This window comes from Harmonia axyridis, chromosome 7, assembly GCF_914767665.1.
Source record: "Harmonia axyridis chromosome 7, icHarAxyr1.1, whole genome shotgun sequence".
NCBI classification, from domain to species: domain Eukaryota; kingdom Metazoa; phylum Arthropoda; class Insecta; order Coleoptera; family Coccinellidae; genus Harmonia; species Harmonia axyridis.
The window spans coordinates 15,332,602-15,401,412 of NC_059507.1; the positions used below are offsets into that span (position 1 = coordinate 15,332,602).

At 35.0% G+C, this 68,811-nt stretch overlaps 3 protein-coding genes and 1 long non-coding RNA gene across 4 annotated transcripts; 2 read left to right on the plus strand and 2 right to left on the minus strand.

Annotated features, from left to right (window-relative positions):
* Positions 1 to 14,210: 14,210 nt before the first annotated feature.
* LOC123685024 (helix-loop-helix protein delilah-like) lies at positions 14,211 to 15,666 on the plus strand. Its single transcript, XM_045624579.1, has one exon. It carries the CDS (start codon positions 14,382 to 14,384, stop codon positions 15,060 to 15,062), a length of 681 nt encoding a protein of 226 aa, XP_045480535.1. The 5' UTR covers positions 14,211 to 14,381; the 3' UTR covers positions 15,063 to 15,666.
* A 39,401-nt stretch (positions 15,667 to 55,067) lies between these two features.
* Positions 55,068 to 55,448, minus strand: LOC123685025. The gene is made up of 2 exons (XR_006748226.1): positions 55,212 to 55,448; positions 55,068 to 55,149 (listed from the first exon to the last, which is right to left on the minus strand). It is a non-coding gene; the product is annotated as an uncharacterized LOC123685025 (long non-coding RNA).
* A 551-nt stretch (positions 55,449 to 55,999) lies between these two features.
* On the minus strand, positions 56,000 to 57,824 carry LOC123684573. Its single transcript, XM_045623867.1, has 2 exons — positions 56,175 to 57,824; positions 56,000 to 56,056 (listed from the first exon to the last, which is right to left on the minus strand). The coding sequence occupies exons 1-2, from the start codon at positions 57,822 to 57,824 to the stop codon at positions 56,000 to 56,002; spliced, it is 1,707 nt and encodes a 568-aa protein (XP_045479823.1).
* A 644-nt stretch (positions 57,825 to 58,468) lies between these two features.
* LOC123685026 lies at positions 58,469 to 60,552 on the plus strand. Its single transcript, XM_045624580.1, has 2 exons — positions 58,469 to 60,408; positions 60,471 to 60,552. The coding sequence occupies exon 1, from the start codon at positions 58,614 to 58,616 to the stop codon at positions 60,273 to 60,275; it is 1,662 nt and encodes a 553-aa protein (XP_045480536.1). The 5' UTR covers positions 58,469 to 58,613; the 3' UTR covers positions 60,276 to 60,408; positions 60,471 to 60,552.
* Positions 60,553 to 68,811: the final 8,259 nt, after the last annotated feature.

The window sequence follows — 68,811 nt, forward strand, 5'->3', positions numbered from 1 at the left end:
AATGATAGGATTTTCTTAACAGAAACAAAAGTTTCATTGAATTTGCATGAAAAAACGTGAAGGTCGCAAAGCGATAATTTCAGGCTTTCTGAAGTTATGGCCGAAAGAAGATATTCTTCAACTGATGCACTGCGAAAAAACAAACTGAGTCTTCAAGTTCTAACAGAAACAGAAATCCCATCAAATTTGTATGAAAAAACCAAAAGGTCGCAAAGCGATAGCTTCAGGCGTTCTGCAGTTATGGCCGAAAGATGACACAATTTAGTTTTTCAGTGCATCAGTTGAAGAATATCTTTTTTCGTCCATAACTAGAGAACCCCTGAAGCTATCGCTTTGCGACCTTTTGGTTTTTTCATACAAATTTGATGGGATTTCTGTTTCTGTTAGAACTTGAAGACTCAATTTGGTTTTTCGCAGTGCATCAGTTGAAGAATATCTTCTTTCGGCCATAACTTCAGAACGCCTGAAATTATCGTTTTGCGACCTTCACGTTTTTTCATGCAAATTCAATGAAATTTTTGTTTCTGTCAAGAAAATCCTATCATTACATTTGAAATTTCAGAGAAAAATGAACAAAACAATGAACTTCTGACTTAGTGCTCCCTATCGGAAGCAGCTGAATCAAATTCATCCTGATTATATTTTTTCCTTTATCAACAAGATGTTGTCTCTCAAATAAGATCTAATTTGCTCAAAAATGTTGAGCCAAACTGAAGTTACAGACATTTCAATCAGTCAGATTTCTATCTTTCCCCCACCCTTATTTGATGTCGCAAAATCGAAAGTGACAATTCAAACAGATAGATAATTTTCCAAGGTTTACAGTGATGATATTTTTTTTCTAACTTAATATGAAAATTTTTCGAGTAAAATGCATTTTTCTACTCGACGATAGCTATTACGCCCCCTAGCGGTGGAGGTTTGAACTTCAAAACAATTTCCAGTGTTTTCTTTTGTTTACTTTAGTAGTAAAATTTTTTACCGCAAGTCTCTACGATGAGTTGTTCCTGAGATATAGCCGCTTACCTCGCTTATTTGCCCACCCTGTACATCTATTTGTACATATGAAAAAGAAACAATAGACAAAATCATGGTTAATGTGAAACTTACTGTTGTTGTTTTCAACTAAAGGAATCTAAATTTGTTTAGGACATTTCCATAATCATCTAACATTCTTCCTCTGATCCAAGATCTTCACACACAATGGCCGACCAAGTTGCCTGTTCACAGACCAAATCATCACGACGAAGTCTCAACGGTTCCATTCGAATTCAAAAACTCCCAATCAATTGGGGATGAAAACATGTCAAATTTTTCGTTGAAAAACATCCGCGGACATTCACACAATACCAGATTCCAAGAGAACACGAAGGATTGATGCGCATTCCAAAGATGTATTTATCTTATAAACCATAAAGAGTAGCCTGTACAAGTCCAGGCTCTTCGAAAAACTGGCTTACCGAGAAAATCAACATTTTCTCTTCTGTACCAACAAAAGCTGGATCGGCTGATTGAGGGATTATAAATAAAACATGTAGGCGGCCCTCACACATTGCAGAAGATATGCGGAACCGCAAAAAATTGATATGTGACATTATTTGTATTGTAACAATGCGTGCCCGCTCCTAAATATGCATAGAGCAAATTTATTCCGTTCACGTTTTCTAGTTAGCTGCGCATCCTTATGGATAGCACCGCCACCGCTGATGCCGGGGACCTGACGATGCCGATGTTAACAATAGCCTGGGTAGCTTCGAAGCGCCGGTTATCATGTGCTGCCGCTTTTTGTGAGCCTTCGTTTGTGGCCGCCTCGACCGCCAGATATGTATGTGATCGGACAGAGTAATACGGTCCTCCGGTTTCGTATTACATAACTCTAATTGGACGTTTGAAATTACGGCGCTATTTATGGGTTTTCGGCTTTAGAATGGATGTTGGTTGATGGTTATCTTCGTATACTTACACACATCGTCAAAAGTCTTGGCCCCACCTATCAACTCTCAAATTGTTGAGTGTAACATGACAATTTTTTGTGTGTGGCATTTTCACTTATTACTTAAGTGAAAACAATAAACCGGCAAAAAATGTTTCTTTTTCGGTAGAATACAGGTGTATTTGAAGAAAATCAATTCGGATTCAGTTGTGGAATAACTATAATCAATCAAAATAAAGCATCGATAAATTTAGTTTTTCTTTTTTCATGTTTCCTATTTTGTTGCATCCTGCATTAAGCAAAGAGTAATAAAGATTTTCTATCAAATATACTTGAAATAAAGGAAAATATTCATCTCATTACCAGAACATATATTATTTATTTCTTGAGAAACCTAGAGGGGGCCAAGACTTTTGACGATGTGTGTAGATGATCTTACGCGAGAAAATGAAACAAAAAAAAGCTCTCCAAAACACCTATTGCATATATGAAATAATGTTTAAAAAAAAGAGAAAAGCTGATGCTTTCGGTTATTGTACTTTGGTGCTATTGATACTGATGATGCAATCATCATGAAATTTTACATAAAACTTAAAATTGTTACTTAATATTCACCTGAAAAATCTCAACTCAATAGGATCTGTTGCTAGTGAACAAACAAGACAAAAATAAACCAAATATATCATAATGATATTTTATTGTGAAGGAATAGAAGCAAAGTTGTCAATTTTTTGATGTTTATATTGAATCTGAAATCTGCCTGCCAAAGCTATACAGCATCGCATCAGGATTATGTTGTGTCCATCATCAATCTAAAGATGCTGTATCCTGATGTTATTATTTTAAGACCAATTAAAGAATATCCTTCATCAAGTAGACAGTAGACTCATTGAACCTTTATAATTTGAAGTAATCATTTATTGAGAGTCTTTACCTACCAAAGGATAATTATAATAAAAATAAATAATAATAATGAAATTCCTTAAATTGTTATTTCAATTGTAAATATCGATTTGTATACGTTTCATGAGAATTACAAGAAAGAAATCTATGACTACCTGAAGTAATTGGTTTCTCTGTGAGTACTCACTATACAGTTACGTTTAGTTAGTTTGAAGTTTCTCCATTGCAATTTTCGTGAAGTAGATATATAATTGGTGAGTTGGTAAATTCAGTAATTTTGTTGAACTATAAGGCACTGATGAGGAAAAATTGTATTATTAAATACAAAAATTCCGAAACGTACCTCTGTCTTTATGTTCATTTAGTTATTCAATTCATTAAACAAATAAATAAACATAAAGAAAGAGTTCTTTATGTTTATTTATTTATTCAATTTGTTTACTCAATTTGTACAGTTTTAGTTAATTTGAATTTTCTTTAGGTTGGTTATTAATTATGTCATTTATAGAATTGGAATTCTCGTATATTCCAAGACAAAAATAAACCGAATATATTATAAAGACATATAGAAATGTTTCATTATGTATCATCTCAGCCATATATATGAGCTTTTCCAACACGAATGATACAATTGATAATGAGTTTTTGGATGATAATTATTCTCTAATGAAAATGTTCATAGGCGTACAACTTTGCTTCCGCCGTTTTTTCCAGAATTTGAGGTTTTATTGTGAAAAACGGATTCAAAGTATTGTCATTCCTGTCATATTGTCAATTATGTCATTTATAGAATTGGAATTCTCGTATATTCCAAGACAAAAATTAACCGAATATATCATAAAGATATATTATTGTGAAGGAATAGATACAATGTTGTCAATTTTTTGATATTTATAAATAATATATGTAGGTTGATATTCTTCTTTCATCAAAAATAACACTTTGCAGTAATAGCGTAAAACACCTAACCTAACCACATCCTAACCTATCATGAAACCCAAAGTTGAAATAAAAAGAGTATTCGTAGAAAAATAATATTCCAAAGTCCTCTTATCATAATGATAACCTGCTTAATGAACATCAAGCATAACACTTTGCAGTAATAGCGTAAAACACCTAACCTAACCACATCCTAACCTATCATGAAACCCAAAGTTGAAATAAAAAGAGTATTCGTAGAAAAATAATATTCCAAAGTCCTCTTATCATAATGATAACCTGCTTAATGAACATCAAGCATAACACTTTGCAGTAATAGCGTAAAACACCCATCCCATAACGCAATCACGCTCACGATAATCACGAAACCGCAAATTAAGCTTAATTAATTCGTCGCGTATGTGTCGAACTACAGGGTGAACACTCGAAGCTTCGATTTTTCGTAAATCGTCAGGCGTTACGAATTCCTTCGTATGTTTAACAATTTTATGTTTCATATATCAGCGTGTTCGGTACCTAGATCGACTTCCTGCGAGTGGACGTAATGAACCTCCGTTTTCCAATATGGGGGCAACGTCTAATTTGCGAAAGAGAAAAAGTGGGAAAAAGTTATGGGCCACCGTGGTAGTCAATTAGTCAGGTTCGCCCAATAATTACCAATTAATGCAAATAAAACTAATGATTGCTTCTGACACCATGTATCCGCAATGAGCAGCAGCAGCAAGCGAGGCTGAAGGCCCAACAAGATGCCCTTGGCACCTTGATGAAGTATTACAGCGGTCCAGAGATAACCTGAAATGTACCTAGATGCTGATGAGAGAAGGAGACTCGATAGAGAGAACTTAAAAAACACTAGTAATTTTACTTTATGTTTTACCTTTTCCTCTCATCTAACAGAATATAATAACTCGTATGAAGTGAATAAATAGGTTGATGTATGGTTTGAACTCGATGTCATCCAAAATACGAATAAAATTGACAGGAACGAAAATTATTACCGCTATGACTTTGCAGTGTTCAATTTTCATTCTCTATCATCTCAGTCATAAATATGAGGTTTTCCAACACGAATGACAATATGACAATTCATAATGAGTTTTTGGATTATAATTATTTCAGTAAACTTCAATGAAAATGTTTAGTGCTTTCACTGCTTCTTCCGAAATTCGAGGCTTGATTGTAAAAAACTGATTATGCATTTATGATTCAAAGTATTGTCTATCGCTGGCCTCTACTTTCTTCCATCTTTCGGGCCTCGTACGAATCCCGGGTTGAAAAATTGGTTATCTTTTGAAGCGATCCACGAATAGATTAAATTTTTTACTTCTTCATAAAAACGGAAGTGCTAGTCAGCCAGGCCGAGTGCCATTAATCGAAACAAGTAATAGTCCGAAGGAGTAACATCTGAAGAATACGGCGGTTGGGGTAAGACTTCCCATTTCAACGTTTACAAATATGTTTTGACCACTTTCGCAACATAGGGTCGAGCATTGTCATGCTGTAAAATAACTTTTTTCGGCAACCGTCCGGGAAGTGCTCACTTCCCGGACGCTTTTTCTCTAAGGAAGTAGCATTTCCCGGCCTAGTCCGGAAAGTACGTACTTCCCGGACTAGGCCGGAAAAGCATCATAGAATCCATAGGAACCGAGATAACGGCTGACAGTTCATATGAAATTAGTTGTCAAAAATTTGTATGTTTTTTTATCGCAATCGTAATAAAATATGGAAATCAGCAGCGATAGTGTTATTTTACATTGTTGCCGAAAAAATATTGTACGCAACACGCCCGAAAATGGTTTTTTTGGACTCACAGACTTCCAGGACTCGCTTACGCTCGTCCTGGAATTTTGTCTATTCGTCCAAAAAAACCCTATTTTCCGGACTTGTTACGTAAATTACTATTTTCGGCAACCGTCCGGGAAGTGCTCACTTCCCGGACGCTTTTTCTCTGAGAAAGTAGCATTTCCCGGCCTAGTCCGGAAAGTACGTACTTCCCGGACTAGGCCGGAAAAGAATCATAGAATCCATAACAACCGAGATAACGGCTGACAGTTCATATGAAATTAGTTGTCAAAAATTTGCATGTTTTTTATCGCAATCGTAATAAAATATGGAAAGCAGCAGCGATAGTGTTATTTTACATGTTTGCCGAAAAAATATTGTACGCAACACGCCCGAAAATGGTTTTTTTGGACTCACAGACTTCCAGGACTCGCTTACGCTCGTCCTGGAATTTTGTCTATTCGTCCAAAAAAACCCTATTTTCCGGACTTGTTACGTAAATTACTATTTCGGCAACCGTCCGGGAAGTGCTCACTTCCCGGACGCTTTTTCTCTGAGAAAGTAGCATTTCCCGGCCTAGTCCGGAAAGTACGTACTTCCCGGACTAGGCCGGATATTTTATTGCGATTGCGATAAAAAAAACATGCAAATTTTTGACAACTAATTTCATATGAACTGTCAGCCGTTATCTCGGTTGCTATGGATTCTATGATTCTTTTCCGGCCTAGTCCGGGAAGTACGTACTTTCCGGACTAGGCCGGGAAAGAATCATAGAATCCATAGCAACCGAGATAACGGCTGACAGTTCATATGAAATTAGTTGTCCAAAATTTGCATGTTTTTTTTATCGCAATCGCAATAAAATATGGAAAGCAGCAGCGATAGTGTTATTTTACATGGTTGCCGAAAAAATATTGTACGCAACACGCCCGAAAATGGTTTTTTTGGACTCACAGACTTCCAGGACTCGCTTACGCTCGTCCTGGAATTTTGTCTATTCGTCCAAAAAAACCCTATTTTCCGGACTTGTTACGTAAATTACTATTATCATGTTTTTTGTTGTATTGCGGTCTTTTGTCTTTAACAATCGCCTGTGATTGTTTCAGTCGGTTTTTACCAACTCCTAATACATTACGCCGAACTAGTCCAACCAAATACTGCGCATCACCTTGAAACCGTAAATATTCTGTCTAGCCGTTGACATGGAAGCATGGCTGGGATATCCATATGATTTTCTGCGCTTGGAATTATCGTAATGAACCCCTTTTCCCTCTTCAGTCACAATGCGATGCAGAAATCCCTTCCGTCCCTGCCTTGCAAGCAGCTGGTCACAAGCAAACAAACGCCGTTCAATATCTATCGGTTTCTTATCGTACAGCACCAAATTTCCTTGTTTCTGAAAATCATTCCTATCACTTTGAGGCGTTTTGAAATGGCTTGTTGCGTCACTCCCAATGATCCTGCCAATTCTTGTTGCATTTGACACGAGTCTTGATTAGGTAATGCCTCTAATTCTGCATCTTCGAAAACCTTCTCTCTTTCACCGCCATGCTGGTCTTCGACGTCAAAATCATGGTTTTTGAAACGTTGAAACCACTTTCAGCACGTTCTTTCACTAATAACGGCCTCACCATAGGTATTTGAGAGCATTCGATGAGCCTCAAACGCATATTTCTAAATACCTAAATAAAAGCAGAAAATTAAAACCTCCCGCAAATGACGAGGATTCGACTCGTAAGCTCACATGTTTAATCGAGAAAAAATTTATGAAATAGACACAAATCGACTAATATTTCGACAGAGTTATGCTTACAAATACCTAAGCTTATTGTATGACATTTACTACCTATTCATTTCGACTAGCACTTACCGCTACAACCATCTATTGCAAAACGGCGGAACCAAAGTTGTACATACACTCAATAAAAATTAATGAAAAACACATTTTAGAATTTTTCGATTATCTCAAACAGAAATCAAGATATAGCGAATTATCTGAAACAGTAATTCTTCAGAAACGCCCTGTAACTCGAGAACGAATCAAGAGATCTATGATCTGCTTTCTGATATCTAATTTAAAAAAAAAAAAGATTTTTTCCAAAAGGATTCTTTCTCTAAGATTTATAGTTTTGGGACGTTCCTAATGAGCATCGAATTTGGGATACCTTGTTCACTACGTTGACAATTGTTGTTGAATTGGACAACTATTTTTAAGCGTGTACCAAAGTACCAATACAAGTTGCTGAGCAGTTATTGATTTTTTTAATTGGATAATGGAATAATTTGTTACCTCGATCAAAAACTAGTAATCAATTGTGTAAGTACACCTTACAACCGTCACCATCGAATTCGTTCTCTAAATGGCCCCACTATCACACCAAGAACTCCAAGAACCCACTCTAACTTCTTTCACTTTCTCCACGGATTGATCCATTGGTCGCGAATGCTTTTATGAAGAACGCCATTGGATGACCCATATTCAGACATTATTTTAGTGGGATTTATTGCTAGATTGTGTACGTCCATATGAATGAACCGACAATCCATCCAATGCTAATGCTCTGTCACTTCACAACACAAGATTTGAGTGATGTGTATTGGTTCTTCGATTTCACAGACGCTCATTTGGATGCCAGGCACGAGCGCTTGATTCATGTTCATATTTAAAGTATGCTGCGTGTGAAGGACAATGATGAAATTCAGTATCTTTTTTACTACCATATTCAAGAGGAATTGTTGGAATATTTTCGGTGAAAAATTCAACGATTTACCTTTTAGGTAGTTGGGAAATCTGAGCAGTGATTACAGGAATTCGAATTTTTTCTGTGAACCTGTGAAAGTATATGGAGTGGAATTCAAGAAATATAACAGAGATTCTGTAAAGGCTCTTACTTTAAGTATATCATGTAACTTTGCTTACGCCATTTTGCAGTAGATGGAGGTGGTGTTAAGTGGTAGTCGAAATAAATAGATTGTAGATGTCATACCATAAGCTCAAGTATTTGTTAACATTACGCCATCGAAATATAAGTCGATTTGTGTCTGCATTATAAAGTTATTCTCGATTAAACTTGTCAGCTTACGAGCCAAATTCCTGTCATTTGCGAGAGATTTTAATTTTCTGCTTCAATATAAAGAACACTGCGGCTGAGGCTCATCAAATGCTCTAATATACCAATGGTGAGGCTGCTTTTATTGAAAGAACGTGCCGAAAGTGGTTTCAACGCTTCAAGAACGGTGATTTCGACGTCAAAGACCAGCAAGGCGGTGAAAGAGAGGAGGTTTTCGAAGATGAAGAATTGGAGGCATTACTTGCTCAAGACTCGTGTCAAACGCAACAAGAATTGGCAGGATCATTGGGAGTGACACAACAAGCCATTTCGCAACGCCTGAAAGCCTTGGGAATGATTCAGAAACAATGAAATCGGTTGCCGTACAAGTTGAAGCTGAGAGATGTTGAACGGCGTTTTTTGCTTGTGAACAGCTGCTTGCACGGCAAAGACTGGAAGGATTTCTGCATCGCATTATGACTGGAGACGAAAATGGGTTAATTACGATAATACCAAGAGCAGAAAATTATGGGGATATCTCGGGCATGATTCCACGTTGATGGCCAAACCGAATATTCACGGTTCCAAGGCCATGCTCAGTATTGGGTGGGACCAGCGCAGCGTAGTGTATTATGAGTTGTTAAAACCGACTGAAATCCCTCGAACTATTACTTGTTTCAATTAATGGCACACGGCCTGTGTGACCAGTACTTCCGGTCTTATGAAGAAGTAAAAAATTAGATCGATTCAAAATATGACCAGTTTTTTCAACCCTGGATTCATACGCTGTCCGAAAGATGGAAGAAAGTAGTGGCCAGCAATGGGCAATACTATGAATCATAAAAGTATAAAAATTTTTTACAATAAAGCCTTGAATTTCTGAAAAGAACGGCGAAAGCAAAGTTGTACGCTTATGTATCTTATTTAAGCTTGTATGAATATGCCTTTCCTGTAGAAATGTACTTCTATGATCAATACAATATCATTCTTCAACATCTAGGTAGATTATAGATTAGGTCCCAGATTCAAGTTAGTGAAATGGAAATGAAATGGGTGAGTTTTTGAACTGAATCTCCCAAAAAGAAAAATTATATCGAATGTACAAAAATTCTGAAAGATACATCAGTCTTTATGTTAATTCATTCATTGGATTTATTAGATATTGAATTCAATAATTTCATTTTTCTTCTGGTCGACATTATAATTTTTTGGCTACATTTGAAATTATATTTCTGAGCAAATGAATACTTTTTCATAAACGTATACCTATATAGGTATACGTATATAAACGTATTCATTTGCTCAGAAATATAATATATACCTACGTATACCTATATCAAAAAACATATTGAAAATGCAGGCTTCACGTCGTTCTATAATGATTTAATATTTTTAACTACTCCTATTGAATTATATATTCATTATTCAACTGCTTTTGAGCAATTAATAGTATCTATTAACAAACATCGTGAGTTATAATAACTCACTGCTATAACTCACTATAACAAATCGGAAAAGATGGATCTGTGCTTCTATACTTCTCTACTTCTATTCGATTGGTCGAAAGGGAACATTCCATTATTGTTATCGAGGGGAGGAATGTCCGAGGGAATGTCACTTTAATAATTTTGACGTTTTCAAATTAAGTTGATATCTAATTATTGTGAATGATTTGCTGAAAACGATTAATTCAGTTAGTGAAGATGAAATATTATATAGGTATACATTTCCAAAAGACAAACAGCTAATGTTACCATACAGAATTACTTGCCTGAAAAAAATATAAAGGAGTTTGTAGCAGTAAGGTCATTAAGTCTTCGTTTACAGGGAATGTTTTTTGGTATATTTTAATGCATTTTTATAGGCAACTATTAAGGGTTTTCAATATAGTTCTATGTCTGTACTCTGTACTGGATTCGAGCTAGCCGAAGCTAGTTCGATTGTGATTGGTGACACTAAGTTTCCATCTCTCTTGTAGTCGGGATCGAGCACATATGTTTATTTCCCGTTCCTTCTGTCTATATTCTAAGTCTGTATTTTTTGATATAGTCGTAGATAAAGTATAGTATTCAACTTGCGGTAATGGTCATAACTCACTTTGCAGCACTCGCCTGCGGCTCGTGCTGCAAACTTCATCTGCGTGAGTTATGACCTACATTACCGCTCGTTGAATAATATACTATTATCTATCAATCTATGTAATGTAATGTAATAATTCAATATTTGTACCGATTAATCTATTAATTTGACCATATGTAACCTGATCAAGAAAACTAATTATGACTTAATATGATACAAAAATATAAATTAAGTATAGATTTCATGTATTTAGACCGTAATGAGATATCTACGATTTTTGTCTCGAATAATTCCAATCATTGATAATAATGAACCAAACTACATATTGCGATTCTCGGAAAATACCATAACAATGCGAATCTCGACATCAGACAGTTGATTCATGTCAACATAAATTATCGAAAACCTCGCCTTGTTCCTTTCGATATATCACATAAGTGAAATCAAAATAAGTCGTGAATATAGGCTCTGTTGTCCGCGTCAAAAACGAAGAAAAAAAAGTCAGATATTTATAACACATCCGTTGTGCAAGCCGTATAAAATAACTTTCATCAATCATTGCCAAATGAAACTGCAATTCGGCGAATATTTTCTTGATGTATCAACCAGCGATTTAATCATAATGAATCACTTATTTTTCAATGGCCGATTGACAGTTCAATACGTTTTTATTTGGACTCCGAGACGCGGCATAATATGCGAATTGAAAATGGAGATTTTACGATTTTTTGATGCGTTATCTCACGACGTCGGACGTGTATATGTCAACACAGTATGCTCGGACCAGATATCGCTGTGATCTCGAAAGAATTGAGCGAAATTCAAGAATGCCTAAAATTTTACATTATTTATATTTATATGTTTTAGCAATCTTTATGTGTCGAGATGTATAAAATTTTTAAATTGTTTATTCAGTCATATTCATGTGTTAATATGTCTTGTCTGTGTTGTGTTGTGATGATAAAGGTATTCATGAAACTGCTTAATGCACTTCTCAAACTGATGTTCACAAATTAGTGCTGGAATATATATATCACTAATTTTTCTCAAAAAATATACTTTTTGTGTTTCTTTGATTGCATAGTATATAAGGCTATCGAATTGTTTAATTTCCAACAGTTATTATTTTTTAAAGTGAATAAAATTTGAGCACTTTGCATGAACAATTATACAGGAAAAGTGTATGAACTTTTTATGTACAGTAAGAGGATGAATTAAAACAAAATTCATATCTGCGTTTTTTCTCATCAGAAAAACTATTGGACAGGTCAATTTTGGTTTTCAATTAATAACTTTACGGCATAAAAATTTTACTTATGGTGTTATTCATTCTTACAGAGTAATGTTATAATTTTTAATAATTTATAAGAACTCATCTAAATGATGGTGTAAAAAAATGGTAGCATGGTTCACATTTTTTTTGGGAAAAAACACATTTAGGTACTGTAAGAATTAAAAGTGGAATTTTCATGGAATAAAACCTTTATTCACCCAAAAAACTAACGAAATGTAACTCAAATGTTCTAATAGTTGTCCGATAATTATTTGGCACCGGCAAATATAGATTCAATTCTCATCGCAAAACGAGTTTAGATTCAAGACATCAGTATTTCTCTCAGTGTAATCATATGATTCTGAAATAATCTCAAGTTATGACCTCTTTATATACCTAACTAGAAATCTAATTGTACAAATTAGAGAATCCTCATTTGACTTATCTAGAAATTGAATTTTTGAAGTATAGATAGAACATGTATCTTACCAAGTTATGAACTGCTCTTTGTTGAATGCCTAAAATCTTTTTGAAATTCCTATTTTGACACCTGTAGTGCCACTGATTGCTCATCAAAATTCAAGCAAGAATATTGGCATATTTATAATACAAGGCGAGTCTTTGACTTGTACATCTATTTCAACCGAAGATTCCTGAGGTCGAAAGAAACACTTTTGAAAGATACAGGCTGTTGGAAATCCATAAAAAAAATATTTCTGATATATATCGTAAATAGTTCAATATACTCTTCTGAATTGCTTTTTCTTCATGTTATTAATCATCTCTGAACACAAAATTCCATACACAACTTCCAATTTCTTTATTATGACCACTATATTTCATAAAAATAGCAAAAATTCAAAGAATCCAACCCTTAAATGTGAGTTCAACGCTCATTAATGAATATTTGACCATTTTGAAAAATCAAAGTGTGCATGAAGATGAATATCAAAGCTAATTGGGGAGTTTATGATTGTTTTTCTAATATAGCAGTTTATTTCCAAGGTCAAAATAATATCTGTATCTATAATAACATCTTATTGAAAAAACTTCAATGTGCCGGTTTTCATGGGTTGACATAGCTCATTAAGAAAATTTAAAATGGCTTTATCCTTTCATCCAGGCCGAATCGAGAAAAATGATAAATGAAAATAGTGTTTCTCAAAGATCTACTGTTGAAATATTTGTACAAGTCAAAGACTCGCCTTGTATAAGTTTAGAAGACATTGATTCTTCTACGAGTTCAGAATTCAAAAACAGCCCCCAAATGGCGAATTTTTGAAAGAATGAGTGTTAGAATCAGCCTTCTGTACGAGTATCATATATTATTTTCTCTAATTCACCTCAATTTTCATTGAAATTAATGTAATATTTCCCTTAATATCGTTTAGTGATGTTGACATTGAAAAATGTTGATTGGCAGAACTGTTTTTTGTATCCATGGCAGAAGAATTCCCAGTACCAACATATAATAATAAAATATAACCATGATTGTATGAAACTCAGATATTCCTGGACGATTTTGTTCTACAAGGTATGGCAGATAACGGATTTGCCATAGAATTAGGGAAGAGGAATATCTAGCAATTCTGTGACAAAATTTCCGATCGAAATGATATTATGCGTTCATATTCAGAATAACAATTCTCAGAAATAACAATTTCAAGCTTCATGCAAAATTTTGTGTGGTTTGTTTGAATCATCGAAAATCCAGCAGATTATCAAAAAATAAACAAGGAAAGCATCAACGGAAATTCTGGGGCTTTTGGAACTATTTCATTCATGCGCCAATTGCACCCTTGGATATACCTTATGCACATTTGTGTGATCTCCAAGGGATCAATTAGCGCTTGAATGAAAGACCACCGAAAACTCCTTACTTCACGTGGTTTTCTTAATTTTTATTCAACAAATATCGTAATTACGAATGTCACTTCAAAATATTTGGTAATTTCTCTTCGGCACCCTTGATCTGTAATAATATTGAACTACTTAATCTTCACTTTAACCACAGCCAACCACAATTTCATAAAATAACATCTAGATAGAAGCGAAATCATAATTTCCACACATATAATTCGTTTTAATTCCATAGTGATGAGAAGAGAACACACTCAACCCATAATGAAACTGTTTGAAATTGAATCATTACATAATTACCACAGTAATTCTCTCCCACCTCCCAACACAGCCTCCCCACATTGACACAAATGGAACGCACATTGTACGATCCACAAGAACAGGTGGGGTCCCACCACAACCAGACACCACTATTCGTTAAGCAGCCTCCCAATTCTACAGATATAGTAATCATCGAGCACTCTTCGCGGTAGTTACACAGACGTCTTCGATCTACTCGCGTCCGTGAAAAGACCACAACATGAGATTTACCGTGGAATTTTCAGATGTTTGAGATTCCGACATGGATTCTTTGCTTCAGAAGTACAGTGATATATCGCAGCGTTTGACCATCGACTTCTCAAAGGAAAGCTACACTGACCCTAACAACAACAGTGATGAGGTCTTCCAGGAGCAAGTCCCAATCAAGGGGGACAAGTACTCCCTAAGGCCAAGGGTGTCCCGAAGGTGCCAAGGCTCAGAGGAAAACGTAGAAGTGGGTAAGAAGTCGAAGAAATCTTCTAAACAAAAATCAGCTCCACTCAGCAAGTACAGAAGAAAAACCGCGAATGCCAGGGAGAGAAACAGGATGAGGGAGATAAATCAAGCGTTCGAGACCTTAAGGTCCATCATACCTCATGGGCAGGTGCAGGAAATCAGTGGTGCCAACGAAAAACTCACGAAAATAACGACGTTGCGGCTGGCTATGCGGTATATTAACGCTTTGAGTGCCGCTTTGGAGACCAGTGAAAAAGAGGAGAACTTTTTTTTCGATTTCGATAGTTACAACGATCTGGATTTTTTGTTGGAGTCCGATGGTGAATCTTTATCGGTTTCGGAACATTCGTTGATGGCTTCCCCTGATTTTCAGGATTCGGCTTTGTGTCCTTTCGAATTGAGCAGTTCGTTCCCTTCGTTGCTTCAGTCGGAGTTTGTAGAACATTCACTACCTTCGCCTGAGTTGCAGGATTTTTTTTTTACGTGATAATGTTTTTTTGGGAACAAGATAAGTATCACACTGTATGATGTTCCGTGGCATTATAATCCTACACTTGTGCAATTGAGAAATACCTACAAATTAATATATTTATACTGATTTTATTAGCAATTTTGAAATCAATCATTCATTATGTATGTAAAAATGATATGTTCCAGTATTTTAGTGTATACATTCCGTGTAAAAATTAGAAATTAAAAAGAAGCCGCACCTAATTTCACAATATAGAAATCAGAAATTTGCAAAGATGCTGAAATGCAGAATCAGTATTTAGAATAACTACTCAATATGGATTTGAAAGAAAATGAACCGCTAGTATAAATTCCAGTTGATTTCATTTCAGATAAGTGATAAGACACCACATAAAATACTGAGTCACTGACTATTTTTCTATTCTTAAATAATGATTGTTGAATTCAATTATTCATATTAAACTATTGATTTGAGAGTAAAACTAGAAATTGATGAACTTTTATATTTATTTATACATTTCTTGTAAATATCTCTGTATATATTGAACATTTAAGCCATATGTATATTATCCTTGTTATGTTTGTCATCTTGTTATGAATTAAATCATATGAAAATGTTATTCACTGGAAATTTTAATTTCTGTATGCCTATTGCCTGAACTTTGGAATAATCAGACTGCTAAATTCTCATCAGATTTCGTTTCACCTGAAAATTTATTTTCCTTCTAATTTCTTTGGCTCAATTCAATAAAATCCCGTCTTGGTTTGAATGAATAAATACATTTGCTCGTTCATGTGTCCACAAAAAAAATTATCAATCTGTTCTTTTTAATTCTATAGTAAATGTTATTCCTTGTAAGCAAAAATCATTTGGAGATTTCAAAGAATCCCAAATCGTGAAACTTGATATTGAATACCTATAATTAAAATTATATAAATAATATTGTTATGTACCAAAAAATCCCAATTATTTGAATTCTTAAACAAGTCGAATTTTGTTGGTATTAGGAATAAATAAAATAATGCTTAGATATTTGATTTGAAAATTCATAATAATTCTGTATTAATTACTCGATTCAATTTTAAATTCATTCGAAAAATTGTTTTTGAGGTATTGCAACAATTTACATACATGCATAAAATTTTTAATCTTTTCCTTTGAAGATCCATCAAAAGAAATATACATCTCTGAACAAACAATGATTTGGAGATGGAGACAAAAATTATGACACAAAATGCCAAAGTAAAGAACTTGCTTAGTGGGTCCTAGTGGATCTGAGAAATTGTATTGAAATTAACCACATAAATTATTTGGTTGTGATAATGGATACAATGAAGATATATCTAACGCAACGAATAAATGAGAAAACCAATAGAGATATAATATTTCGACTAATTTGAAAAAATGAGTCAAGTATCACACGGAAGGCAGAAGCTTTGAGCACTCGTTCTTTTTTTTATGATCTGATAGAATTTTCTGTAATTTGTTGATATCAACACAAAATTATGCAGAAATCTCAAGAGTGTTATTCTATACACAAGCCAAATCTCAACTCGATCAGGTCTATTGTCACTGAAATATTGATTTTTCTTGGCAATTATCATGAATTTGCTATGATTCTGATAAAGGTTCAAATACAAAATTAAGCAAGAAGTTATTGAAATTGTTATTATAAATAAACAAACAAAATCTCGATATTTTGTCCCGATAATATTGGATATTTCTTTTCCAATATTCCAAATGAAAATATTCCTTTTCCAATATTTTTTTTTTTATTTTTTATGATTTTGATTATGTAAGCAGACAGCTTGAAATTGTTATTTCATATATACACTACAGGACATTTTTGATTCAATTTCATCAGTGAGCCGAACCTCAGCATTTGATATAAATATCAAAATTGTTACATCATTTTACCAAAACTTGAAATACCAATTTCAACATAACAAATATGTACCTATCAAAACCAACCGAAAAAAATAAATTATCCAAAATTGTTGAACTGAGTAAGCGTTTCCCTTTCGGTTGGTTTAAATATTTGACATGTTGAAATTGTATTTCTAAACAAAAACTATATATCAAAAAAATAATAGTTAAGGTTTCGACACAATGATTTTATCATTTTGATATTTATATTAGTTTGCTTTCATCAAATAGACTTTTTTGAACTTTATAATTCAAAGTGATATATTGATTAAGAGTCACCATCAACCATAAGATAAATTGAATTATCGAAAATTTTTATTTCTATTGTAATGATTTGCATATCCGTTTCACAAAAGAGTAAGAAAGAAGGTTTATAACTTCACCTTCTATTAATATTACCAGGGTAACTTCTATTTCAGTTAACCCACTGATAGTGGAATGAATATGAAATTCTGAGAAAAAATTGTTTATTATATTGTAAGTAATTTCCAAAAAGTACGTGTCTCTATGTTAATTTCAGATATCCGATTTTTAGCCGTTTACTCAATGACATCATGATCCAAAACTATTTACAGATCATTATTATTTCAATTGAAAATGATGATTTGCATATCCGTTTCACAGAAGAGTAAGAAAAAGGTTCTATAGCGTTACCTGTGGAGATAGGTACTTCTGTAAAGAGAGTAACGTCACTTTCAGTCAGCCTACGGTTAGTGAAATGAATATACAATTTCGAGGAGAAATTATATTTAAAATATGTTAAATTCCGAAAAAAACTTTTGTCTTTATGTTATTTTAAGTTATTCGATTATTAGCCGCTTACTCTATTGTACAGTTTTTGATCTATTATTTCTCTTTCAAAAGGATATATCAGATAGTCAATAGTTTGCATAATTTTGATTTTTATACAACTTTCGAACTTTACAAATTATCATTTGAGATTATTTCTGGCTCTTGAAAATTCAGAAGTAAATAGCAAATTAGCAAGTTGAAATATTCAGTACTACAAGTAAATAATAAACCATTGCATAATATTGCAGTATTTTTTCGAGATACTGTCCAATCTTAAGTCACTCTTGAATATCGACTCAAAGGTTTAGTTGAAAGGAGTGTAACACCTCTACATGTTCCGGCAACCATAAATAATTTCCTATCATTTATTAAAATGGTGTCGGTAGTAAACGAGAGAAGAGTTAGGACAAGCTTATTAGCCTTGTTTTCGTAATACTAAAAAAACCCGATGCTATCTTAATTACATCGATATAATATATATTGGCACTTACCTGCTTGTGGATCAAAATTCTCCATTTAGTACAACCTGTTCACTTGATTCGTTTCGGTCGACCTCGACACTCGATGGTCGATAAAAACGAAAAAGTTAATGGCGCATACCCCTTATCTAAATTATCGGAGTGAGATCGATCTATCGCATTGACCATCTCGGATCAGGAGCATTTATGACATCTGATTTTTGATCGCAAGTCGATCCAATTATTAACGCTTCGATTTTATTGCGCCATACGAAAAGTTCAGATGGACTTAAGACCGAGACGTAGTTATGAGATTGTGTTAAATGTCACATACCGCAAATCCGAGAAACTTTCAAGTCCGATGAAAGTGTGACCTACAGTTAGCCTGCACTGAGTGAGGAGGTAGCCAAAAATAACAAATGATAATAGACCATATGACACTTTTGAAAAATCCAATTTGTTCTAATAGGATTATAAAAAAAGATCAATTAAAAAATATTGAGAAAATAAGATTTTCCATGAAAGAAAAGTATAAAATAAAGCAATCACCTATCAGAGCGAACGACGTGTAGATAAAAGTTGTGTTCTTATCTTATTTTCATTCTATCCTTTGGCTATTATTATCAATTATTATTTGAACTGGGGTTGTTTTGGTTCGGTAAGCCTTCCGGGAACTGCGACCATGCAGATCTTTTGTTCTGTACCCTACTCATTTATAGAAACCCAAGGAGGTCGTCAATGACGTTAATAAAACTGACAACCTCCTTAGGTGCCTTGGCCGTTACCTCTCTGGTATCCAGGACCAGCTTACCCATGTGAATGGTTCTTAGGCCAGCCAGCTCCGGACCCTTGCATACCAAGTGTTCAGCTGTTTCTGCATCCGATCCACAGAGCCTGCAAATCTCATCTGCTGACTTTCCCATACGGTACAAATTATTTTTGTACCGACAGTGTCCCGTCAGCAGTCCCACCATCACCCGAAGCTCGGCTCGCGACAGCTTCAGGAGCTTTTTGGCGTAGGTAGGTGAAATCGTCACGAATTTCTTTGCCTGAACAAGTCTAGGAGTGTTAGTCCAGTGGATTGTCCTGCTGTTCAACTCCCATAGCTGGACCACAGCTTTATATTGATCTTTTCCTAGCCCACAGAAAGGCTCAGGTCCAGCAGGTGTGATGCACTTTTTGCAAGTTCATCAGCTTTTTCATTTCCTTGAACCCCACAGTGCACTGGTACCCATAGTAGAGTCACCTTATTTCCTCTGGCCAGTAGATTTATGGTGTTACGGCACTCCCAAGTCAGCAGAGCAATGCAGGCAATGAATGATCATAGGGAGATCTGCTTATCCATTTCGTCTTAAATGGATGCCAAAGACTTCAATTGGACAGAAAAAGGTGCTATATCTTGCCTTAAAACTTGACTTTATGGCTGAAATAAGGTTTTTTAGTGAAGATCATAAGTATTTCTTCATTAGGAGGAGATTTCAAAATCTGTCATCTTACAAAATATACGTATATTATCACAGGAGAAAAGCTGTTTTGGTGTCGAGGTTTTTCGAGCTGATTCTACATCAATTTGATGTCCTACGTTCAAATAAGGTATTAATTTTTAACTAGGACCTCAAATTTTTAAGATGAACCATTTAAGGGAAATACCTATGAGTTAAATCATTTCAACTCAAATCCGTGAGTGTAGTAAACTAGAGGAAATACAAAATTTTCGTTTTAGTTATACAAAATACAATATTATGTCGTACTTCAAACAATAAAAACATTGAAAAACTCAAATAGCCACTCAACACTTCGAAAGCTTCTTTTTCGTGACAGTCTTGAATGTTTTTTTAAACCTCCAGCGGTAATCTGCCATCATGTGCATGTCCCATCTTCCTTGGTATCGGTCCTCCATAACTTTAATATCTTGGTGAAATCTTTCATCTTGTTCCTCACGCATGTCTCCTAAATTTTCTGAAAAACAGTCTAAGTGTCTGTGTGAATAGTGTATTTTAATACTCATATTGCACCCTGAGACTTTAAAACTATTAAGCATCTTGTTATCATTTCAACATAGTTTTGAGCTTTATGTTTGCCTAGAAAATTTTCTACAACTGTAACAAATGATGTCCAAGCTTCTCGTTCAATTTGATTCATTGAATTTATGAAGGAAGGATAATTTATTGATTGTCTTATTTGTGGGTCGTCAAATATCCCCGCTTTGAGTTTTTCTGTGCTCAATTAACTGATGCATTTTTATCCCTATATATGCAAAACATGAGCCATTCTTATCAAGAGCCTTCCCAAATTGCTTCATTAAGCACAACTTTATATGTGACGGAGGAAATAAGATTTTTTCTCTTACTTACCCAGAGTTGGGGGATTAAAAGGGTCAGTTCAGGTACCTAATAAGGAATGGTTCCACTATTCATAGATTTACCTGGAATTTACTCAATCACAGACTGACAATAAAACATATATAATAATTTTAGAACTCTCATAAATGAATATTCTGAATGAAACGAGCAAAGTTACGAGGTGCGCCTTCTCTCAGGGTTTCAGTGTTTCGACCTAAGATCGCTGGTGGACTCATCAGTTGGGCTCTCCAGCCCAAGACACACCCTTTCACATCGTGGAGAGGTGACTCCGTTGCAACACGACGACTCCTTTAAATCCGCCGGGTCCGAAGTAGTGTGTTGCGAAAACACAATCGCCATCTGTGAGCAGACAGTCACTACAATTTCATTTAAGTAAGAAATTCTGATGAAACAATTCTGCTTAACTTCGGCATGAATATTCGAAATATTATCTCACATATAGATACAAAAAAAAAAAATACATTCAACATTTTTCTCGTTTTCCTGCTCATATTTTCTATGATTCTGATCGAGCTTGAAATTATTAATATAAATGTATATGTTGGTCCAATTTCTGATGAAACACCCTGTATCTATTCCTGTACAAAAAAGTGCCCCACGATGCATTTTTTAGTTTATTTACAACCTTATTCAGTAGCTAACTATCCCTTTTCTGCAGGTCAAATAAAGCAATATTAATTATGTTCATAAATAGTATTATTGTTAATGCATAATTTTCCATGAACGAAATTTCTAGCAAAATACGTCTTTCACTTATTTTATAGTTATTGTCAAAAGAGAAGGAAATTATTATTATTATTATTATATAGTTATTGTCAAAAGAGAAGGAAATTAGCATTTTTCCTCGAATACTTTTAACTCCAAAAGCAGCATGTACCTCAAGTTGTAAACAACGTTACAAAACTGCCAATCAACAGATAATATTATAATAAACGAGACCAATTAAATCAAATAGCCGAAAGTGAAATTTAAGGCGTATGCCAATTTTTTCATCGCTACAAGATACAGACGTTGTTGTAGATACATTTCTTGATGAATGACTCCGTTACATTCGTATCGAAAGCTATTAAATCGAAAATATTGTACAGAACATTTCTCCAGTTGTATAATGAGTATCTAAACCCTGATTATTTATATTTAACATAATACACGTAGCTGGTTCTATCTGAAAACAAGATTTACCATTAGGTGAAATGCATTGCGGTATTGCTATCGCTTGAGACTGCATACAATCTGGCTGCAGAAAACATAACTACCTACAAAATGAATTGGAAGTTCAAACATACATTCATAGAGAAATTTATCTTTTGAATTTCTTTTAACTTCTTTCACCTACCGAAGAATTTTCAAAAAAGTTTTTCATCGAACATAAAACCACTGAATAATTCTCAAGATTCCCATGAAAGATCTCCATGTCTCATATACTCAAAGCTCGGGATGGAAGATAAAACAGAAGATAGCAAACCGAACTTCTACCCATAAAATAAACATTTTTCAAAGAGTACAACTATGAAAACATAAGATATTCGATGAATATAGATATCCACTTGTTTTCTTGTAAAATTCAATAAGTTATTGAAGAAGAACTTCCTCAAAATAGTGGTCATTGATGGTTATTACTCATTTACATAAGATAAGATGCTTCATGGTGGCATATAAGTGAGTTTCAATTTATGTTAACTGATAAGGAAAATGAAGGAATCAAACGACATGAACATGCTTTCATTTTCATTTGGATACGATAAGAGGTTCTGAGGATGTAACAATAGTTACAAGAGTGATGAATTGTCGAAAAGATTGGATCACATTTTGAATGTGTTCGAGTGTTTTAATGTCTTCTATCTCTAATCTCTATCTATTTGGGCAAATAGTAAGTATATTTAAACATATATTGCCATTCATTGAAAAAAATATATCTCGAAAATTATACCATATCAAACATGAATTTCATATGTGCGAGTTGAAATCATATTTTTCATTGGAGATTACAACGATGGACGAAGCAAGAAACTGAATTATTAATGATGTACTACCTTGAATTTCATTTTAAAGATGCTAGAAAAATATATTTTCATTCAACATTATCATTTTTAATCTAGGTTTCAATATAAAAACCAATAACAAGTATACCTATTTCTAACAAAAATTGTTTTAGGTTTGTTAATTGTTTTCATATTGAAGCCTAAAAAAACTCAGAATCTCCCACACAAGTCTTATCGGACTAGCATTCAAATGTTGCTTGTGTGGCACGTAGCGTCGTCTTGTTGAAAATGAACGTTTAGACCTAGGTTTTCTTTCAAATTACGGTTAATGTCATTTGTAAAATGACTATTTTCACAAGATCGACAAAGAATCGTCAAACCTGAGTTTTCGTCAACACTAAGGGCTACTGCAGCAATATTCTCAGTTTTTCTTGGGTGACGCACACGGTTTCGATTCTCCTCATCACTAACTTGTTCCAACAGCTCAAATTTTCCACCAGTATCGGTATTTCCGACCGAGAAGGTGTTTCACGAAGACCCAAAAGTGCTTTAGTTTTGCTACTGTGACTGAAAAACAGCTCTGATTAGCACTCATTTCTCTAACATAATAAGTATTAGAGAATTTAAAACTCATGGTTTGCCATACACTCTTTCCTCGTCTTAATTGAGCGCTGCAGTTCCGTTTCATTCAAAAATGTTTTTATCTTGACATTTTGTATATTTTATATTTTTCTTCTATATCTTTAGTTTCAATGTTTTCTTTTCTTTGTGCATATATACGGAAAATTAAAACCTTATAAAAATAGGATTTTTCGTGCTTCTTCAGAATGTAAATTTGCAGAATTTTTTGGCATTCCTATAAAAAGGTTTATTTATCTGACCTGCATATTTCAATCTGACCTGACCAGAGAGTTATTTTGATACGTCGAGAAAAATAATGATATAAATACAATAACTATTCAATTATTGACATTCTTGTTGTTTTAATGGTCGATTCCAAAGTTTGTAAACTGCCTATTTTCACCAGCAATATTGTTAAAATTCAAACCAGTACCTGTATACTTCCAATCGAAGAAAACATTCCAAGCATCCAAAAGGAATTTCAACCCACAGATCTAACGCAACTTGGGGAGTCCAGATTGTTATATTTATCCATTTATAACTGGAATTATATGGACATTTTATATGGCTCTAAACAATTGGATGGTTCACTTAGCCCGAAGAATACTCACGGTCTAATGGTACTCTATCGCAATCATGTCAATTCTAATCGAAATTTACGACCTCTAAATTGTCTATTTCATTCGCTTTTGCCATTGTCAAACAGGTTGCCTTCGTGAAGTTGATGGGTGTAGCTTTATATTTTTGGGATCTGTGTTTATTTTAGGTCGACCTCGGTGAACATAAAGATCAAATCGAGATACCTTTGGGTATCCCGAAGTTTGAACGGTGATCATAGAGGGAATTTATGATGTTTGTTCGGTGGTCTGATACGTTGCACAGAAGCTGCATCATGAGGCATTGGACTGGAATAGAGATTTAAGTATGTCAGACTCGTACTATTTAGGAAGACTTGTTGAGAAATCTTATTAACATTGAGAAATCTTATTAAGATTTTCGAACCATAAAGAAAACTGCAAATTTAACATCAAAATTTATTATTTCATCGCATATAAAAACAATCATTCAATAATATGAATACAAAAAAATTATAATGGATATGTAGAGATGGAATTCGATCGCAGATTCATCAGTAACTGATTCCAAAAAAAAAAAATGATAACGACCCGCGTGTTGCGTACAATATTTTTTCGGCTACCATGTAAAATAACACTATCGCTGCTGCTTTCCATATTTTATTGCGATTGCGATCAAAAAACATGCAAATTTTTGACAACTAATTTCATATGAACTGTCAGCTGTTATCTCGGTTGCTATGGATTCTATGATTCTTTTCCGGCCTAGTCCGGGAAGTACGTACTTTCCGGACTAGGCCGGGAAATGCTACTTTCTCAGAGAAAAAGCGTCCGGGAAGTGAGCACTTCCCGGACGGTTGCCGAAAAATTACTATTTCAGCATCCTGTATTGGCGCAATTGTAGTTATCAAGTCTATTCAGTAACCTTTTTTTCTATTCAATTTTATTTTTACTCAAGTTAACTCATTCAACGTCATTGTTACCAGTTTATTTCTTATATTACAAATTAATAATAAAACTTCCTTCAAGAGCATTACACAGCTAGTCAAGTTTTTTTTTTTCAGAACACCAAATCTCGAAGAGGGAGAAAAATGTTTTAATGTAAATCTAACGAAAATAAAATTACTGAAGAATGCAAAACCTAATAACAGGATTGAGAAGATAAACTAAGAGAAAAGGACCGTGACTAGAACGAAGCAAAAAAAAATAATAAAAACATATGCTGTTAGGTACTCAAAAAAAAAAATTCAAATCCACATGTGAAGAAAAAACTGTTGTCGAAAATCATCAAATGACTCAATTTTCTCATAATTATATTGAGTAAGCCTTCAATTCTTACAGATAAGGCTGACAGTGACATATTTAAAATATTTTTTCATTATAATCATAGAGTAATAAACATAGATAGAGGGAGTATACGCAATTTTTACATGTCCCCGACATGGTTAAATTACGTTGTCGGTTTGTGATATATTTTCAAACCCACAATTTTACTATATCATTATGATTTATGAATGTATATTATATTGAATGAAATATCAGGTGTGTGAATAAGTCTTTCCCGTTTTTTGTAAGAGATGGCGCCACCAATACTGTGCGAGTATTTAATGGTTACATATGTCATAATCAAAGCTTATTCATCTGTCAACAATTCCACACTAACACATTAGTTGAAATTTTTTCGCATCATAAATTTTTGAAATCGTGAAAATGTCGAAATTTGAGCCGAGTCGACGTCATTTGCGGGAAGTTTCACTTTATTGGTTCAATTTGAAGAAATCTGCTGCCGAGGCGCATCGGTTGCTTCAGGAAGCTTATGGAGAAGGTTGTGTCGATGATTCAAGTGTTCGCGGATGGTTTCGACGCTTCAAAAGTGGCGATTTCGACGTGGAAGACAAGGAGCGTTCCGGGCGGCCGCAAATCTTTGAAGATCAAGAATTGGCGACTTTGCTTGATGAAGATTCGTGTCAAACGCAAGAAGAACTTGCTGAAGCATTGGGAGTTGACCGAACAACCATTTCCAAGCGTTTGAAAGCCATGGGCATGATCCAAAAGCAAGGAAATTGGGTGCCGTACGAACTGAAGCTGAGAGACGTCGTACGGCGTTTTTTCACTTGCGAACAGCTGCTTCAGCGACATAAAAGAAAGGGTTTTCTGCATCGTATCGTGACTGGCGATGAAAAGTGGATCCGTTACGATAATCAGAAGCGAAGAAAATCATGGGGACTACCCGGCCATGCATCATCATCGACGGCCAAGCCAAATATTCATGGCGCCAAGCTCATGCTCTGTATATGGTGGGACCAGCTAGGTGTGGTTTACTATGAGCTTCGGAAACCGAATGAAAGGATCACAGGCGAGGTCTATCGACGACAATTGATGCGTTTGAGCCGCGCACTGCGAGAAAAACGGCCACAATACTCCGACAGGCACGACAAAGTTATTTTGCAACATGACAATGCTCGCCCACATGTTGCACAGCCGGTGAAAACATACTTAGAAACGCTCAAATGGGAAGTCCTACCCCACCCGCCGTATAGTCCAGACATTGCTCCGTCTGATTACCATCTCTTCAGATCGATGACGCATGGCCTGGCTGACCAGCACTTCCATTCCTACGAGGAAGCCAAAAAATGGGTGGATGACTGGATAGAGGCCAAACCGGTCGAATTTTTTCGCAACGGGATTCATATGTTGCCAGAAAGATGGGGAAAAGTTGTAGCTAGCGATGGCCAATACTTTCAATAATTCATTTGTAACCATTTTTTCACAATAAAGGCTCAAATTTTGAAAAAAAACGGGAAAGACTTATTCACACACCTTATATATTTATTTGAATGATTATCAATTAAATATGCGAATTTGAATATTTGGAATCCGATATTTCTCCTAATTGACGAATTCATAGTCTACACAATATTTATTATTTTCTGTATCTACCTGCTGAAATCCTAGGTTTGGCAACTATTGCTCTCCTAGTGTCATCCGTTGTTTCACGTCGTTTGGCGAGCTTGAAGTTTGTTTTCTGAATTTCTGATATATTTAGTTATTTATTTCAATATATTTTGAGTTGATATGAAACGTTGATTCACTATGGGACATAAGAAGTGCTTTGTTTGTGGAGAAACTCGCGAATTGAGTGAAATATCGTATCACTGATATGTTTTCATTTCTTCGCGCTTCATGTCAAGTGTGAGAGTTCATGTTGGGGACAAAATTTGCTTACTGAAAATGACATGTGCTCCCTCTATCTGTGTTCATTACTCTGAGGTTATAATTCATCAATCTGTTCCATGAATGTCACCGTCTGCTGTTTCTTTTTGGAGGAGCTCTCTGATATTTCAAATGAGATTTTTAGTTTCGATATTCCAATCAGAAGAACCCCCCGAGATCAGCCAGTGGTGGCAACAAAATTAGGGCAAGATGCATAGATTGTATTATAAGTATATTGAACCCAGGTGACTGTTAACAGTCTATGATATTTCTCTTCCCATCCTTCTTGTGAAGTCATTCAAATCTCTTGTATAAACTGGCAAGGCCACCCGTAATATTCCCTATATACCGTAAACTGAGATAATTATACTCTTTCTGTATCCGAAAAGCTCAATCACTTGGCATGTACGCTAAGGGCAAATTCCTTTCTTGGGTCTTCTAAGATAACGCTACACCTATACCAAGCATAACAACGATTCAAATGATGTAGATATACGTCTGAATGTTGAGATTCTTCAGGAATGGATGTCTCCTGAGGATACATTTCCATGACGAACGCCTTTGAAGGACGTTTCCTCATTGCTAACCACACAGGAAGCAGAAGGTATGTAATTTTTATTTGAGAATGGAAATTTTTCATCGCAGTATGTAGTTATGGAATATCCCTTCTGGTTGTCCTACTTTATCTTTTCAATTAATGTCTTCTTCTATATAAAATGTAGTACAAAATTGTTTTGAGCGCTCGTTCCCTACCCTACATGAACTGAAAAAATTTGTTTTGAAGAATAGTAATCATCAACTTGATTCCATTGATAAAATGAACTTTTTCATCGATATAATGAAATTTCATCCTTTAACTTATACATCTATTCACCGATATTATGAATCCCTGTTGATCTGAAATTGAAAAAAATCATGATTTTTTTTCTCAAAATTCAATCATTTCTTGTTATACTATCTATGTTTCACCAAAAAAAAAATCAAAATTTAAACAGCTCCTTCTAGGTGTTGCAGTTTCTTTGTCAGTTAGTATTGTAGTCGTTTTTCGCCAGTTTTTAAATTTTACAACAAACCAGCTGTTCAAGGAGATCCAATGTTTATGTTTAGTTGTTGTTAAAATACCTTGAGCACGTGTACGCGGAATTTATCGCCAGATAAGTGAATTTGAAAGAGGTCGAATTATTGTTCTACATTAGGTGAGGTTGCCATTTCGAGAAATCGCTAACCCTACGAATAGAAATCCAACTACTGGTATGAGATGTTGTCAAGCGTGATTTGATAATGCCCAAAATCAAAGAAGAGAAGGCACGTCGAAGGGGCACAAATGAAGTTCAATATCGACGTTTAAGACTTATGGCCATTAGAGACCGATTTGCGACAACTCGATCTTTGGCTGATGAGTGGTTAGGAGAACAAGGATTTGACAGCTGTCAAGTGATTTATTCCCAGTTTGGTTTGGCAATTCATCATAAATAGACTCACGCTTGAACAACGCTTGCAAATAGTGCAATTTTATTTCGAAAATAATGGTTCTGTGCGGAATACGTATCGCGCACTACGTCCATTTTATTTTGTTTAGCGATGAAGCGCACTTCTGGTTGAATGGCTACGTCAACAAACAAAACTGCCGCATTTGGAGTGAAGCTAATCCTCAAGTGTATGTCGAAACACCGTTACATCCAGAAAAACTGACTGTTTGGTGCGCTTTATGGGCTGGTGGAATCATTGGTCCGTACTTCTTCATAAACGATGATGGCCAGAATGGTGATCGGTATAGAGCCATGATCACTAACTTTTTCATTCCTGAATTGAACAACCATGATGTCCAGGAACTGTGGTTCTAACAAGACGGCGCAACATGTCACACAGCTCGTGCCACGTTTGGTTATTGAAAGACACGTTTTGGACCTGTGAATTGGCCTCCAAGATCTTGTGATTTAACACCGCTAGACTACTTTCTGTGGGGCTATGTAAAGTCATAGGTCTATGCGGATAAGCCACAAACCCTTGAACATTTGGAAGACAACATTCGCCGTGTTATTGCCGATATACGGCCAGAAATGTTGGAAAAAGTCATCGAAAATTGGACTTCCACATTGGATTACATCCAAACCAGCCATGGCCGTCATATGCCAGAAATCATATTCAAAATGTAATGCCACAAGATTATCTTGCGGATAAATAAAATTCATGTCAATCGAATAATTCATCGTTGTTTTATTGTAATTTAAAGTTCTATAGCTCTAAAAAAAACACCCTTTACATGCAAGTAGGTCACCTTTAGTCTTTATTTGAGGTAACACGACAGTGCTGCGTTACATTAAAGAAATGTGGAGCCATATGTTCTTCTTTGCCAAGACCGGCTCGAGAATCCAATATTTCAGCCCGACCTCAATGACCTCATGTTGCCAGAGTTAGTTCAAACTCTTAACCAAATATATCATGAAGATATATTATTGTGAAGGAATAGACATAAAGTTGTCAATTTTTTATATTATATTGAATATCCTCCATCAAGTAGACTCATTAAACCTTTTAAAATTGATGTAATCATTTATTGATTAATCAATCGATACATTCAAAAATTTTTTCAATTGTAAATGTCGATTTGTTTATTTAATAACAAGAAAGAAATCTTTGACTACCTGAAGTAATTGCTTGCTTTGTGAATCCTTACCAGAGAAACAGTTACGTTGAGTTAGTTTGAAGTTTCTTAATTGCAATTTTTGTGAATTAGATATACAAGTGGTGAGTTGGTAAATTCAGTAATTTTGTTGAACTTTAAGGCACTGATGAGGAAAAATTGTATTATTAAATACAAAAATTCCGAAACGTACCTCTGTCTTTATGTTCATTTAGTTATTCAATTCATTAATCGTTTACTCAATTTGTACAGTTTTAGTTATTTTAAATTTTCTCTTGGTTGATCATTAACTCTGAATTATTATAAGCTTTGTGGAAAAAGTCTTGTCAAGAGAAGATTGGAAGTTGAAATCATTCCTCAACAGCGAAGTGTTTTCTCCTCCATTCTCAGGATTCAATATTATTGTGCATAGATAACTATCTAATGAAATGCCGATGAGTTATCACATCCAATTACAAGAGGCGCCTGGACAAATTTATATATCGCATACTGTTGGAAATTGTTGAAATTGATTCACCAAAGCAAATTAGCGGCAATTTTCTGATATATGAACACAGAGCCTCGTTGAGAAGAGACGTCACATAAATCAGGGCAAAGGATAGAAATTCACAAATGGCGGCATTTGAATATAAAATTGCCTAGAAGAGATGGCAGGGAAATACCCGCGTAATAATATAATGCATATTATAAATCAAGTAGGCCAAGAATACTGAGGTGTGGTGGTGACAGTTGAAACCGATTCAGTGCCCTTGGTGATGTTTTTACCTAATTGGATATTTACTAGAAGGCGATTACTGGGATGCTACTTAGGACAGAGATGCTGCGTGAAAACTGAGTGCAAGGCTTCAGCTAGATGCACTTGGAAAACAGGCTTTTTAACATTATGGAATCTTTATTGAACACTCAATGTGCTTTTCGATACTGAATTTTGTGTTTCTGAATGGATTTATATTTTTTTGCTACACTTGATATTTGATTTACTAGTTGTGGTGATGAAAACTCAGCTGACAATTCTTTGAATTATATCTAATGATTATAAATCACTTTAGAGGATGCTCTATAACTAGTGATAAATAATACACCGTTTTATACAGGGTGATGGCCTATTAGACGTTTATTGAGAACTAATCATAATTTTGTGCTGGATATTTGCATTTTTAGTCCAAACGCTCTTATAATATTGGCAGTATCGAGTTTTTCTGCATAAATATTCAAAAAATGTGAGTCCTCGACACCGCCATTTTCATAAGAATCCCATTATCTCATGAACCGTTGAGTTTTTATCAAATTTCTGGCATATTGCTGAAATTATCATCAAATAAGCTATCTAATAAGGCAATAATATATTGTGTTTACCATTTCAAATAAGAAAGTAGTAATTTGTTTCCAGTATAGCTTGAAGTAGAGGACTGAAAATATTTTAGAGTGAAAGATATTGTCCCAAACCAAAACATGCAAATTTTCAGCAAAAAATTTATGATTAGTTCTCCGTGAACCTCTAATAGACCATCGCGGTGAATCACCCTGTATATTACACCAAGTGTTTCTAAGGTTTTTGATTGAAATAAAACAGAACAAATACATATACATAAGTCAAGAATATAGAAATACACATAGCATAGATATCGTAAACATAAAAAATCCAACATCTATGTATTGTGTCGAAGAGATCTCAATGAAACAAGTACACAACAGCACAAAAAAATTCTCCGACGCCTATAGATAATGGGTAAGTAGTAAGTACTTTATCTGATTTTCACATTCAAATGACACTGCATACGATCGAAGAATGATTAGCTATCACACCACAAAATACAAAGGGCGTTAGCCGGTAGGCATGCAAAGTTTCAGTATTGCTTCGAAAACTAATTGGGATTACAAACATGTGCTCCGCTGAAAACAGTTGACACTCACAAAGTCACTAGTTTTAAATGCAAAATCATAGGAAATTTTCATGTATGTGTAAACGGATTCAGATAATTCGAAAGTGAAGGTATGTTGTTTTTCATATTTTTAAAATACATAATGATTTTATCTCTCTTTCAATGAGGATAATAGAGAATTTTGTTTATATTTGTTTGGGCTACTATGTGTTGTCAATTATACAAGTCGCTTGGATATTTTTATTGCAGGGAATGTTGACAGACGCAGCGAAGCAGAGCAACCTTTATGTTGTTTTTTCTACATTCATGCAAAAAGCAAAACTTTATTGAACTATATTTAGTGGAAAAAGAAGTTCTTTATTGCACTAGTGCAATAAAGTTTTTATTGCACTCATCTGTCATTCTACTTCAACGTGCTGTCACCAACCAAACCGCTGAACTGGTTTTCTTCTAATGGCCTGCAAATGAATCCGTCAAAAACACAGAAGATCATGTTTAGCAATAAACTTAGTAACACCTCATCTTTAAGTATCTGGGTTTGGAGTTTCAGTCGGACTTGAGCTGGAGAAACCATATAACTAATCTCTGTAATAAATTATCAACATCAATATTTATGATCAGAAGAATAAGACAAATTTCTCACTCGGAGGTTGCTAGAATGGTCTATTATTCATCCTTCCATGGACTAGCTGTATATGGCATAATCATATGGGGTCATAGTTCAGAAGCTGAGAGAGTTCTCATTCAGCAAAAGAAAGCTGTTCGAGCCATATTCGGGATGAAGAGCACTGAAAGCTGTAGGGATGTTTTTAAGAGGGAAAGAATACTGACGACAACATCAATGTTTATACTTACCTGTGTTAACTTTGTTCACAACAAACAGGAAAAATTTATCAGAAATTCTGACTATCATCGATATAACACTCGTGAAAAGGACAACTTCTCTATTCCTTATGCCAGGATAAAGAAAATCCAACAAGGTCCCAATCATACATGCCTCAAACTATATAATAGGCTTCCAAATCATTTCAAACAGCTTGGTGCATCGGTATTTAATAGGAGAGTGAAGGAGTTACTTTTAGAAAAGACTATATACAAGTTGAGCCAATTTTTAAGTTAACTGTGACATCGTACCCAAATTTTGTGTTATTTAATTTTGAATATGTGTATGTCTATTTATTATTGTATTTTATGATATTTTCACATTCATTTGACAAGCCATGTATTTTTTTATGGTAATAATTTGTTCATGAATTTTTATATTTACTGTATCATGTACAAATAAAATGCTAAATGCTAATTGTTCATTCACGTTCAACATTGAGGGTAAAAATAAAGTTTGAGTTAAATTGTTCGTAACGTATTAGTTTCTGTTTCAATGCAAATCGATATTAATAATAAAGTATTCAAGTTGCGCTTTTCATTTTTCTACACCTAGTGCCGCACCTCAATAAATCATTTTTTGCTTTTTGCATGAATGTAGAAAAAATGTTGTATGCAACTCGTGCAAAAATTGTTTATTGCACTCGACGTGTTGTACAACTCGGCCTAACGGCCTCGTTGGACAATTTCACGTCGAGTGCAATAAACATTCACTTTTTGCACTTGTTGCATAAAAAACTATTGATAAATCTATGATGACATATGAAAAGGCGGCCAGCAAAATGGGCCGAATTGCCTCCCCTCAAAAATAGAAGCACCTGGAACGAATACTGTTTTACATCTAAGACCGGTCGCATAGTATGCCAAAAATTGTCATTTCGATCGAGAGACGGCACATGAAGAAGAAGAAGAATGAATGGACTATAGACAACGAATTTTGCGCACCCTGAACTGGATTCAAACTGACGTAATACCAATGCATGTTCTCTCGATTCGAGAACGGTGTGAGCGAGTCTCGTCCGGTTTCAGCAGGACTCATTGTTTGACTCTGATAGCGGTAAGTCGAATTAATCGATGGTCCAGCGACAATCCTGCTGAATGTGGTAAATTGCCGATAATATCTGCTAATGCCGTCGGCTCGAGAACCCACAAGAGAGCGGCAGGAGAAAAAGTAACAAATTTCATCTCGTCGAATTATGTCAATAAATGTCAGGCTGTCAATAAAATGAGTCTGTACGTATTCCAACTATGCCGATTCGTTAACCGAATCTCGATATTTGGGTCACCCTGATTGCGGCTCCGGCAGCTCGGGCGATTTTTGCCTTACCTTGGTCTTTTTTTTTCTTCGAGCACGTTTGATTCATTGGAATTGTGGCAGTTTTGTAACAACTCCGCAACCTGTTCTTCCGCTGTGCGTTTAAAGATTTTAATGATTTATGGGAAGTTGTTCTCATGTTATAGACTCTACTGGTTAAAATTGAGGAAATGACGGATATTCTTTTTGGAAAGGACTATTTTTCGTTTTTTTGTTAAGGATTAATTCTGAATATTTAAGTAAAATGAAACAAAAATGTGGAAGAATCATTGAAATATCTCTAGAAATGAAAAAGTTATGGGATTTTGAAGTTGTGAAGTTGCGCTTGGAAGAATAATTTCATAGTACGTGTAAGTGTCGTGACGTCACACACTAGACGACTGGTATTGGCAGAGTGCTTACGAATTCATTGGTGTACAATCACTTGTGCCGTTCGTGTCGTGTTTTGTTCGTTACACGATGGCTGAAATAACTTACTATATAGGTATACATACATATAAATTACTTTTTTCTCTTTTTACTTTTTATCCTCACATAAATATGTTTTGCCATTGATAGACTTCAACAACCAGTACTCAACTACAAACTGTTTATGAAACGTTTTTTAAATAAATCATCGTTATAAGTTGAACCATGATGAAGCAAACTCAAAAGTAGATACTTACTTGAAAAGTTTAACTCCTTTTATTTCTGCACTGACATAAGATGGATTTGAAGAAAGAACTCCATCACTGCGAATATATCTATTTTAGGCAAATTGTCACTTTGTCCTTTCATGAAGCCTTCTTCCATTATGGTGACATAAAAACAAAACTCCAGTTAAAACTACACTGTACAACTACAAACGGCGCGAGAGCCTTTATGGTGTAGCGATCACAGGCAAGAGCCGTGACGTCACAGACCAAAGACGTTCCGCGCTAAAATACGTAAATTTAAATAATCTATTTCTCAGTCATTTATTGATGGATTTTCAAAATTGTTTCACTGATTTATCAGTTTTGCTCTATATTTTAATTCTATCGAGTCAAATATAGTATTATCAACATCACTAAACTAGTCCATTGAAGATATTGAAATGTGAAAATCTGTTGTTACTGTCGATTATTTTGCAGTGGCGTAGCAAGACATTTGGGTGCCCATTAAATCATGCCCTATAAATTGATTACAAAACCTTAAAACTTGATTAACCTTCATCAACATATGAAGTGATGATCTACCCAAGTGCCATTCTCATCGTACAAGCAGGATAAAAATAAGGCACATACTAGTGGGAGTATCAGAGGAGGTTTATCCATAAAATCACCAACTTGTATTTTAACAATAATGCTAAATCTAGAACACTACAGCACTCTCTAAGGATCTGCCTATATCGTCTTATGCATAATTATTAGATAATAACAAATGTAGTTTATGAATAATCATGGACGACATAATAACGTGGTATTGATAATGCGATAATCAATTCTAATTGCTACCTTGTGGAGATATCGCCACTGACATTAGTATTGTAATTTTGTTTATTTGTGAGCCCTCGTTTCCTGTACAAAGCCCTAGGTGACTTTTTCATTTCGTCACGTTGTCTATTTTTCTTAATCTGAGCAGATTTTATCTAGAAAAAACAAACCATTTCTTGCCAAATTTCCACTTTTTTACGAATTGATTTCAATATTTCAAAGGTTTTGAGCGTTTTCTAATTTATTCCACTTTCAGGCTACCATCTTATTGCATCCCAAATTTCTATTTACATAGTTCTTCATTAAATTTGATCTCTCAAAGAAGCATTTAGCTTTCTAGAAAAAAAAATGATTTGATTCTTCCAAAGTAATACATGACTCGTTTGCCGGTTTGAAATTTAGAGCTTTTCACTATATCAACCGAATCCGCGTGCTGTCCCAAATTTGAAACATATCCTTTTCAACATATTTTCAAACAGATGAATTGGTTCGGAACCGTAAACGCATTATGTTCCATATTTGGCACACTCGATCCTCAGCGTTCAGAAAGATTTGCCGTCATCTGATCCCCATTTTGTGAATTAGGTTTACACCTGTTACGGCGTATTATTCACATCGTTTTGGTGGTCAAAAAAACCTTGAAAAATAGGATTTGAGTGAAACTAAAAATATATACATCAGGTTATTTCGATTCCTGCAAAGAAACGCCTTTCATTTTTCACCTCTGTCTATTGTAAGTTATTCGTTTACTTGTGCCATATTCGGAACAATTTGCAGTAGAGGCTAAGCTATCTCCTTTCTTGTTCAGATGTAAACTAGAAAATTCAACGGTGTTGAGATTCCTAATTTTGCAATACATAGTTGGATATTGTGTGAACAACATTATTAGCTAAAAAATCTAATGACTGTATTCACCACTGGCTTAATTCAAACTTGTTCTAGCAGAAATTCTAACAAGATCTTACGGGACACTTGAGAAGCTCGGCCGATGAAACTACTTACTGCAGCCACAATTAAATTTGAAAAACAACATTATCTTTTCTCACAGATACCTGCCCCAGAAATACGTTGCGATAACGTAGGACAATATCTTGAATGACTGAGAATGAGATCGCCAGAGATATGAATATTTCGAGTGCAAAGCAGAGTAACAAGTTTAATGTAAAAACTGCAATGTTGCATAATATAATATTGGAATTATCTTTATCTTACCATCAGAGAATTTCTTTCCCATCATCTAATATAATTATTTGATATCTTACCAAGGACAAAAATTGTTTTAGACGTTTTCACTTGGAATGTAAGGATATACAAGGTGGCCACTTTTTCAATGGGATTGTATTGGTAACTTTTAAACCATAAGAGTTAGAAGGTCGGTCAAATGGAGAAAAAGTTGCATGCATAGAAGCATTATCAAGCAGTTCAAACAAATCGAGATTATCAGGGCCGGTTATTGAGATATCATAAAAAAAGTAAATTCTGTCATTTTGATTTTTCTTTTTTTCCCACTTTATCTCAAATATTATCAAAAAATGTTACAGGAATTTTTTATTCGACAGTAAATTGTTCTCAATTTGACGTAATCAGATTTCGTATCCAACGTTTCGTGCTCTCTGGGCCACCCTCAACCTCATTTTTTCAAAACGGACCTGTATATTTTATGACACTTTTCGAAATAACTTTTAACGCCGAATTCAACGATATATCATACAATGTCATTCAAAGTTGATTTTCAGGTGATTTTGACCCTTATCCAAATTTCTTTGGGTCGGATCTGTAGTGAATGCAATTTATCAAAAACTGCTGTTAATAAAATAGTCAAGAGACGCGAATACAATGATTTTAAATTTGAATACCAAGCCTTCAAACTTATATCGTAATGATATCAAAATAAAGTTCGATTCTGGAACAAATGACAAATCCAACAATAGTGATTTCTCGCGAGAAGATTGAGAATGTATTCGAAGGTATTCAAGAAGACGAAATAAGCAAATGTATAAGAAGTATGGGTTCCAGAACCGTTAAGTGCATTTTACAAAATGGTGGACATTTCGAACACTTACTTCATTCATTTTCATTTACTTTCGAATAATCATTCGATTTTTCTTCCATTAAATGATAATTCGTTTAATTATTATGAATTGAAATATGTAAATAATTATTACTTGTTTCTTGATTTGATTCTGATATGTTCCTTTCTGTTCAAGATGAGTAAGTTTATTTTCTCATCGAAATGTATTGTTTGTTGTTAACTAAACTAAAAGTACCGAAATGTAATACAGATCCGACCCAAAGAAATTTGGATAAGGGTCAAAATCACCTGAAAATCAACTTTGAATGACATTGTATGATATATCGTTGAATTCAGCGTTAAAAGTTATTTCGAAAAGTGTCATAAAATATACAGGTCCCTATTGAAAAAAATGAGGTTGAGGGTGGCCCATAGAGCACGAAACGTTGGATACGAAATCTGATTACGTCAAATTGAGAACAATTTACTGTCGAATAAAAAATTCCTGTAACATTTTTTGATAATATTTGAAATAAAGTGGGAAAAAAAGAAAAATCAAAATGACAGAATTCACTTTTCTTATGATATCTCAATAACCGGCCCTGATAATCTCGATTTGTTTGAACTGCGTGATAATGCTTCTATGCATGCAACTTTTTCTCCATTTGACCGACCTTCTAACTCTTATGGTTTAAAAGTTACCAATACAATCCCATTGAAAAAGTGGCCACCCTGTATATTACACTGCATTACAACCTATTTCTAATAAATTTATTTGAATACCTAAGTAAAATGTTTTAGTTTCCTTCAACGCGAATTGTGCCATATTTGGAACATGTCATTATATCAACTGTTTTCGCAGAAAATTTGAGGCGAGAATTTCTTAGACAGTTTTTATGGATAAACACGTACCCTATACACAACATATAAAAAAAATTCGAAGAAAAATGGCCCGGTTATGGGGACTAACTGCATAATATCACCTGTAGTATCTACAAGATACATCTTTCCATTATCCTTATCTCGATATTTATCAGATCATCGTTTCCGTTCGCGAGAAATTAATTTACTCGTCCAATACCAGAATAAAATACCTCTCGCTTATATTCATCGTCAATTATAGCTGTTTTTCGGCACAGCCTCGCTGCAAATCTTCGGCGACACCGGCCAGATAAGGCCTTCCTCTCTTTAATGTCAATCTCTTAGAGGCATAACTGATACGGGCAATCTTTACGTGTAACACAGCAATCGTTACACCGCGACCAGCATCCAATTAAATTTTGCATATCTTAGTCGTGTTATTCGAGGCGCTGTTGATTCAGATACACACTAACGGTAGCCTAACCAAAAATCCTTTTAAAATTTCCGCTCGCAGATTACAACATACCGTAAATTTTCGGAAAGCAGTTCCTGAAACTTTCATTAAAACCACCTTGTCGCTTATGAACTGGTCTCAGATAGGTATCTCTTCATTTAGCGCAACTAGGATGTGTATGTTGATGATTTAATTGAGCGTTTTTTGGTTTTTTTTTTGGTGCTGCCTTTTTGTTTTTCTTTGGTTTTTTTGTTAATAGGGAAAATTAATTTTGGCTTATTTCCAATAATCTTATGATAAATATCAGTCCGTCTTCAGAGCTTCTGTCCGGAACTATAAGGCATATTTGCATTATTAAATTTAATAATAATTTATTCATCCTCTGAGACAAATAAATGTATAGGATGAGTCATACAGATTAAAAGGAAAATATTAATCACCTAATAAAGTGTGTTTTTTAAGAGCTATAGAACTTTAAATTGCAATAAAACAACGATGGATTATTCGATTGACATGAATTTTATTTATCCGCAAGATAATCTTGTGGTATAACATTTTGATTTTGATTTCTGGCATATGACCGCCACGGCTGGCTCGGATGTAGTCCAATCTCGACATCCAATTTTCGATGACTTTTTCCAACATTTGTGGCCGTATATCGGCAATAACACGGCGAATGTTGTCTTCCAAATGGTCAAGGGTTTGTGGCTCATCCGCATAGACCAATGACTTCACATAGCCCCACAGAAAGTAGTCTAGCGGTGTTAAATCACAAGATCTTGGAGGCCAATTCACAGGTCCAAAACGTGAAATTAGGCTGTCACCAAACGTGTCTTTCAATAAATCGATTGTGACACGAGCTGTGTGACATGTTACGCCGTCTTGTTGGAACCACAGCTCCTGAACATCATGGTTATTCAATTCAGGAATGAAAAAGTTAGTAATCATGGCTCTATACCGATCACTATTGACTGTAACGTTCTGGCCATCATCGTTTTTGAAAAAGTACGGACCAATGATTCCACCAGCCCATAAAGCGCACCAAACAGTCAGTTTTTCTGGATGTAACGGTGTTTCGACATACACTTGAGGATTATCTTCACTCCAAATTCGGCAGTTTTGTTTGTTGACGTAGCCATTCAACCAGAAGTGCCCTTCATCGCTAAACAAAATAAAATGGACGTAGTGCGCGATACGTATTCCGCACAGAACCATTATTTTCGAAATAAAATTGCACTATTTGCAAGCGTTGTTCAGGCGTGAGTCTACTGATGATGAATTGCCAAACCAAACTGAGAAAAATCACTCGACAGCTGTTAAATCAGTCGCCATCTTGAACAATAATGCCAACTTAAAGTTATATACCTCGAAAAAAAACACCCGTTACTATAAAATCATTGAGGTAATCGTATACTGTATAATAACTTCTAAAGATAGCTCTGAAGAAATTAGGATCCGAGTGGAAAAGGCTAGAGCCACATTTACTGAAATGAAAATGGAATGGAAGCGTGGACATTGAAGAAGATCGATACCAGAAGGATAAAAGCATATGAGATGTGGATGTACCTTAGAATACTAAGAGTATCATGGACAGAAAGAGTAATGAATGTGGAGATTTTGCGAAGAATGCAGAAAGAGAAAGAATTGGTACTGCAAACTGCAAAACCTGTGACATATTATGAGACGAGATAGAAACCACGTGCTACAGCTTATTGTCCAGGGAAAGATGATGGACAAAAGATCAATGGAAAGAAGAAGGAACTTATGGTTGAAGAGAGAATGGTACAATTGCAACAACTGCCAATTGTTTAGATCTGCAGTATGGAAAATAAGTATGGCTTTGATGATAGCCAAACTTCGGAACGAAGACGGCACCTGAAGAAGAACTTCTACTCAATATTGGCATTATTGGCACCTACAGTCAGGAACTTTTGGGCGCTCTTCATTTATGTGTCGATTGCGCACTTGAAAACCACAGTAGTGTATACGTGGTCTCCGAGGGCGACATTGGCGCATGAATCATCTAGTGCTTACAAATTACTGATTCAGCATTTCTTAATGTTTCCAGTATTCTTCTCGAAGTTGCTATAGTTCTGATTGAATGATCTATATCGGATAGGCAATTTTGAAATAAAAATAAAAACAAAATTTTGAACGACCATACTGACAGTGGCACTCGAGGGCCAAACCTACTCTGAAAAGTTCTAGATCTTTTGTTTGGGTGTTTTAAGGGCCGGATAGCCACCCGGTCAGACAGAGATACTACTGATACTGATACTGATACTGATACTGATTCTACCACTGATTCTCCCTCAGAGGGTCAAACCTTATCGGGCAGGGTCTGCTCGGTTCAAAATTAAAAAAATACATTCTGGTCAAATGATGAGCGATAAAAACCCTCAAAAAACAAGAAATCAAGTATGAAAAAATTCATTTCTGCAAAAATTATCTATAAAGAATTACCAAATTCAAATTGACGCAATTGTACTCAACACTTAATGTACTTAATGAAACTGTAGGTTGAACGACGAACTTAAAGAAACGAAGAGCTTTTGTTTCAGTCACCTAATCAAGTTGGCCGTTTCCAGTCTCAACCGTTGTACTTTACGACAATAGTTAATAACTTAAGTCGATGAATCATAAGACCGAAATCACTTTTTAAGTGAGCATAATCAAAATTCAGGTGGAATGGGCACGGTCGCGATGTTCAGATAACTAGTTTTATTATTGTTGTTAATATCACCATTGTTGGCTGCTTCTGCATTGTGTGGTCGGTGGCATAAAACACTTTCTTCATTGTTGTTACGTTACCGGACCCCGCTGCGTATTGGGCCACCTACAACAGAATTATGTATATGGTTTCCGAATAACATAATGCAGCGCTAGCGAGGGCGTTTTGTCAACTGGACCCACGAGAGAATCTGTTTATACCGTTTTGATATTATTGTCGTATATCGATATGGAAAAAGAACAAATTGATTTAGTTGTAGGCGAATTTTCTAGAATAAGATTACATCGACGGTTTTGTTGATGAGGATGGGCGCCCACTGAGCTGGTCGATGTGTAATTTTCCTTGTATATAGTGTGTATATATATGATTTATATGGATTTCTTGTGAATTTATTGGGATTTACGCTATACTGGAAATTTTTAATTGAAATATACCTAATTATCCTTTTAACTTCTGTCGAGATGAGGTTATGGTTTGTTTGATGTGATGCAATAGAGTTTTGGGATTTTTGTGATGAATATTTGGAAATATATTCGATAGATTCGGTCCTAAGAGGAAAAATTTTATTCTTAATTGATAAAAACAATATCTTTCACTTTTTTTTCTAAATGCCGCGGTACAAATTCGAATGGTTACTGTAATTTAGAGATTGCATCATCATAATCATCAGCGGGGGTGTTTTGTCAACTGGACTCACGAGAGAATCTGTTCATTCCGTTTTGATATTATTGCCCTATTTCGATATGGGAAAAGAACGAATTGATTTAATTGTAGGCGAATTCCTAGAATAATATTACATCGACGGTTTTGTTGATGAGGATGGACGCCCACTGAGCTGGTCGATGTGTAATTTTCCTTGTATATATTGTGTATATATATGATTTATATGGATTTCTTGAGAATTTATTAGGATTTACGCTATACTGGAAATTTTTGATTGAAATATACCTAATTATCGTTTTAGCTTTTGTCGAGATAAGGTTATGGTTTGTTTGATGTGATGCAATAGATTTTTGGGATTTTTGTGATGAATATTTGAAAATATATTCGATAGATTCGGTTCTCAGAGGATGAATTTCCTTTTAAATTGATAAAAACAATATCTTCCACTTTTCTCCTTCATGTCCGTGGTACAAATTCGAATGGTTACTGTGATTTAGGGACTGCATCATCATAATCATCAGCGAGAGTGTTTTGTCAACAGGACCCATAAAAGAACCTGTTTATCCTGTTTTGATATTATTGCCTTATATCGATATGGGAAAAGAAAAAAACTGATTTAGTTGTAGGCGAATTTTCTAGAATCATATTACATCGACGGTTTTGTTAATGAGGATGGACGCCCACTGAGCTGGTCGAGGTGCAATTTTCCCTGTATTTAGTGATTTTTATGATTTGATGAGATTTCTTGAAAATTTATTGGGTTTTACGCTTTACTGGAAATTTTTAATTGAAATATATCCAATTGGTGTTTCAGGTTTTGTCGAGGTAAGCTTGTGTTCGTTTGATGTGATGCAATGCTAGAATTGAATTATTTGTGATGTATATAAATCTGATAAAAAGAAATCCATTATTTTCACATGAAAAACAAGGCTTAAAATTACCATAGTTTGAATGATTTAGGTCAAATATGCATCGTTCGGTATGAAATTGAATCTTAAGGTTCGAGATACATCCGATTGAAATTGTCATGGAATGTTAATAGTAGTATTTAGAGTTCCCAAGCAACAAAAGTCACACTAAAATTCATGATATTTTCTCCGGAGAAAATGAATAAATTTGATGAGCTATTGCTCCGTTGGGAAACATAAAATTTTGATCAAGGCCTTCTTGCACTAAACTACTTTGCAACTTTTCATTTTTCACTTGGCACTTTCCAAATGAATTACGTTGCATAAAAAACATTCAGAATTGAAAAGTGAAAAGTCAATGGTGTAATAAGACCCTGGATTCTACAAATAAGAGTAGCAATTCATATCTTGTCAATTCTCTGAACATTTTGTGGCAATTCATCAAAATTTGGATAAATGCGGATCAAATTCCGACTCATTTAATAATAACCCTTCATTCTTATGGCCTACCCAACAGTTGAATGATTAATTTTTTGCAATCAATCCTTTTATCCGTTTCTCTTGAGTTTCACCGAAATATCGCCTGAAAATCCACGTATTATCCTGCAGCCATTCACGAAATTTCTACATTGAGAAATCATCAGGAGATAATCGATCTATGGACCACCAGCGGAAGACGAACAGAGGATATGAGATTATGGTAATGCGAGAAAAGTATGCAATGCGTGCTTGCTGATGTTTCGGTCATCCGTCATTTTCTCTCCTTGCTAATATCGATGAATATTCATTGACAGGCAGGATTTTTTAACAACAGCATTTCCTGCTTCCATACGAAAATCTTACCCGAAGATTTCTGGAATTGGAAGAATTGATTTCAAGAATAAATTACTTCATGTGATCAGAAATTTCTATTATTAGGTACCAAAGTACTATGTATATGTATGTACATGCTGGGTGTCCCAACGAAAATTTGACCCCCCAAGAACTCAGAAACGAAGAATTTTCGAAGATGTTAAAAAAAACAAGTCAACTTCTGTTATGAGGGAGACGAACTTCCATTATTAGTTTGGATGGTGAAATGGACAATGTTTAAGTGCAATAAACTTGAATTTTTGCGTCGATATATGACAATGAATGAAATATGGTTCAATCATTTCACTCCAGGGTCACGATGAACCGAATCCAAAACGCGGAAAAACACAACAGTCAGCGGGCAAGGTTGTGGCATCAGTATTCTGGGATGCGCAAGGTATAATATCCATTGATTACCACCAAAAGTGCCAGACCATCAACAGCGATTATTATATAGCGTTATTAGATCGTTTAAAGGATGTAATCGTTGAAAAACGGACCCCATCTGATGAAAAAAAGGTGCTGTTTCATCAAGACAATACGCCGTGTCACAAATCAATGAAAACAATGGCAAAATTGCACGAATTGGGCTTCGAATTGCTTCTGCATCCACCGTATTCACCAGATCTGGCCCCCAGCGACTTTTTCCTGTTCTCAGACCTCAAAGGAATGCTCGCTGGAATGAAATTTAATGCTAATGAGGAAATAATCGCCGAAACTGAGGCCTATTTTGAATCGAAAGACAAATCGTACTACAAAAATGGTATCGAAAAGTTGGAAGATCGCTATAATCGCTGTATCACCCTCGAAGGCAACTATGTTGAATAATAAAATCGAATTTTGCCAAAAAAATGTGTTTTACTATGGTAGACCAGGGACTTGTCAATTGGCCCTTATATTTTATGACTCATTGCGAAAACTTATGAAGAAAAGGAATGAAAGTCTTAATTATCGATTTTTCAAAGAACAACAAAGCTTTTTCTCTAATTTCAATGACAACTTTATCCGGCTTTCTTTTCATCAGTCCAAAATGCATCATGATGAAGGCATTATCTCTTTATGAATCATAATTTCATATTCCTGAAAGAATCGACAACACTGAAAAAAATCAAAAATGATAAGCTGGCGTTAGTCATTTTCAAATTACGAAAAAAAGAGCATCATAATGAAAACGACACATCAAAAAATTCCCCAGAAATCTTCGCAATTATCTGACAAGCGTCAAATAACTCAATTACAAAAAAATACAGTCCACATGCTGATCATTTTCCGAAAAAACAAACTGGTAAGTGATAATCTTCTTGATTAATGACCCTGTTGATCTGTGTAACGCCTCAAAATCTAGATATGGTATTTTGTTCCAATTTAGCGATACCAGGGAGAAAATTTATGGGGAACATTCAGCACAGTTGTTAAACTAATTAGGGAATTTCCAAGCAGAAAATTCCCGTCCGACACTGTCATCTGATCAAATTTGTACGAAATACAAGACCGAGTTAATAGATCTTAATGTGGATAACCAACATGTTAACCATCTTGAAACGTCGCTTAATAAGACATGAAATCGTTTCTTTACTATAACGGTCCGTTTTTGAGGCACTGGTAACGATGGAAACCATAGGATGATAATGTATTTTTCGCATATTTGGTTGTCAGTTCGGAAATTTGCTATCATTTCGTTTGGCTCAATTTGCTCAACAGGGAGAAGAAACAATTGTGGTAGGTATATTTGGATATACAACTATTGCTATTTCCGAGTTCTTCAGTGGAATTATCTCAAGGCATGTTCCACGATTTGCTGATAAAATAGGTACCGGATATAAATTTTCATTATTACGTTGAATTCTGCAAAGAGAAATAATAGTCCTAAATTCAATAATTTCAAAGTCATTTGAGATTTACCTGATTTACTCCTCAGTACTCTATAAATTGTATCAAATGGCTTCCTAAATTTATTCTAGGCATATGCGATTAACAGATCGGCTCTTTATCTAGTTGAAGAGTCTTGCGACAAGTTCCATAAAACATCGATTGACCGATCTACTTACTGATTGTAGTTTGAAGTCTATGGAAGTGTTAAAAATGAACTGAAATTGGACACAGAATTTGATTTGATTTGATGGAGCAAATCATCAGGATAAAGTTATATAAAACACACCATAGGTCTTTCAAGTTTCGGAAGATTTGGGCAGTCGTTCCAGACACTCTGCTATTTCACGATATATTAGGCCGATTATAAAGTCCCCGGTTTGATACACAGATGGCGGTGCTAGTATTAAATCCATATGATTTTTATTTAGTACCAACCGTCAAATGATACGTGTCCAAATTTGACAACAGTCCTACCATTAGTTTGTGAGATATTGCGTTGTGAGTAGTGCTACTTTAGTTATTCGAAAAAAGATGGAAAAAAAAAATTTCGTGTGCTGATAAAATATTGCTTTTTGAAGGGAAAAAATACAGTTGAAGCAAAATCTTGGCTTGATGAAGAGTTTCCTGGGTCTGCACCAGGAAAATCAACCATCATTGATTGGTATGCTGAGTTTAAACGGGGTGAAATGAGCACCGAAAACGGCGAACGCAGTGGACGCCCAAAAGTGGCTGTCACCGACGAAAAAATAAAAAAGTACAAAAAATAATTTTGAAAAACCGTAAAGTGAAGTTTATCGAGATAGCAGACATTGTAAAGATATCATCTGAAAGTGTACTTCATATCATTCACGAATATTTGTACATGAGAAAACTTTGTGCAAAATGGGTGCCGCGCGAGCTCACAATCGATCAGAAGCAACAACGTATTAATGATTCTGAGCAGTGTTTGAAGCTGTTTAAGTGCAATAAACCTGAATTTTTGCGTCAATATGTGACAATGGATGCAACATGGCTCCATCATATCACTCCGGAGTCCAATCGACAGTCAGCTGAGTGGACTGCACAAGATGAACCGAATCCAAAGCGAGAAAAAACACAACAGTCAGCTGGCAAGTGCATGGCATCAGTATTCTGGGATTCGCAAGGTATAGTATTAATTTATTACCTCCAAAAGGGGCCAGACCATAAACAGCGATTATTATATAGTGTTATTGGATCATTTAAAGGTTTAAATCGTTAAAGAACGTGCCCATTTGAAGAAAAAAAAGGTGCTGTTTCATCAAGACAATGCGCCGTGTCACAAATGAATGAAAACAATGGCAAAATAGCATGAATTGCTTCTGCATCCATCGTATTCGCCAGATCTGGCCCCCAGCGACTTTTTCCTGTTCTCAGACCTCGGAAGAATACTCGCTGGAAAGAAATTTAGCGCCAATGAAGAAGTAATCGCCGAAACAAAGGTCTATTTCGAAGCGAAAGACAAATTGGTTCGAAGAGTTGGAAGATCGTTATAATCGCCGTATCGCCCTCGAAGGCAACTAAGTTAAATAATAAAATCGAATTTTGCCAAAAAAATGTGTTTTACTATGGTAGATCGGTGATTTTTCAATTGGCCGTTAAAAAAAATAAAAACAGAAAATTATTTTTGAGAAATGAAGGAAAAATTAAAAATATAAATTTTGATACATTTGTTCATCTGGCACATTTGAACAAATAGCATATTTCTAAATAGTTTTCCAACTTAAAAGCGCAAAATAACTATCTTCAACATTATCCTGAACATCGTCTCACTCCTATCATTCAACGAGTTCTTGGTAGATTACGGTTTCTCCAGAATGAAAAGAATTTCAATGGTAAAACTATTCGGTAGCTTGGTTGAAAAACCTAGCTCGAACGCAATGTCTCCATACCCTCTGTATAACAATAACGTTAGTTCGATGGACAAAAGTAGATTCCGAGTGCATTCCTCAATGGAATTCGAACAAAAAGGTGTTGTTCATTGACTCTGAGTGATTAGACGTTTTTAATACGGTTTCTTGATGAATGAGGCAGACGAGAAAATTAATGAGTGAAAGAATTATAGATCGGTAGTGAGGCGATATGACTTACAGACAACTAATAGGTCTCATGGTATTTTTCACGTACTTCAGGAATAATCATGCAGTCAACGTTTTATATTATTTATTTATTATTCAGTATCTGATGCATTAGTGTGAATTTATCAGTTCATTCAAACCGTACTTCGTTCAAAGTGATAATTGTTTCCGATGAATTAAATTCAAAGAAACTACATATTTAATTATTAATCAGTTGATATGAAAGAAAATACAGAATATCTCACACCACAAGAATTAAATAAACAGAAAGTAGCAGTCATTAAATTTTATATGAATCTTGTTACTTGAGAGCTGTCACTAATACTTTTAACATAAATTGTTTTCCAATAAGAGGTTTCATCTTGAATAGCCCGCTATTTGGGCAGCTGTCACTCTTGAAGCTGTCTTATTTTGACAATTGACAAGTAACAACTACACCATTACTATTCGATATACGATACACACCTAACAATGCATTGAAATGGTTAAAGTTAACTACAAAAATTTTGAAAATTTTGCAGTGACAGTTCGTAAAACTAAAGCACTTTTGGGACGTCGGCGTCGTGAAACCCTTTTTTGAAGGGTAATAGTGAAAATAGTGGAAAATTTCAGCTATTGGTACAAGTTAGTGATGTGGAGAATCGAAAGCGTGTACCGGGTTTTTCACCATAATTTGACCCCCCCTTTAACTTTTTTACTGAAATAGGTACAAAAAAAGTTTTCTAAAAAAGTTTCACGAAATCGACTAGTGATTTTTAAAATGATTTCAAAAAATGAAATATACACAGAATGGGCAACATATTGATTGCAACTTCATTTTTTCAAATGGAACACCATGTATATTTTTCTATATTTGACTAGATCATTTTCCCTAACTTCGAATATACAACATATCTTTGGCCTATCTCTCTTATTCTGAGTACTACAGAGTTTCAAATTTTAAGAACCACCTGGGAAGCTAAATAATCAGTTTTCAAGTGGAAGGCTGTTTTGAGTTATCTCGTTGTCAACGAGATATGACATACGTTTGTCATTGAATGAAGATATTCATCGAATTGCAGTACACAGAAAAATTTGAAATATTTTCACTTTATGTGAAGAACAATAAAAATCAGAAAGCTACAAGAAGAGAATATATGGAGTTGCATCCAAATCATCGAATTCCAATTTATAGTGAAAAACGTATATCATATCAATGCCAACAAGATAACTCAAAAAAGGGCATTTTGAGTTATCGCAGCCTACCACTTGAAAACTAATTACTGAGCATGCTAGGTGGTTCTTAAAATTTGAAACTCTGTGGTACTCAGAATAAGAGAGATAGGCTAAACATATGTTATATATTCGAAGTCAGGGGAAAAAGAGCTAGTCAAATATAGAAAAATATACAGGGTGTTCCATTCGAAAAAATGAAGTTGCAATCAATATGTAGCCCACTCTGTATATATTTCCTTTTTTGAAATCATTTTAAAAAACACTAGTCGATTTCATGAAATTTTTGTAGAAAACATTTTTTGTACCTCTTTTAGTAATAGTTAAAGGGGGGTCAAATTATGGTGAAAAACCCGGTACATAGCTCGAGAAAAACTGAAAATATTGCTGCTATAGTCAATAGTTTTTATGAAAAACCCATAAGGTTTGTTGATCTTAGGAATAAGACATTCCAGAAACGACATTACACAGTATTTTGCATTAAGACCTAGACCTTGAGGCTTTCAAAGTTCAGTTAACACAAGAACTGTCGGTACCAAGAAACAGGTACGTGTATAAGCAGAACTGTCCCATTTAGGGCTCAAAAAATCCAAGAATTATTGTTAAAAAGCCTATCAACTATATTATTAATGGAATTCTCGTAGAAGATTTTAAAGTAGACGTTCATTTTCAACAAGACGGCACTACATGCCACACAAGAAACGCAACAATCAATTTTTTCCCTGAAAAGCTCCTTGGCGATGTTATTTCTCGAAAAGGTGATTACAATTGGCCACTTAGATCTTTTGATTTGAAACTACAGATTTTTTCAATTTTTTCCAACCTTCTTCTTGGGTTTTTTTCTGGTTCTGGACAGAATTGATTTTGAGGACGGATTTGTCATGTGGGAGTCGAACTTTCTCGTTTGGACCACATCCGACTAAAAATTCGAAAAGTATAGACCTCGTAATGAAATTATATAGCTATCAGAACATGAAACAAGGGCTAAGAAATGGTCGCAAAATAAATGTCGCTTGAAAAATATTTTCTTGATAAATATTGAAGAAAAAAAATGTATTCGGATTAAATTTCATCAATGCAACTGAAGAATCCAACACATAGAATAGTCGTTATGTTACATTCAAATAAAAGAGTCAAATCACAAATTTGTATTCCTCGAATCATCAAATGTGATATATCTTCCTATAAGTTAATTGGAGAAAGGATATACTCAACCAGCATCGCTTTATGGAAATTTATGCCTCTGAAAACGAACTCAGTCTTTTTGTGTGTGGCTACTTGATTATGTTTTATCGCCTATGCTGTCACAATATAACACTAGACACGGATATCTGAGAACACAATATATCAGGAATGAAAAGAAGCTTGTGTGTGTGGAGGGATCAACACTTCCGATGGAATTTCTTTCAAATATAGGGATTGAAAGAATTCATAATATAGTGACGAATAGTAGGTACCTGCTCATGCTGATATTCGAACAATCCAGATTGATATAAATATAAGTAATGAATGTTAAACACAAATAACAGATTTCACAAAACTGCTATCGATTGATCAGTTATTTGAATTCGATGATGAATAAAAAACATTATCTGATATTGAACACCAAAATAATTATATTGTCACTAAAAGCTCATTTTCACTGTGATAGAATATATCCTGATAATATACTAACTTACAAAGAAACTGCAACACCCAGAAGGAGCTGTTTGAATTTTGATTTTTTTTTTGGTAAAACATAGATAGCATAGCAAGGAGTGAGTGATTGAAATTTGGAGAAAAAAACGAAGGGTTCACAATTATTTTTAATAAATTTGTTAATAATGTGTTTGTCCACCGCGATTATCTATACACTCCCCAACACGTCTCGGCATTGATGCAATAAGATGGTTTATTTCTTCTTGAGGTATACTATCCCAAGCTACCTCTACTTCATGTCTCAGAGACGCCAAAGTCCGTGGGGTTGGGGTAAATTTCCAAGCCTTCCACCCATGATGTTCCAAAAATGCTCTATGGGCGAAAGATCGGGGGATCTAGGCGGCCATGGCAAAGGTTCACATGGATCGCTTCGAAAAGGTTTAAACTAACTCTGGCAACATGAGGTCGGGCATTATCTTGCTGAAATATTGGGTTCTCGAGCCGGTTAAGGTAAGGGAGAACATATAGCTCCACTATTTCTTGAAGGTAACGCAGCTCTCTCATGTTACCTCGAATAAAAACTTAAGGTGACCTACTTGCAGGTGCAATAGCACCCCATATCATAACGCCTACTGTCCGGTGTACATGACGCTCAACATCAAACTGATGTTCACGTCTTTCTCCCAGACGTCGTCTAACCCTTCTTCGGCCATCATGTGCCCCCAAAGAGAATCGAGACTCATCAGAAAAGACGATCTGATGCCATTTCACATTCCAATGTTGACGTTCTCTGCACCACTGTAATCGTTGCCGGTGATGCTCAACCGTCAGAGGTAACACAAATAGGGTATAGGTCGATAATGCTGCAGTCCAGAAGATCTTATCCGGGGGTAAACCGTTCGGACAGTTACAGTATAGCCTTGTTCTCCTAATCACTCATCAGTCAAAGATCGAGTTGTCGCAAATCGGTCTCTATAGAGACCATAAATCTTAGACGTCGATTTTGAACTTCATTTGTGCCCCTTCGACGTCCGATCACTCATCAGTTCTTCGATTTTGGGCATTATCAAACCACGCTTGGCAACATTTCATAACAGTAGTTGTATTTCTGTTTAGAAGCGATTTCTCGAAATGACAACCCCGCCTCTCCTATACCAATAATCCGATCTCTTTCATATTCACTTAGCTGGCGATAAATTCCGCGTATATGTGCTCTAGGCATTTCAACAACAACTAAACATCGATTTTCAATCTCCTCGAACAGCTGGTTTGTTGTAAAATTAAAAAAACTTGCAAAAAACGACTACAACATTCAAGTAATAAAAAAATTGTTCACATGAAAAAACCTTCACGATTTTTTTGTAGTTTCTTTGTCAGTTAGTGTATCTAATGCTTGAATTTCCGGAATTGTCGATTATCAACTCGATTTTCAAATTCGAGAAAATTCACCGTAGATAAGCCAATTTCCCTTTGATGCGGTGGGTTGTCCTTTACATTCCCTGTTGAATTTTTGTCACAGCACTTTTTCGTCCGACCATGAGTCTAGGTACAACATTACTCTTCTGTACGTTTCACGGCGTGAAATAGCGTTACAACTCTACAAACCTCATTCGAAATTTGTTGACATTTGTGTAAAAACTTGTTGAAATACTTCATTCGAATTCTCTTACAAAAAAAAAAACAACAATTTGCATGGGAAAGCAGTCTTCGCATTTTCGGTTTGTTTCTGTCGCATTTCAAGAAGTACCGGATTCTCAATAGGTACGTTCCGAGTACATTAACGGCAATAACTGCAGAAATATCCTACGTGGCTGTCAATCATCCGCCAAAGTCGGCCTACTACAGTACAAACATAATAATGTTCTGGTATGAATAAGTACCACTTATGCGGTAAATTGCACGAATGCGGCGACTAGTCCTTATGATCATAAGCTTCGATGCGAAAACGATAATTAGAAATATAATGTTGGTACTTGACTGTTGTTGTTGGTTTCTGAAAATGGAGACTAGAGTCGTTCTCGAGAGAATTCGTCGCATCTATTTGTAATAGACTCATAGAAGGAAAATCATACAGAGATTTACTATTTCGATTTGTATTGTTAGATTCTACCTGAAAGTGATAAACATAGATAGAGGGAGAATATGTCATTTTCAGTAAGCAAATTATGTCCCCAACATAAACTATCAAATTTGACATGAAGCGAGCGGAAATGAAAACATATCAGTGATACGACATTTCACTCAATTCGCGAGTTTCTCCACGAAGAACGCACTTCTTATGTCCCATAGTGAATCAACGTTTCATATAAACTCAAATTATATTGTATATACATATATACAGGGTGTAACTGAATAAGTGTAAAACATTTAAGGAGGTGATTCCTCATCGAAAAAAAGATAGGATCTTTCATATAAAGAAACTTCATTGGAGCATCCCTTGTTAAGATACAGCCCCTTAAAGGGGGTTTGTATAACAATTTTTTTCACAAGCACTGAAAAAGTTACAATATTGAAATTAACCTGACGTTTTGTACTACCAAAAAGACACTTAGCCAGTAATTTATTTGGTTTACCCCATGGTTGTAAGGGGTGAAAAACGCAACCCCTAAATTTTATTTCCAATGTAACTTTTTGTCTTATTATTTGTTTACCATTTAAAAATTTTATTTCCGATAGCCTGTTTCATTCTAAACAAAAAATGTCTCTTGGGTTTTTTGCCCAAAATAAACCAGTAAGCAGCAAAACATTATTTTACGAACAACTACAGAGATACATCGTCATAAATGCGAAAATACGAAACTAATCTATCTAGTAGGTCGCTATTAGCGATAGTGACAATTAAATTGGTATGACGCTGTCAGTTTGGGAATTTTCGAAATAGAATTAATACTAATTGTGTGTTGTTGTTCTGTTCTTAATTTGTTACTTTAATAATTCACTTGTTAATAAAATGGCATACACAAATGAGGAAATGGCTGATATGCATTACGTTTACGGTCTATCGCAGGGGAATGGGTTAGAAGCTTCTAGAAGATATGCTGAAATGTATCCTCAACGGCAGCATCCTTCACATAGAATATTTGCTCGACTTCATCAACGATTACGAGAATATGGTTCATTCGACAAAAGAACAATTGTGGTCGCCATCGAGAAATACGAATCGAGGAAGCAGTACTCAATTTGATTGAAGAACAACCTACTACCAGTACTAGAAAGATTGCTTTCCAGCTAAATGTTGATCATATGACGGTATTTCGAATTTTAAAGGAACAACTCTTATACCCTTACCATCTGCAACGAGTACAGGCACTGTTACCGCGAGACTTTCCGAACCGTCTTGAATTTTGCAATTGGATGCTGGAAATGATTAGAAGAAATTGTGACTTTCTGAAGACGATAGAATTCACAGACGAATGTAGTTTTTCTCGGGACAAGATTATTAATTTTCATAATTACCACATATGGGCTGATGAAAACCCTCACGCTATTGTCGAAACTAGCCATCAAGAACAGTTTTCTCTTAACGTGTGGCTCGGAGTTATTGGGGATGATTTAATTGGGCATCATTTTCTACCTCCTCGATTAAATGGTGAGGCATACGTTCAATTTTTAAGAGAAGTGCATCCAGTACTGCTGGAGGAAGTTCCTTTGGGCGTCAGAAGGGATATGTTTTTTATGCATGATGGGGCTCCCGCCCATTTTAGTCAAGTAGCACGTCAGCATTTAACTGAAACATATGCAAATCAGTGGATAGGTCGAGGAAGACCACATAAATGGCCCGCTCGATCCCCGGATCTCAATCCTCTCGATTTCTCTATTTGGGGCCATTCACAGCATTTGGTATATCGTACTCCTGTTCGCGATGTAGAGGACTTAAGAAACCGCATCATCGATGCGTGCAGGGTAATCAGACCAGGAATATTTGAGCGAATACGTGGCTCAATGCGCCGACGTCTAGACGCATGCGTAATGTTTGAAGGTAGACATATTGAACATTCACTATGATTTCTACATGTTGTGTGTTTTGTTATTAATAACTTAGTTTTGTTTATTACCCTTTGATCGTTTAATGCAGGTACTAACTACAAAATAACAATAAATCCAGTTCGCATTTATGACGATGTATCTCTGTAGTTGTTCGTAAAATAATGTTTTGCTGCTTACTGGTTTATTTTGGGCAAAAAACCCAAGAGACATTTTTTGTTTAGAATGAAACAGGCTATCGGAAATAAAATTTTTAAATGGTAAACAAATAATAAGACAAAAAGTTACATTGGAAATAAAATTTAGGGGTTGCGTTTTTCACCCCTTACAACCATGGGGTAAACCAAATAAATTACTGGCTAAGTGTCTTTTTGGTAGTACAAAACGTCAGGTTAATTTCAATATTGTAACTTTTTCAGTGCTTGTGAAAAAAATTGTTATACAAATTTTATGTACCCCCTTTAAGGGGCTGTATCTTAACAAGGGATGCTCCAATGAAGTTTCTTTATATGAAAGATCCTATCTTTTTTTCGATGAGGAATCACCTCCTTAAATGTTTTACACTTATTCAGTTACACCCTGTATATTATATATATATATATATAATATATACTATATAAGGGATATCGATCAGCAATTAACGAGATATATTTACTCTTTATTCATGTAAAGCCTAGCTTTCGAAGCTTATTTTGCTTCTTCCTCAGGGCAACTGTAAAATACAACAAAACACATCATCAACAATAAAACAAAAAACAGAGTACAACAACTTACTGAATGCGAGGTTAATCTCTAAGTCTAAGAATTGTACAAAATCAGACACAAGCATCAAACAGGGCAATATCAAATGATTATCAATTAAGAAACGCAATATCATAATACGCAATAAACAAAGTTAGGTTAAATGTCATCCATCAACTGGACCATCGAAAAATGGTCTGTTAGAAAATTCTATGAGATATGCATATATTGGACTTAATCTCTGCGTGTCCGTTTTCTTGTTAATTTTACTTTTTTTTTTTTTTGAGTTTGTATGTGGATCATTTCTAGTATACATCTTTTTTTATAATTTACATTTACATCTAAAATTTTTACGTTATTAAAATCAACACTGTGTGAGTACTTATTAGCATGAACAGATAATGCACATCTCAGGTTATTTGTTCTAATATCACTTTTATGTAAGTTCATGCGATTTCTAAGCCACTGAGATGTTTGACCTACGTAGGTTTCATGACAGTCAGTACATTCCAGTTCGTACACCACATTCGATTTTATTTCTTTTGGTATAGGGTCCTTCAGTTTTGAATATAAATTTGCCACTTTCTTTTTGCACTGTGCTACTATTTTCACTTTTTTATTATAATCTTTAAAACAATTTTTAATTTTGTAGGTAAGGTAAGGGATGTTAGGGATGCTTCTATATTTCACAACTTCTGTTTCTCCCACCATATCAGGTTGTGTTTGACTTTCAGTCGAAGGCAACATTGAAGTAGAATATAGAAGTTTTTTCAACATTGTTTTAGGATAGGCATTCTCAACTAAAAGATCAAACAGTCTTTTCATGCTTCCATCTCTGAATGTTGGATCACAGATTTTATAAATCCTGTTTTTTTGTTCTTTAATGAAGTTTAATTTTATGCTCATTGGATGGTCAGATAAAAAATGTATAAACTTTCCTGCAGAAGTCGTCTTTCTATACCAATTTAATTTTACTTTATTATCCACTCGGCATACCTTGGTATCTAAGAACGGAACAGAGTTGTAACAATCTTCTGTTTCAATCGTGAACTTTAATTTAGGGTCGAAGCTGTTGAAAACTTGCAATATCTCCTCAGTTCCCGTTGATGGTAGGGATATTATTAGGTCGTCTACATATTTTTTTATAAATGCAAGTGTGAATGTTAATCTAGGTATACAGGAGTCGAGCACATAGTCCATCACATACAACGACAAAATCGGGCTAAGTCTGGATCCCATAATGCACCCAAACATCTGCAAATAGAAACTGCCATCGAACATGAAGTAACCTGATTCTAGGAGGAAGGTGATAATCTCCTTGAAGTATTCTTTTGATATGTTGCAGACTGCCTCAATCTTGTTCCAATGGAATTCCATTGCTCTCAGTACCAACTCCTTTGATATGTTGCCAAATAGGTTGACTACGTCAAGTGATATCACCACATAATCTGGGGGTAATTCAAAATTGTTAATCTTACTGGAAAAGTCAAACGAATCTTTCACATAATATGCATTATTCTGGTCATAGGCTTCTGTTAGGATTTGTGCAATATAATTTGAAAATTTACATGTGGGACCCTGTACATCAGATACGATTGGTCGCATTGGGATATTTTCCTTATGTATTTTGGGATTTCCGTACATTCTAGGGCTCACTGAATTATATGATTTCATTGATCTTGCAGCTTCTTTACTTAGTATATTTTGGTTTACAAGTGTGGATATGATCTTGTTGGTTTTATTCTGGATAGTGGTAGTTGGGTCTCTAGAAATCTTTTTGAAATCTTCAGTGTCAACAATTGAGTACATCTTCTGAAGATAATCTGCCCTATCCATAAGTACAGTCACTGAACCTTTGTCACTGTCGAGAACTACAAGGTGATCATTAGTTCTTAAAAAGTTTTTCGTTGTTTTATATAGCTTTCTTATGTTGTCTGTCGCACAAATATTATTTTTACCTTTATGTAGATGACCGGTTATAATGCTTGCTATCTTAGCTCTCAAAGTGTCTCTTCTATCTTCCTCCACCAAGTCCAAAATGCTCTCAACGTCTGCTATTAGGTCTTTGATGTTTATTTCTTTGTGGTCTAAAGGGACGTTAAATTTGGAACCCAAACCAAGGACTGTTCTAACCTCTTCAGGTACTGTTGTCTGGGACAAATTCTTGAACCATTTCTCTGGAACTTTATAATCTGCTTTATGTATTCTTCTTTGTAGTGCTTTAATTTTTCTGAGGTTTGTGGCTTTTACTTTATGAAATATTTTGTTGTATGTAGTCTTCTGGCGTCTGAAAAATTCTCTATGTATCTCTGTTGGTATTGTCTGCCTCAACTCTCTTTTTATGGTGCTATTGTACTTGCAAATGTGTGAAATCTTTAAGTGAGTGTGTTCAATCTCTAAGGAAAGTAATCTATTAACTAAGTTTTTGTTAAATCCACTAATCTTTTTATTGAATCTACTTCCTGTGTGAAATTCAACCAAATTCAGAACATTCTTGACTCCTGTTCCTATATGATTAGGTGTTAATCCCAGTCTTTTACATTCGAGTAGGAATATCCTCCTGTTCAAGAGGTTCGCTATCTTTCGGTTGTTGTTACTCCATTCCTTCATGATATCTGATGTTCGAATGCCATAACGTGATGTCATCGTCCGATAAAATCCCATCTTAATTTAATGTTCAAGATAATGATCGTTGAAAATGATAATATATACTATATAAGGGATATCGATCAGCAATTAACGAGATATATTTACTCTTTATTCATGTAAAGCCTAGCTTTCGAAGCTTATTTTGCTTCTTCCTCAGGGCAACTGTAAAATACAACAAAACACATCATCAACAATAAAACAAAAAACAGAGTACAACAACTTACTGAATGCGAGGTTAATCTCTAAGTCTAAGAATTGTACAAAATCAGACACAAGCATCAAACAGGGCAATATCAAATGATTATCAATTAAGAAACGCAATATCATAATACGCAATAAACAAAGTTAGGTTAAATGTCATCCATCAACTGGACCATCGAAAAATGGTCTGTTAGAAAATTCTATGAGATATGCATATATTGGACTTAATCTCTGCGTGTCCGTTTTCTTGTTAATTTTACTTTTTTGAGTTTGTATGTGGATCATTTCTAGTATACATCTTTTTTTATAATTTACATTTACATCTAAAATTTTTACGTTATTAAAATCAACACTGTGTGAGTACTTATTAGCATGAACAGATAATGCACATCTCAGGTTATTTGTTCTAATATCACTTTTATGTAAGTTTATATAAGCATTATAACCGGTCATCTACATAAAGGTAAAAATAATATTTGTGCGACAGACAACATAAGAAAGCTATATAAAACAACGAAAAACTTTTTAAGAACTAATGATCACCTTGTAGTTCTCGACAGTGACAAAGGTTCAGTGACTGTACTTATGGATAGGGCAGATTATCTTCAGAAGATGTACTCAATTGTTGACACTGAAGATTTCAAAAAGATTTCTAGAGACCCAACTACCACTATCCAGAATAAAACCAACAAGATCATATCCACACTTGTAAACCAAAATATACTAAGTAAAGAAGCTGCAAGATCAATGAAATCATATAATTCAGTGAGCCCTAGAATGTACGGAAATCCCAAAATACATAAGGAAAATATCCCAATGCGACCAATCGTATCTGATGTACAGGGTCCCACATGTAAATTTTCAAATTATATTGCACAAATCCTAACAGAAGCCTATGACCAGAATAATGCATATTATGTGAAAGATTCGTTTGACTTTTCCAGTAAGATTAACAATTTTGAATTACCCCCAGATTATGTGGTGATATCACTTGACGTAGTCAACCTATTTGGCAACATATCAAAGGAGTTGGTACTGAGAGCAATGGAATTCCATTGGAACAAGATTGAGGCAGTCTGCAACATATCAAAAGAATACTTCAAGGAGATTATCACCTTCCTCCTAGAATCAGGTTACTTCATGTTCGATGGCAGTTTCTATTTGCAGATGTTTGGGTGCATTATGGGATCCAGACTTAGCCCGATTTTGTCGTTGTATGTGATGGACTATGTGCTCGACTCCTGTATACCTAGATTAACATTCACACTTGCATTTATAAAAAAATATGTAGACGACCTAATAATATCCCTACCATCAACGGGAACTGAGGAGATATTGCAAGTTTTCAACAGCTTCGACCCTAAATTAAAGTTCACGATTGAAACAGAAGATTGTTACAACTCTGTTCCGTTCTTAGATACCAAGGTATGCCGAGTGGATAATAAAGTAAAATTAAATTGGTATAGAAAGACGACTTCTGCAGGAAAGTTTATACATTTTTTATCTGACCATCCAATGAGCATAAAATTAAACTTCATTAAAGAACAAAAAAACAGGATTTATAAAATCTGTGATCCAACATTCAGAGATGGAAGCATGAAAAGACTGTTTGATCTTTTAGTTGAGAATGCCTATCCTAAAACAATGTTGAAAAAACTTCTATATTCTACTTCAATGTTGCCTTCGACTGAAAGTCAAACACAACCTGATATGGTGGGAGAAACAGAAGTTGTGAAATATAGAAGCATCCCTAACATCCCTTACCTTACCTACAAAATTAAAAATTGTTTTAAAGATTATAATAAAAAAGTGAAAATAGTAGCACAGTGCAAAAAGAAAGTGGCAAATTTATATTCAAAACTGAAGGACCCTATACCAAAAGAAATAAAATCGAATGTGGTGTACGAACTGGAATGTACTGACTGTCATGAAACCTACGTAGGTCAAACATCTCAGTGGCTTAGAAATCGCATGAACTTACATAAAAGTGATATTAGAACAAATAACCTGAGATGTGCATTATCTGTTCATGCTAATAAGTACTCACACAGTGTTGATTTTAATAACGTAAAAATTTTAGATGTAAATGTAAATTATAAAAAAAGATGTATACTAGAAATGATCCACATACAAACTCAAAAAAGTAAAATTAACAAGAAAACGGACACGCAGAGATTAAGTCCAATATATGCATATCTCATAGAATTTTCTAACAGACCATTTTTCGATGGTCCAGTTGATGGATGACATTTAACCTAACTTTGTTTATTGCGTATTATGATATTGCGTTTCTTAATTGATAATCATTTGATATTGCCCTGTTTGATGCTTGTGTCTGATTTTGTACAATTCTTAGACTTAGAGATTAACCTCGCATTCAGTAAGTTGTTGTACTCTGTTTTTTGTTTTATTGTTGATGATGTGTTTTGTTGTATTTTACAGTTGCCCTGAGGAAGAAGCAAAATAAGCTTCGAAAGCTAGGCTTTACATGAATAAAGAGTAAATATATCTCGTTAATTGCTGATCGATATCCCTTATATAGTATATATTATCATTTTCAACGATCATTATCTTGAACATTATATATATATATATATATATATATATATATATATATATATATATATATATATATATATATATATATATATATATATATATATATATATTATATATATATATATTATATATATATGATATATATTATATATATATCAGAAATTAAGAAAACAAACTTCAAGAACGCCAAACGACGAGAAACGACCGATGACACTAGGAAAGCAAAAGTTGCCAAACCTGGGATTTCAAAAGGTAGATTATTATAAATTCGACAATCAGGAAAAATATCGGATTCCAAATATTCAAATTTGCATATTTAATCGGGAACCCTCCTATCTTCTATAGATACAGTACAAACATAAATCTACCTTTTGTTCGGCATTTTTAAACCTTAAATTTCTCTTTTTTAGGTTCTTTAAAGTGTTATTTCAAATATACACGCAAATTTTCATGCCCATCGTATCCACTATTCAAATGAAAATTTTCATTTATAAGGGATATATAGAAAAACAGGGAGAGATGAAGCACCTTTTGTAAAATGCGCCGGAAATTTTACTGTTTTGAACTGAATTTTTCATTCATTCGCAAATTGAAAATCAAAGAAATTCTGTGAAATCTCCATAAAAATTGGGGATTTGTTAGAGGAAATTTCATTTTGAACTGAGCATCCACGTGGGGTTGTTCCCTCTTAACAAGGAAAATGAAATTTAAATTTATAACACAATTGAAAATTGTGTAGCAATTTCTTGAGAATTTCCTTTGTATAGGCTCCTAAAGCTTTCAACCTAAAATATCTCGCATCTCAATTTCGAATTGATAAATATCAAACAAACCGCAAAAAGTAAGTTACACATATCAATTTCGGTTGAATGAGCTGAACAAACACATGTAAAAGAACCAGACATAATATTTATATACCATTCAAAAGATTTTTTCTTAACAATAAGGAACACTCTACCGAATTGTGATGGAAGAGTGTAGTGGCGCCAATATATTAATTTGATGACTCTGAAGAACCCACGCAGTACTTATGTTGGATGAGATCGATGCTATCAACCTTTCAACTCGTTGGATTCACTCACAACAATGTAGCATTTTATGTGTTTTTAAAATATATCTCTCTTGAACGAAGAAGATTCCGCAGATTTCTTGTTATTATTAACTATTTCATTTTCATTTTGATATTATTATTGAATATCCCAAATGATGCATACCTGAATTAGGTAATGTTGAAAGTGAATCAAGACCAAGAATTGATTGCTTCTACACATTTTGAGCATTAGCATAGACTTTATCTTTTACGTAGTCACAAAATTGCAAAATTGCAAATTGTTCGTTGCTTGTTCAGTATGTAGCGCGGTCTTGTTGAAAATTAACGAATAAACGAAGGTTTAGAAAATATTCGAAGCAAGCGCCCTCTATTCGATTGAATTACTTCAACAGGGATATGTATCCTACGTTATTAACCAAGGGGCATTCGAGATTTGAAGTTAACAATATTGACAACATTTTGGACAAACTTACCTTGTACAAAACCATTGTCCGTCTCATCGTAACTTATGCGTGTTGGGCTTTTACGCAATACCCAACTCCATCCTAAGGCAAACCTACCACAGTTGAAGAGATTTCTTCATGAAATGGCTCTTAAAACTCTTAAAAGCATTAATAATATACCCCAACCGAATAGTCAAAGAATCATCCCTCGACTATGGCGAATCTTCCACTACATTCAAGCGTCCAAAGCTTTCACTTCAAATCGAGTCTTTCGATGATTGTCGATGAAGGGTGCATAGTATCACTCCATTTCTGCCAAAAGGCCTGTTCAACCACACAAATTTCTAAATTATCTCAAAAGGTGACAGGCTATCCCAATTTCTTTCATTTAACCTCTTTCAGGCCGGGATAAAGGAGTCTATACCTCGTATATTTCAAACTTGCTGTTTAGAATATACGAGTTATAGAGAATATAGTGTTATATACAGGGTCTTTCACGAGGAACCTCACCCATATTTATACGGGAAACTACTGAACGTATTTTCATGAAATTCAGCACTTACAAGTATTTCACGATGCTGATGAAATCTAAAATATTTTCAAGGCATGAGCACCTCCGGTTTTTCCGGAAATGACGTCAACTTCCGTTTTTCAAATTAGAACACCATTTTTTTATTGCAGAAATAGATTCCTTAGAAAATTTCAAGTCATTTTGATGTAACATTTTTCAGTTTTGGTTGGAAAATTCTCTCTGAGCGGGAAAATTCGAAAAAAAAATCGAAAATAGAGCTCCGCTGAAACAAGAATAACTTCGAGGTTTTTGGATGGAAAATTTTCATTTTTGGTATTTTTCAAGATGTAAGATTGATGTATCCACTTTAGAAATCGAAATCGCGATTCATGATACAGGGGGTGAAAAAATTGCTTTCAAAGTTAGGGATGACAAAATCGTGAAAAATCAATTTTTTCAAATTAGAACCCCATTTTTTTATGGCAGATATTGAATCTACGTTGAAAAATAATGTGAGTGTATGCATCACAACCTTGCCCTAAAATGGATATTTTCTGAGTTATTCACAAAAAACTGTTTTTCGTCTTGAATTTTCAGCTATTTCTTTTCCCTTCACGCCAAAAATATGAAATTTTCAGGAACTGTTATTTGAACCATGCTGTAGATTTTTCACCCCTTCTTGAAACCGACTTCAGGTTACTATTAGGAGAACCATGGCAAACTCTCGCAGTTATAACTAGAGAAGATGCTCAAAGTTTTGACCGTTAATTTCTAGACATTTATTTATACGTCTCAGGAATGCTTCGTGCGTTGCTCTTATTATTTCATCGGGAGGAAGAGATCTGCAAAAGTGTTTTAAAACCAAATTGAGTTTCAAAACTATGAATCTAAACAAACCTGAACGCATTTCGTTCGAATTATCACCAAATTAATAGTAAACACAAAATGCTACTGAATAAAGAGGAATTTGGCCGGTGTAATTAATGATATTCATCATTAAAAAAAAAAGAATGTAAAACATGGTAAGTTTTTGCATATGGTTCATAGAGAATTATTTATTTATCACTGGAGAGAAAACCGATGGCCGATTAGTTGAAATAAAGAGGTTTCCGATACAAATTCGAATCAAAATTCGCCATCTATTTAGGAACAACCTGTAACTTTTTTCTCTTGCATATTAGGGTAGTAAAATCTAAAACATGGTTTAAGTAACAGTTCCTGAAAATTTCATCTTTTTGGCGTGAAGGGAAAGAAATAGCTGAAAATTCAAGACGAAAAACAGTTTTTTGTGAATAACTCAGGAAATATCCACTTCAGGGCAAGGGTGTGATGCATACACTCACATTATTTTTTAACGTAGATTCAATATCTGCCATAAAAAAATGGGGTTCTAATTTGAAAAAATTGATTTTTCACGATTTTGTCATCCCTAACTTTGAAAGCGATTTTTTCACCCCCTGTATCATGAATCGCAATTTCGATTTTTAAAGTGGATACATCAATCTTACATCTTGAAAAATACCAAAAATGAAAATTTTCCATCCAAAGACCTCGAAGTTATTTTTGTTACAGCGGAGCTCTATTATCGATTTTTTTTTCGAATTTTCCCGCTCAGAGAGAATTTTCCAACCAAAACTGAAAAATGTTACATCAAAATAACTTGAAATTTTCTAAGGAATCTATTTCTGCAATAAAAAAATGGTGTTCTAATTTGAAAAACGGAAGTTGACGTCATTTCCGGAAAAACTGGAGGTGCTCATGCCTTGAAAATATTTTAGATTTCTTCAGCATCGTGAAATACTTGTAAGTGCTGAATTTCGTGAAAATACGTTCAGTAGTTTTCCGTATAAATATGGGTGAGGTTCCTCGTGAAAGACCCTGTATAGTTCGTCCATGAGTATTTTTCCTGCTTTAATCAGAAAAGTATTGAAAACAGTGTTTTAATTGATGACATCGCAAGTAACGGGTGTTTTTTTCGAGGTATATAACTTTAAGTTGTCATTACTGTTCAAGATGGCGACCGATTTAACAGCTGTCAAGTGATCTATTCTCAGTTTGGTTTGGCAATTCATCACGAATAGACTCAAGCCTGAACAACGCTTGCAAATAGTGCAATTTTATTTCGAAAATAATGATTCTGTGCGGAATACTTATCCCGATTTTCATAAGCGAATTTTGTTTAGCGATGAAGCGCACTTCTGGTTGAATGGCTACGTCAACAAACAAAACTGACGCATTTGGAGTGAAGCTAATCCTCAAGTGTATGTCGAAACACCGTTACATCCAGAAAAACTGACTGTTTGGTGCGCTTTATGGGCTGGTGGAATCATTGGTCCGTACTTCTTCAAAAACGATGATGGCCAGAACGTTACAGTCAATGGTGATCGGTATAGAGCCATGATTACTAACTTTTTCATTCCTGAATTGAACAACCATGATGTCCAGGAGCTGTGGTTCCAACAAGATGGCGCAACTTGTCACACAGCTCGTGCCACAATCGATTTATTGAAAGACACGTTTGGTGACCGCCTAATTTCACATTTTGGACCTGTGAATTGGCCTCCAAGATCTTGTGATTTAACACCGCTAGACTACTTTCTGTGGTGTTATGTGAAGTCATTGGTCTATTCGGATAAGCCACAAACACTTGACCATTTGGAAGACAACATGCGCCGTGTTATTGCCGATATACGGCCACAAATGTTGGAAAAAGTCATCGAAAATTGGACGTCCAGATTGGACTACATCCGAGCCAGCCGTGGCGGCGGTCATATGCCAGAAATCATATTTAAAATGTAAAGATTATTTTGCAGATAATTAAAATTCATGTCAATCGAATAATCCATCGTTGTTTTATTGCAATTTAAAGTTCTATAGCTCTAAAAAAACACCCTTTAGAACGTAATGATTCTCTTTCCCTGGTTGGTCCTTCGAGCCGGATAGTTCCACCGAAGCGATTACGGGCTGAATGCGTCGTCTTCTACCCGTCATTCACACAGCCAGGAAGAGATGTGTGATGAATTCCTTATTAATTATACCGTTCAGTCATTCTCGGTTAGACGGAATCGAAAAGAACGTGGTGACAAATGAGCCATTTAGATGGGCACCGAGATAAATCTGGATATTTTGAATTAAGCCGTCAGTTTTGACGCGCCGCATTGGAATCGTGAAGCACGAAGTTATTCTTCACCACTCATAGGTGATATCACTAATTTGAATCCACATCTGATTTTTTGGACGAGATACGATCTTTCTGTGGCTGTCGTTTGCGTGTTTTTTAATCGTATTGTACGAATTGACAGGTCGGAGATAAACATTTAATTGAAATGTCAAGATTGAGTCGGCCTTTGTCATTTATTATGCAGTGAGCTTGGTGGTATAACATTTGGACTAGTTGGAGACTGGGGCTGTTCCGAAAAAAAAATTGAGAAATTCACTGACATTATTCTGCAGGAGCTTTTGATATTTTCTTATGAATATTTTCCCCAATTTCAACTGCAATACATTTTACAGAAAATCTTTGTTTATTACTCTTTGCTTTATGCAGAATGACAAAATAGGAAAAATGAGAAATTTAAATTTATCGATTATTTATTTTTGATTGATTATAGTCAATCCACATCTGAATCCAAATTCAATAGTCCGTATTACCACCCCATCTCTCAATCAACTGCCCAATACGCCTAGGCATCCCACGAATCAAGTCATTACCTAATTAAATTTTAAGGCATATCGAACTGTTCTTCCTGAAGAGCTAAACTCAATTCCTGAAAAGTTGAAGGTGGGTTTTGGAGATTGGATATTGCTCTCCCTAAGTAATCCCATACGTGCTCAACTGGATTCATGTCTGGTGAGTTTGCTGGCCAGTTCATTCTCTGGATATTGTTTTCTTGAAAAATGTTTTGAACCCTTCGTATGCAGTGTGGTGGGGCGTTATCATCCTAATAAATGAAATTATCCCCGAATTCGTTTCGCAAAGGAAAAATGATTGGTTCAATGATTTTTTCAACGTAGAAGGCACCAGACATTTTTCATTCAACGACCAAACGTACAGTGACCAAACATTATACCCCCCAGTCCATTATTGATCCGTTTTGAAAGGGCAAATCTTCCCGGATGAAATTGAGTCGCTCTACTCTGCCTGTATACCTCTCCAAACCCTTTCTCGTCGAGTAAAGTACGTTGCACCATTGTAGTAAAAGCCAGTCTTAGTGATGTTCTGCCCATTGCCAATGGATAGCTCGATGTCCAGATGAAAGCCGTGGTGATCTTAAAGGTCTTCTTGTCCTTAAATTTCAGGTTTGCAATCGTCTCCTTAAGGTACCTGTTGAGATTACCCGTCAATAAGTTCTCAAAAATGACTTCGAAGGGCTGTTACAGATACCGTTCAATTCCTCTGAGTGATATAGATATAATGGTTTTTCCTTGCAGATATTACTCTGGGTAATCAGTCATCGATCTCAAGGCAACGCTGCCGGTTTGCAGGAAAAGGGCCCTACTGAAGTCCGTGGAATATTCAAAAGTTGCGCAATCGTGGTTCTACAAAGATTCTTGATGTAGGGCTACTATTCTTGTCCGGTCAAACTGAGAAATTGGATGTCCAGGCATTTTCCACGGAATATTCTCAATAATAGGTACAACTCTTTTTATTCACTTGAAACTGATTAACTTCGAAAACACCTGTATTCTTCCGAACAAGAATCATTTTTTGCTGGTTTTTTGTTCATTTTTGTTCATTCAAGTGATAAAATTCCACACACAAAAAACTGTCATGTTACATTCTACAAGTTGAGAGAGGGAACCAAGACTTTTGGAGATGACATCTACACAACAAAATTGTAATAGTTATTTATGCAACAAGTGCAAAAGTGGATGTTTATTGCACTTGACGGAAATTGTCCGACGAGGCCGTCAGGCCGAGTTGGACAACACGTCGAGTGCAATAAACAATTTTTGCACGAGTTGCATACAACATTTTTTCTACGTTCATGCAAAAAGCAAAAAATGTATGTATCATGAGGTGTGGTCATAGTACAGATAGTTTGCTCTATGAAGGTAGACGGTTACAAATCGGATCAGTTTTGATTAAGGAGTTATACTCGGGAAGGCATTGTTTGTTTATCTCTGGCTGCTAACATAATTACAAAATAATATAAAATATGTAACTGTTTAAAACGTATTGCCAATCTCACAGCATATCTGATAAATATGTAGTGGGTTTGAACGTTTATGTTTGTCATGATGACAGCACGTTGAAGTAGAATGACAGATGAGTGCAATAAAAACTTTATTGCACTAGTGCAATAAAGAACTTCTTTTGCTTTTTGCATGAATGTAGAAAAACACTTTTTCTAACCTCCACCTTCACGTCCCTTTTAAAGGCGACTCGATATTATGAATTTTTAAAATGTTTAATACATTTGAAATTTGAGTCAAAACTTTCAAGATATACGTTATTAACTTAGTTTCTTTTTAAATCTTCAGTGTTTACCATTTTTGGATAATTTTAAAGGTATGAATAATTTAAGATGAAAATACAAACCTTTTGTATTCGATATTAAATTTCGGCATTGATATCGACAATAGCTGTTCAGCTCTAATTAAGAATTGGACCATAGAAGTGCCAAATGGGATGATACCAAATGGGAAAAAACGGTTCCCAAGTCGCTGGTGACTGGAATTTATGTTTTGTGATGTGCGTTCGAGTAGGTAACCTGATCGCTATGTTAATGTATGTGTGATACGGACTTCTGGAATATACAAGAAATACAAAGGCAATTTTGCCGATATCGAAGATCGCTTCTGCTGTTTAGACCCAGTCCACGTACTGGAAGGTCGACCCAACAATTCCCCAGCCTTCTTTTCGATTTTTTCCTGCCGCGGGCGACGTACGCCCGCGGCAGGTTATCGAGGACGTGTCACCATTATGGCAACGTACCTGCTTTCATGTGGAAATGTTACGTATGATGTTAATGATGGAGAGTAGCCATATATTTTGATTGACAAAAAGCTCATTAAATTTATTGGATGTTCTTCCCCGACATATTTCGAGTATCAATTTTGGCGGAGACGTTGAGGGATTTGCATAATGGTGATCTTTATTAAGGCGAGATAGTAGAGTGATTTTCTGACCGGAGTAACAACTTTAGATGCATAACAGTTACTTTTTCTTGAATAAAATATTTATTTTCCTAACAAGTGCGGAAAGTGGTACTTTCC

Bases quoted from the DNA above. Each gene is read 5' to 3' on its own strand.
- LOC123685024 (XM_045624579.1), top strand. From the start codon at position 14,382: ATGGATTCTTTGCTTCAGAAGTACAGTGATATATCGCAGCGTTTGACC.
- LOC123684573 (XM_045623867.1), bottom strand. From the start codon at position 57,824: ATGACATCACGTTATGGCATTCGAACATCAGATATCATGAAGGAATGG. The intron at 56,057-56,174 runs GTATGCCGAGTG...ACTTCATTAAAG, and splicing joins TTCCGTTCTTAGATACCAAG to AACAAAAAAACAGGATTTAT.
- LOC123685026 (XM_045624580.1), top strand. From the start codon at position 58,614: ATGGATAGGGCAGATTATCTTCAGAAGATGTACTCAATTGTTGACACT.